This window comes from Eucalyptus grandis, chromosome 8 (genome assembly GCF_016545825.1).
Source record: "Eucalyptus grandis isolate ANBG69807.140 chromosome 8, ASM1654582v1, whole genome shotgun sequence".
NCBI classification, from domain to species: domain Eukaryota; kingdom Viridiplantae; phylum Streptophyta; class Magnoliopsida; order Myrtales; family Myrtaceae; genus Eucalyptus; species Eucalyptus grandis.
The window spans coordinates 9,987,023-10,059,111 of NC_052619.1; the positions used below are offsets into that span (position 1 = coordinate 9,987,023).

Consider the following 72,089-nt stretch of genomic DNA (forward strand, 5'->3'; position numbering starts at 1 on the left):
AAGTTCTTCAGTGAACTTGATAAACGAACGAAAACGAATTTAGACATTCAAATTTTGATAGGATCCCGCGTGAGATTCATCACATGAGATCCACCAAGTTTTAATGACCAACTTTTCTAAATGCATATAAGAGTTTTATCAAATAATTGCACGCATGCATGGTCAATTCATTATTCATTCTAAGGATAAAAAGCTTGTGTAGGTAATAGTCAAAATCATAAGATTAGGTTCAACAAACGGCATTTTCAGTAGCCACACACAACTCAATTCATGTTATTTTTTAGGTGAATATCTCAATTCGATTTGATTAAACGTTATATAATCTTAGCCAAAGTAGAAGAGGTCGTCCAATGAGAATGCATACATAGAAAGGGCCAAAAGAAAAAAAACTTTAGTCAGGATTTATTTCCAATAAATATATGTATTTGTGGATTTGTATAAGTATGGTCCCCCCCTCCAATTAGTACCTTATACATGCAAAATCAACAAGGAATGATACTTTTGGTTATACATTATAAAAAGATTCTGTCTTGCATAAGTGAGATTTGCTCCTGGTCAATTACTTGGTATTGAGGCTTTCCATCTTTTTATGCTTGAGTTCATTTTTGTCACGACCTAAATTTCAGATGCACCACCTAGGTTTAGCCAATGGACAAGTCTATACTTTTATCTTTTTTCCTTTTTCCTTTTTCTTTTTGACTCTTGAACTCAAGAGAAACTGAAAGAAAAAGCCTTAACGAATTCTCTCTATTTTTCTAAATTCGCTCCCCCATGTTCACAAAAATTGTGGCTCTCTATTATAGTGATTCCGGACGGCCGCTTTCCATGGCAATTTTCAAGTTTCCATCTTCTTTTGCATTAATTCATGATTGCAAATCGGAATGTGATTTCGCAATCAGCTCAATTTTGCTTCGATTTCTTCTATCTTGTAAAAATTCTTGCTCTTTATTCACATGATTTCCTTCCGCATTTACCAAATTTTGAATATTTATCAGAATTTTCAACTTCCATACATAATCAATCAGATTGATTCCCCCCCCTTTTTCCTTTTATTTGCTCTGATGCGATTTTTATTTTTTATTCCATAGATTTGCCAAAATTAAGTATCAACATTTTTCTTACGCTCATTATAAATACAAGCATTCCTTCTCATAAAACCGTCAAAGAAATCTCCCAACCTCTCACACTTTATCTCTCTATCTCACGCACGCGAAACACAGAGCACTGATGTCCAACGTCATGGTCCCAGAAGTGTTGCTGAACTCGGGCATGAGGATGCCGCTGATCGGGATGGGCGGGGCCACGAGCAATCTGCCACCGCCCGATGTGCTGACATCCATATTCCTCGACGCCATTGAAGTCGGGTACCGCCACTTTGACACGGCCGCATGCTACGGCTCAGAAGAGGCGCTCGGCCGGGCTGTTGCCAAGGCCCTGGACCGAGGGCTTGTCAAGAGCCGCAGCAACATCTTCATCACCACCAAGCTCTGGTGCACCGACGCTCATCCGGGTCTTGTTCTTCCCGCTCTCAAGAAGTCTCTCCAGTAAGTTTTCGATGATTTGCCTTCTGATCTCTTTCTGTTTATTTTAAGTGCTTGGCACTATATACAGTTCTAATAAGAGCTAAGTCATCAATTAACTTTAAAGACCATATGAGAAGTTCTTCCATATGAAAATTTACACGATAAACATTAATATTCACTTCTATACGTTATCACCAGTTGCATGCATTAGTTTTTTTTCTAATCTTTCCTCTATATCATGCTCTTCTTTTTGGGTTTATTTATGTTGTATTCATGTTTTTTTTTCCTTTTTTTTTTTTTTTTTGACACTTGGTGTGTATTGATTTATATAGGAAGCTAGGGTTAGAGTACGTGGATCTGTATCTAATTCACTGGCCAATAAGAATGAGGGAAGGAACCGAGGGGTTCGATTTCAAAGGCAAAATGTTGCCATTTGACATGAAAGGGACATGGGAGGCCATGGAGGAGTGCGCCAAGCTAGGGTTGGCCAAGTCCATTGGAGTCAGCAACTTCGGCACCAAAAAGCTCTCTCAACTCCTCACGCATGCCACGATCCCTCCTGCTGTTAACCAGGTAAAAGGAAAAATCGACCATTCTAGTTCGATCTTTGAGTCAAATGAGATATCAAAATCGAGTTTTTCTTCAAGGTTTAATTCTTTTTCTTTGTGGGTTAATCATGACTTAGGTGGAGATGAATGTGGGATGGCAACAAGAGAAGCTGAGGGCGTATTGCAGAGAGAAGGGAATACATGTAAGTGCGTGGTCCCCATTGAGCGCAAACGGAGCTTCTTGGGGTTCATCAGTAGTTGTGGAGAGTCCTGTGCTCAAGGAGATTGCTATCTCTAAAGGAAAGACCGTGGCTCAGGTAATTTCGAATCTTTGTTCACCTGTGTTTGGTAAGACCCTACTCATAGAGAAGTAGACATGACTTCCATGGTTTCTCCGAGTAGGAGACATTTCTTAGCACGCATCTAAAGCAAGTGCTAGCCCAGTCAAATCGAACCCTTGAGAGTTTTCATAATTTCAAATGAATTATTCTCGAAAAATTAATAGGATAAAATCATAAATGAATTGATTTCAACTGTTTTTTTTTTTTTTTTTTTTGGTAAAGTTTTAATAAATTTTTGGTAAAGAATTGATTTCAACTGTTTATTTGCAAATTACCCCAAATTACAGGTAAACGGAATTAGGTACCTAATGTGATAGGTGGAGAAATAAAGAGATGTTTTGTCGTTTAAAAAGGAAGCTTTTTGTTTAGAAATTCCCTCATTGGTTATATAGGCAGCATTTACTTATTATATGAGAAGGCAATGTGTAACATCTTCCTCCATGCAAGTCCCTGATATATTTTCTCCAAGGATTAAAAGCTTGCGTGTAGTCGGGATAAAATTCGGGATAGGATATAATTTATCATATCCTACGTTTGGTGCTCACTCGGGATAGGATAAAGTCGGATATAAGGGGATATAGACAAGATAAAATTATCCCATGGGGGAGGTGGGATAAAGGTGGATAGGATTTCTAATGTCCATAAAATGAAAGTTATTTTTCTTGAATAACAAATTTATTAAATTAAAAAAATTGAAATTATATTTCAATATAAATAATATTTGAATTCTAATTTAAGAAAATAAAAATTTATTTTTAATTAATCTTATTTTAATTTCTATATTCAATTTTAATTATATTTTATAATAAACATTCAACCTATAAATTAAATATTTATATTTATTATATATTTTAGGTATTTTTGTATTTTAGGTATGTTAGTACAGTTTACTATTTGATAAATTTTTATTAAAGAATGATGAAAGGGGAAAAAGAAATAATAATGAAAATAATATAAAAAAAGAGAAAAATAAAATAAATAATAAATAATAAATAAATTAAGGAATAGTGTTACGAGATATTTTCACTGTCTTTATTTATGAACATTTAGGTTCATTTATAATAATATATCGTTTATATAAAAAAAAATGTACATAATGAACATATCCGACTTTAATATGCGATTCACCAAACACTGGACGGGATATAAAAAAAATCCCAGGATTTCATATCCTATCATATCCAATCCTATCCCGATTAGAAATCCGGACGACCAAACGTAAGAGATAAGAGGTTTTGTGCACGGCTTCTTCAGCAACCACACAATGCAATTCGTCTTGTGATTCTAGATTAGTGTGGTCTCTCTCTCTCTCTCTCTCTCTCTCTCTCTCTCTCTCTCTCGGAACAACAACTTTAGTCGTCATATATTTTTTATGAGAAAGTTGACCTAAATATATAGATCCCAATCCATGAAAAGTACTTAAGCTAATCCCATAAATCACATGTGTGTGTGTGTGTGTTTGCGTGTGTGTTTGTGTGTATGTAACTCTAGATATAAATATTATAGGTCGCACTGAGGTGGATACATGAGCAAGGGGTAAGCGTGATAGTGAAGAGCTTCAACAAAGAGAGAATGAAAGAGAACCTACTAATCTTGGATTGGGGACTTAGCCATGAGGACTTGGATAAGATCAAGCTTCAGATCCCACAGAAAAGAGGATCTCCTGGCCTTATGTTCGTTTTTGAAGATGGGCCTTACAAGTCATTGGATGAGCTCTGGGATGGAGATTATTGAATTAAATCACGCATATGATGAGTTACATATGATGATCATATATCACTCTCTCTAGTGGTTTCTCGTGGATTATGAATTAATAATTGCAACTATTATTTTGTATTTCCGTGTTGCAAATCTATATGAAATTGACGTTGTGTTTTCACTATAACAATCTCTTCTCTAAAGCTATGTTTTGGATAATAAAAGTACAAATGAAAATGTGCATATGAAGATAAATCAAGGTGTCACCTAATAATTTAGATGTCTCCAACCGTAAAAAGAAAATACTCAAGGTGGTTGCTGCAATCTTACGTGTTAAGTTACTTCTTACAGTTGAAGCTCGTATGTTCAATAAATACTCACGCAATTTAATAGGTTGAAAGAGAAATTGATTTGAAACACAAAGCAATGAATTTATTAAGTTAATTTCATGAACTTATTACATGTTCATTGTTTTGAAAATTGAAATAAATCTGAGAGAATTACTCAATCGATCATAAACCTGCTATATGTAGACATGAAATTTTCAATTTTGTTAAATTAGTATTAAATTCTATTATAATCATTCTAATTAATTTTCACTTGGAAATCACGGACGTGGCAGTCCAATCATGTAAGAGATTTTTGATGAAAATTGGCCGGAATGACTATATTGGAATTTCGTGTAAAGGATTATGACTAAATTGACAAAATTCAAAAATTGAAAACTGAATTCACATTCACACAATAATTTTAGAACCAATTAAGCAATTTCTCCAAATAAATCCCTATTATAGAGTACATGGTAAGCGTCCGGAATGCTAATTACCGGTCTAGACATCCGCCGATCAAGTGGCCTTGGGTGGCGATACTTTGGTGAGGTCCCAACATCCGCCATTGGTCTTGAATCTTGACGCAATAGATGTGGGTTTTAATAGGTATTGAGTCTGTGGGATTAGCATAGACTGTCAAGATAACATCATATAAAGCAACCAACGAGCTCTCCGAATTTAATTTTGCATCAAAAAAGAAGTTTCTTTAGATCGCTGGTGCCGCATTAATCGATTTGGTAATTGGCAGAAGATTAATTGCTCATTTCCAATTGGTCACGTTTCCAGCTAAAATCGAGACAACCAGAAACCATCTACAATCAGCTCCTTGTGGGTTATCTGGACCCAAAGTAAATAAATAAATAAATAAAATTTACGAGGTAGTTCCGGTCATAAAGAAAATACTGGGGCAGTTTCTTGGAGTAATGTACTTTGATGTTTTCCTTGTATAATTTTTACAATTATGTGTTAATATAGTACTAGATAAGATCATCTTAAAAGTACGATGACTTTTTAATTATTAATTCTTACCCAGTCTTTCGACTGGCCTCTTCATTTCCCTATACCACGCCCCAAGTTTCCCTAGGGAAGGCGTCGCGGGGATCCGAGGTGGCTGCCCTCTCCCCATAAGGGGAGTGACCAAGTCAGCCAATGGGGCCGGAATCTTTTACTTGGCCCGGGTCCCGGCCAGGGGGGTGTAGAGCCCCATGAGCAGTTTAAGGACCTGTTCAAGTCCAAATCATCTTAGAAGTACGATGACTTTTTAATTAGTAATTCTTTTTTAAAAAATGCAGAACAATACAGGGGTGTCTTGAAACTTATGAATTACACGTTTTGGCATCCAGATTCAAAAATGGTTAAGAGATCCTATGAAGTAGGATTCAAGTTTTGAACATTTTTAGAATCGATAACAATGATAGCAACTGCTCAGCTGCAACTTCACAAAATTTGCATGCACTTAAAACTATATTTTTTAAAAATGTGTCAATTGAATTGACCACGCCATTTTTGTTTTTTTTGTTTTTTTACCGAACAAGTTTCTTTGAACAACCAATTTGACTTTAAGTTAACCAGCGGAGTTTTTTTTTTTTTAATATAAGTAACAAGCCTAAGTAATAAGAAAAGATTTCTTTCAAATGAATAGTCTTAGCTATTTAGTGTCATGACCTCCTTTTTTCGGAGTCTCATCACGGGCACATGCAGAGGCTAATAGCTCGCTAAGTATTAGACTTAACACGGGCTCTCTCAAACCCACCAATTCACAATTTATGATTTGAGTATTTAACTTGCAAGTCAATTTCAAATATGAGTTGCTACTAATCGATTCGAAGTGAGTCGATTAAAAATCTTAGTAAAATAGTGAGAGAAATATTTTACTTTTACCCAACCAAAGAAATTAGGATCGAGACTTGATTATACTAATTAATCACTAATCACCGATGCCCTTTTAGTACCTAATTTTGTTTAAGCCCTTAGATTTTTTTTTGGATTTTCAAGAATTTTCTATGAATTTGTGGAGCTTTCACGCTTTTGCTCATTTTTTTTGGAAAATGTAGATCAATTTTGGATTTTTCTGATTATAAATTTATATTAAAATATTTTTAAATATTTAAATAATATATCATATTATATTATAAAAATGGATCTGGGCCGGGCCTCCATGTCCCACCCGGGTCGGGACCAGCCCGGCGCACGGCCCGGTCTCCAGAGCCTTAGGGGCCTCCTTTGCTGCGCTGAGTACGGCTAATGGGCTTAGTTCGCCTGGCCCGAGGGGGGATACCTGAAAGAAACAAATCAATCAAGCCCATATTCTTTAAAAAAAAAAAACCAAGTTTGGCCCAAGAAAACAGAATAAGCCCAACGGGCCTAATTCTCGCCGGCCTCTCCTCTGTTCCACGTGCATTCGTCGTCCTCTACTCTCCTTCTCTCCGTAGCGCGCGTGAAGCGCAGCAAGAAGGAGGAAGAAGGGAATCGGGGCCGGGCCGAAGGAAAGTCAAAAGGGAAATGGGCCCTGGGCCAGCGCAGGGAAGAAAGGAGAAGGGAGGGGGGCTAGGGCGAAGGCCCATCCCCCGTGGGCTTCTTCTTTCCTTTTTAAAAAATAAAAAATAAAAAATGATATATTTTTTATTTATCGGAAATGCAGTAAGATAAGGGAAACTAAATTAGAAAATCTAGGTGATGCAAAAATCATTTTTGTTAGGGTCAAATTGTTTCCTTGTTTTCTGTGCAATTTAATCCTAAATATTAAGCCAAAATTTAGATGTCAATATTCAGATACTTAAATCAAAATAGAACTAATAAAATATGGAGGCGCTAGGTTAAAAAAATCTCATTTTTATGTGATTATGATTGTATAAGTATATCATGATTCAGTTCGGTCAAGTACAAAAATCACGACCTGAATTTGCTTGTGATCTTAATCACGACGTTACTCTGGCCGCACGCGAGAATCGTAAGGAATTTCCGATGAAAACGGGGGCGGCATTCAAAAGGTCCGTCTGGGTGAGCACGCATGGTGTGTATTACAAGTTCAAGTCAACCTTTGCCTCCGCATTTCCAATATATTAAAAAAGACCCTGCATCTTCTTCTGCTTTATATAAATATTAGTATTCCTTCGAACGACCTTTGCCTCCGCATTTCCACCATATCTCTCTCTCTCTCTCTCTCTCTCTCTCTCTCTCTCTCTCTCTCTCCAACACAGAACAAAGCACAATGCGCCACGTCATAGTCCGAGAAGTGGTGCTGAGCTCCGGCGAAAGAATGCCACCTAGGGATGAGCATGGTTCCAGGTAGAACCTGGAACCTGAGAATCGGACCGATAGAAACCCATAAGTTCTAGGTTCCAAGATATATAGGATAGGTTCCTGATTCTAAATAATGAGAAATCTATTTCAACAAGTAGATTCCAGGTTCTTAGTTGGAGGAACCTAGAATCCGGAACCTAGAACGTAAAACAAATTTTAATATTTTTCTTGATCCATGTTTTCGTGCAATCTTCTGATATTCCATGACTGTTCGATGATGAATATATAATCTGAAAGCACTAATTGAATTTCCATTTTATAGCTTATATTTTTACTTTATTGATGTTCATATGTTTCGTATATCTAAATATAAGTTACGATTAGTAAATTATAATCTTTCAAATAATAACATAAGTGGGATATGGTAAACCTTGGAACCTATGATAGGATAGATTCCACGTTCTATGATATGCAAGGTAGGTTTCAAGTTCCAAAAAATGAGGAACCCGTTCTAAATGGATAAGTTCCAAGTTTCAGATCGAACTTAGAATTGCTACCCTCTACTTTTATCTTGTTGAATTCATTGCGAAGAATTCATTTTCTTATGTTGATAGTTTTGTTTATTTTGTATTTTCTTTGATGAATGACAAGCTTATTCATTATTATTGCATTCATTTCCATTTTATTTAACTTAAAAAAATAAAAAAGAACCTATTAGATCCTAGAACCTGTGACAAGGTAGGTTCTAGATTTCAGGTTCCGACGGATAAATTCTAGATTCCAAAAAATAAGGAACCTATACCCGATGGTAAGTTCTAGATTTTAGGCGGAACCTGTAATGAACTTAGAACCGCTCAACCCTAATGTCACCGATCATCATGGGTTGCGCTGCGACCTCTCTGCCCTTGCCAAATGTGTTGACTTCCATATTCTTGGAGGCCATCAAAGTCCGGTACCGCCATTTTGACACTACAAGTTGTACGGCACCAAGGAGGCACTCGGCCGAGCCATCGCCAAGGCCCTGGACCAGGGGCTCATCGAGAGCCACAGCCAAATCTTCATCACCACCAAGCTCCGGTGCACCGACGCCCATCCTGATCTCGTTCTTCCTACCCTTAAGAACTCTCTCAGTAAATACATCAATTCGCCTTCTCTCCTCCATTTTTTATACGATGACAATATAGTTTTGATCACTAAGAATTTTTAAGACCGTATAAGAATTTCGTTATGGGAAAACATATATGATAAACATTAACCTAGTTCCTTTGCTAGATTGACTATTTTCAGTTTGTTATAGACTAAGTATGGCAAAATAGAGATATGTTGCATGCATTTGGATATTGGAGATCGGAGATAGCTTTCAACTTTTATTATGCTAAGAAGTTTGTCAATTTTTTTTTTTTTTTTTTTGTCATTACCTTGCATATTATAGAACAGAAACCACATAACATGTTCCATCTTGCTGCTTACTCTATTCCCTTTTTTATTCATGGCTTTTGATTTAAAATAAATAAATAAATAGGAAATTGGCATTTGGTGTGTATGGATTTAAACAGTCGGGTAGGGTTAGAGTATGTGGATCTGTATCTAATCCACTGGCCAGTGAGACTAAAGGAAGGAACTAAAGGGTGGTCTGATCTCAAGGGGAAGATATTGCCATTTGACATCAAGGGCACAGAGTAAGCCATGGAGGAGTGCTCCAAGCTGGGTTAGCCAAGTCCATAGGAGTCACCAATTTTGGCACCGAGAATCTCTCTGATCTCCTCTTGCACGCCACTATCCCTCCTGCTGTTAATCAGGCAATTAGAACAATACACTATATCTAATCTCTTCATTATTGATCACAAATAGATTTTTTTAGGAAAGACAGATGAAGTAATATTTTTCATTTTATGGGTTAACCATAATTTATGTGGAAATGAATGTGGCATGGCAACAAGAGAAGCTCAGAGGATATTGCAGGGAGAAAGGCATACAGGTGAGCGCATGGTCTTCATTGGGAGCTAATGGAGCTACTTGGGGTACATTAGCTGTTGTGGAGAGTCCTGTGCTCAAGGAGATTGCTATTGCCAAAGGCAATACTGTGGCTTAGGTACTACACTCTCTCCTCTTCTTGTGTTTATTCCTCCTGTTTTGGTGTCATTCTTGAGGCGAAAGAGATCATTAATTGAGTTGAAGGTATTGAAAGAAATTTTAAATTTTTGTCACATTGGGGAAAGCATAGTTTGGAAGCTCTTCCCTCGGAAATTGCATTATTTATCTCCAATTTGCGTACCATACCTTATATACATGTGTCACGGCCCGAAAGATAGCCTTCGAGTGAACGAGGAGTGATCGAGAGTGAATCGATCGGCCCGTGACACATGCATACATATGAAGGTTGCACCAACATGCATATATGAGCAAGGGGCATGCGTGATAGTGAAGAGCTTCAACAAAGAGAGAAAGAAATAGAACCTGCAAATCTTAGAATGGGGACTTAGCCAAGAGGATTCTGAGAAAATCAAGCTTCAGATTTCACAAAGAAGGGGATGTCCTGATGACGCGTACATTACTGAGGATGGGCCTTACAAATCACTGGATGAGCTCTGGGATGGTGATGCTTGAATACTTACATTTTCATAGTTTATACAATCGAGTATAAATTCTATGATGATCTGTTGTCAATGATAATCAATCTATATGAATTGAACCTTGAAATTTAATTATCACAATCTCTTCTTTCACAATATTTTTTGTAAATATATCATGTTAACAACGGGCTTGATGAAGCATCCTATAGATAGAAAGAACATCATGTACGTTTTCATTTTCAGATTGAAAGCTTAGGGTGTTTTTGTTTGGGGAAAAAAAACTCTATGAAAAAGGAAAATGCTTTCTAGAAAATTATTGTCCAAGAAAATTAATATTTTTCCTTTATTTGAAAATATATGACCAATAACATTTTTGGTGTTTGGATCTCATTGGAAAATGATTCTAATCTTATTAGTTTATTTTAAGAAAACAAACCATTTTTTAAATCATTTTTTTCTTTCTCTCTCTCACCCGCCTCTACATCTCTCCCACTGCTCCGTCCTCACCACCACTACCACCACCATCTCCAACAACCTTGCCTCCCTCTGCATCGATCTCATCCACCGAAAATCGGCCGATCTTGAAGCTCAAAGCTCGAAGCTCAGCTGATCTCAAGCTTGAAGCATAGGCATAGGCCAGCAAGGATCGTCAAATCCTAACATGCCTCAACCTCCTCGAACTCGCTAAGATCTAGTGAGGTCGAGCCTCGGCAGCCTGTGCCTGTCACTAGTCGCCAAGGCCCGAGGACTAGCCAAGGGAGAAATTAAAAGGAAAAGGAAGGAAAAAGAAAAGAAAAAAGACAAATTAAATTATAATTATAATTATAATTTTTTAGGGGAGCAATTTCGGAAGTGTTTCCACCTCTTTAGAGTTAGTTTTCACTTTACTAAATTTACACATGAATATTTTCATTGATCGAAAAGGGTTTTCAGTTGACTAGTCATTTTCTATGAACCAAAAGGTAAGAATCCAAAAAATCCCCGAAAAACTTTCCCCAAAACAAATGCACCCTCAGTTTGGAATTTTCCGAATCATAAACTTTCCGCATAACAATAGGAGCCTCGGTCCTGAAAATCTCATTTTTGTGTGATTATGGTCTATAGCTCTCGTTGTTACCTTGGATTGCCTATGTGGACAATATATATGATTTTGTTCTGTAAAGCGCAAAAAACCTGCATTTTTGTGTGATTGTATTTTCCTCACACTTCTCAGTACTTAATTTAGGTCACTGTACTAGCTTGTGGCCAAAATTTGAAGGATATATACTTGAGTATGAAACATATCTTAGAAAATAATCAAGGGATTTATTTTGTTAACTACACGATCCTCCAGAGCGAGCTAATGGATTGCTAGGCAGGCTCAAATTATACTCTTGCAAGGTGATGCCCATGCTTCGCACCAACTCTCTCAAGTCCCACTGATTCTAGCTTGATTTATCTCGTTCATTAATGATTATTTTAGAGTTGTCGCTAACCAATTTACTAAGCCTACTAGATTATGGTAAAGCACCTGAGATCACTTTACCTCTACAAATCAAAGAATATTTATAAATTTAGTTACGCTAAATTAAACTAGCGTATATTGATTTGTACCTTTTCTCTTCTAAGGACAACTTTTCATACCATCTTTGAGTAATTTTTTTCCTAACACGCATCTACATGTTCGAGCAGCTACGGTATTAAATCAAACATTTAAAATGTTACCAAATATAACACTGTATGTAAAGCAATGAATAAATTAAATAGTAAAAAAGTAGAAGATAATGACCCAACCTGTCTCGAGGAACAATTAAACAAGTCCTTGTTATAATCCCTTGGGATTGAAGCACCCCGAAAGGGAATAAGCATATATAATAAACGAAAGAAAAAATCCAATCATGATCATGAAAATCCCTAAACCTCGATGCAAGACTTAATCAAAACGCAGTCAAACATTATTTTTATCTTTTAATGTTGTAATCATGAAATGCCAACTAATTAGACGTGCCAAAAATAGAATTTTCAGTTTTACGATATGCACTTATATTTAGAATTTTTTGTGGTGTTTTCTTTCGGAACAAATTTGATCTATATACAAACATTAGAATTACACCAAATGCATTTCTACGTGAGAAATTTATGCTACATATGCATGTATGAAGCAATTCCACCCATGAGCATCCGACATAGATGAACATGCTGTGAAAATACATTAACTAGCAAACTAAACACAATCAGAAAGCACGAGACCATGATATATGACGATACTCATTCAATGTTCAAGATCAACATGCGGACCTTGAACAAGTATACATGTATCCCATCACCTAATGACATGATTACGCTTGATTAAGCTAGAAATTCTGTTGACATCCAAAATTGATCATGTCGTTATGTGCTAGTCACAAGAGAAAATATGACAAAAGCAGAATAAGCATATATATTAAACGAAAAGAAAATCCAATCATGATCATGAAAATCCCTACACCTCGATGCAAGACTTAATCTAAATGCAGTCAAACATTATTTTTATCTTTTAATGTTTTAATCATGAAATGCCAACTAAATTAAACGTGCCAAAAATAGAATTTTCAGTTACAATGTGCACTTATATTTAAAATTTTTTGTAGTGTTTTCTTTTGGAACAAATTTGATCTATATGCAAACATTAGAATTACACTAAATACATTTCTACGTGAGAAATTTATGCTACATGTGCATGTATGAAGCAATTCCACCCATGAGCATCCGACATAGATGAACATGCTGTGAAAATACATTAACTAGCAAACTAAACACAATCAGAAAGCACGAGACCATGATATCTGACGATACTCATTCAATGTTCAAGATCGACGTGCAGACCTTGAACAAGTATACATGTATCCCATCACTTAATGACATGATTACACGTGATTAAGCTAGAAATACTGTTGACATCCAAAATTGATCATGTCGTTATATACTAGTCACAAGAGGAAATATGACAAAAGCGGAATAAGCATATATATTAAATGAAAAGAAAATCACGTTTGACATTGAAGGGGATCCACAAGATGAGGGATGAGCCAAGAAATATTAATGAGGAAATTCCAAAAATCAAAAAAATGGGTTCTCAAAATAAAGCGAAGGGTAAAATGGGCTCGAAAGAAATCTTGAGCATCAAATGGATGGTAAAGACTGCTTTCCTCAATGGAGAATTAGAGGAATAAATAAAATAATGTTGGTTTCAATTATGATCATGAAAATCCCTAAACCTCGATGCAAGACTTAATCAAAACACAGTCAAACATTATTTTTATCTTTTAATGTTTTAATCATGAAATGCCAACTAATTAGACGTGCCAAAAATAGAATTTTCAGTTTTACGATATGCACTTATATTTAGAATTTTTTGTGGTGTTTTCTTTCGGAACAAATTTGATCTATATGCAAACATTAGAATTACACTAAATGCATTTCTACGTGAGAAATTTAAGCTATATGTGCATGTAGGAAGCAATTCCACCCATAAGCATCCGATAGATGAACATGCTGTGAAAATACATTAATTAGCAAACTAAACACGACCAGAAAGCACGAGACCATAATGTATCCCAATACTCATTCAATCTTCAAGATCGACGTGTGGACCTTGAACAAGTATACGTGTATCCCATCACCTAATGACACGATTAAGTGTTATTAAGTTAGGAATTTTGTTGACGCCCAAAATTAACCCTGTTGTCATGTGCTAGTCACAAGAGAAAATATGACAAAAGAAGACCACGATCACATGCGTATCATGCTGGTAGTATTTGATACATACTTGACTATCGATGAGCACAAGGATTACTATCGATGGCAAGAAAAAAAAATTGTCACATGTCCAGTCGTTGAAATTGCGATGACGGACAGTTGGTGGCCACTTGAGTGGACTCTAGCGGCAATTTTTCAATAAAAACTCAAAGTTCAGAAAGCACTCCTTGCTTTGTAGTTGGGTCGTCTTCGGTCGGCAGTTCGGGTAATCCACCGCGATCCGTGCTCCCAACGCAGCCAACGTTGACACGGTATATTTGGATACGCTGAAGTTCAACACCTTTAGCGCGGCAGTTACGAACTCGGGATCTTTCTCTTTATGTTACGATCACTTTCAATAGTCACCCTTGACCGTTCGGGACCTCTCGGCTTGGTGCAGGCGCATGGTCTCCAAGCACAGCCACGCATACTGTGAGTGAAAAGGACTTTCCATCACTAGATTCCCACACTCTCTCTCTCTCTCTCTCTCTCTCATGCCGCTGATTGGGCTCGGAATGTGCCACGGCCTGACATGGCAATGCCACTTCGACACAGCAGCATCCTACTGTACCGAAGAAGCACTAGGCCGGGCCATGGCCGAGGCCCTGGACCGATGGCATGTCAAGAGCTGCAGCGACATCTTCATCACCACGAAGCTCTGGTGCACTGGCGCTCCTCCGGGTCTTGTTCTTCCCGCTCACAAGAAGTCTCTCCAGTAAATACTTGCTAATTCGCCTTCTGATGTCCACCTTTTATTTTGCTCCTTGACACTATATAAAGTTCTAATAACTGCTAAGTCGGCAATTAGTTATAACAATTTCTTCCATAGTAAAATAGACACGATAAACATTATTTTTCACTTTGGTATTTATAATTATCAATTGTGTGCATTAGTTTTTTTTCCCAATCTTTCCTCTAATATTTTTCCGCTTTTTTTATGGGTTCAGTCATGTTGTGCTCATGTTTTTATTTTATTTTTATTTTTTTTGGGCACTTGGCATATTATTTGATTTAAATAGAAGGCTAGGGTTAGAGTATGTGGATTTGTATCTAATCCACTCCCCCAAATGAAGGAACCGAACGGTCCGATTTCAAGGGCAAACTGTTGCCATTTGACATGAAAGGGGCATGGGAGGCCATGGAAGAGTGCTCCAAGCTGGGGTTGGCCAAGTCCATTGGGTCCGCAACTTTGGCACCAAGAAGCTCTCTCAAGTCCTCACGCATTCCACGATCCCTCCTGCTGTTAACCAGGTACAGGAAAAATCGATCATTCTTGTTCGATCTTTGAGTCAAATGAAATATCGAATCAAGATTTTCTTCAATGTTTGTTCCTTTTTCCTTGTGGGTTAATCATGACTTAGGTGGAGATGAATGCGGTCCCCATTAAGCCCAAATGGAGCTCCTTGGGGTTCATCAGTGGTTGTGCAGAATTCTCTACTCAGGCAATTTTTCTTTCTCTGTTCACTTGTGTTTGGCCAGACTCCACTTATAAATAAGTAGACATGGCTTCCATGGTTACTCGGAGTAGGAGATATTTTAATTTGATCATCAAAACCAAGTGCTAGCCCAGTCAAATCGAATCTTTGTGAGATGATTTTCATAACCTTAAAAGAATTATTCTCTCCAAAAATTAATGGGAACAAAATCATAAATGAATTGATTTCAACCGTATTTGCTAACTACCCCAAATAATAGGCAAACGCATTTAGGTAGGGAACATGACATTTGGAGAAAGAAAGTGATGTTTTTTCGTTTATAAAAGAAACTTTTAGCTTAGAAACTTTCTCATTGGTTATGTAGGTAGGCCCCAGAAGAAATTGCATTTGCTTATTACATGAGAAGGCAATGTGTTACATCTTCCTCCATCCAGGTCTCTGTCGATATAGTTTCTTTAAGGATTAAAAGCTTGGTGCATAAATAGTCAATACCACAAAAATATAACAGGTTTTGTGCACGGCTTCTTCAGCAACCACACAATGCAATTCGTCTTGTGATTCTAGATTAATGTGGTCTTGCCCTTACGCATTTTTTTGACCTATATAGCGATTGTGATCTAAAAATAAATAAATAATTAGTTATTTCCCCCTTTTCAACATCCAAATACTAAAAGGCTCTTCAACTTTATTATTTTTTCTTTCTTTCTTTCTTTCTTTTTTTCTTTCTTTCTTTATTAAATGTCATCATAATTATTTATTTTTTTGGCGGCGTGACAAAACCAGATCTGAATAAGACCCATATTAAAAGCATCAATCTCTCTCTCTCTCTCTCTCTCTCTCTCTCTCTCTCTCTCTCATCGTCCTTTATTTTTTATGAGAAATAGATCCTAATCCATGAAAAGTATTTGGCTAATCTCATATATCACATGTATATATGTGTGTAACTCTAAATATAAATATTATAGATTGCACTGAGGTTGATATATGAGTAAGGGGCAAGCGTGATAATGAAGAGCTTCAACAAAGAGAGAATGAAAGCAAATCTGTCATTGGATGAGCTCTGGAATGGAGATCATTGAATTAGATCACACATCTAATGATTTTATATATGATGATCACATATCGCTCTTTCTAGTGATCTCTCGCGGATGATGAATTAATAATTGCAACTATTATTTGTATTTCCACGTTGGAAATCTATATGAAATCAACCTCATGCTTTCACTATAGCAATCTCTTCTCTAAAACTTGGATAATAGTAATTAAGGAGGGACAAGAGATAAAAAGGAAGATTAAACATTGAGAATTAAAAGTACAAATGAAAATGTGCATATGAAGATAAGTCAACGTGTCGCCTAATTAATTTAGATATCTCATATGTAAAAAGAAAATGCTTAATGCGGTTGCAGCAATCTTGTGAGACAAGTTACTTCAGTTGAAGCTTGTATGTTCAATAAATATTCCCAGTAATATAGTACTTGGGTAATTTAATAGGTTGAAAGAGAAATGGATTTCAAACACGAAGTATTTAAGTTCATTTCATTAACTTATTATGCATTCGTTGTTGATCCGCAAGAATTACTCAATTAGTCATAAACGTATTGTATGCAATTGTGAAATTTTCAATTTTGTTAATTTAGTCATAAACCTTTGTGCGAGATTTCAAACTAGTCTTTTTGGTCAATTTTCACCTAGAAGTTGCCAACGTGGCGATCTAATCATCGCCGGGCATCCTACATGGTGCACCACCATGTAAGTAACACTTGGCAAAAATCAGCAAAAAAACTACATTGGAATTTCGCATGAAGATTCTAAGACTAAATTGACAAAATTAAAAAAATATTAAGCAATCTTCCCAAGTAAACCCCTATTATAGAATCCATAGTAAGCGTCCGGAATACTAATTACAGGTCCAGACATCCGCCGGTTAAATGGCCTTGGGTGGTGAAACTGTGGTCAGGTCACAACATCCACCAATGAAGTGGTCTTGAATCTTGACACAATAAATATGGGTTTTAATAGGTATAGAGCCTGTGGGATTGGCATCGACTATCGAGATGACACCATATGAAGCAACCAAAGAGCTCTCTGAATTTATTTTGCATCAAAAAGAGTTCCTTCAGATCGCTAGTGATGCATTAGTCGATTTGGTAACTTGGCAGACGATTAATTGCTCATTTCCAATTGGTCACGTTTCCAGCTAAAATCGAGACAACTAAAAACCGTCTAGAATCAGCTCCTTGTGGGGTCTCTGTTATTATAGTACTGGATAAGATCATCTTAATAGCAAGAAGTGCGACAACTTTTTAATTAATAATTTTTTTCAAGAAATGCAGAATAATACGGGGCATCTTGAAACTTGTGAACTGGTCGGTTTTGGCTTCCAAATTCCAGAATGATTTCAGGGGCTATAAAATAGGATTCAAGTTTTCGACATTTGAAATCGAAAACAATGAGATACATTCTTGCGTGTTGTAAGGTAACTACATTGATGTATTCCAAACGCGATAGAAAGTGCCTAGCTGCAACTTCACAAAATTTGCATGTACGTAAAACTATATTATTTATGCATGTGTCAATTTAATTGACCACTGCCTTTTTGTTCTTTTATAACCAAACAAGTTTCTTTGACCCATCAATTTGACACTAATTGATCTCAACAATCCAAAAAAAAAAAAAAAGATGTATATAAATAACAAGCCCAAGTTACATAAAAAAAAAAAAGGGTCTTTCAAATCATTAATGGACCTAATTATTTATATACTTAAATTGAGACAAAAATAATTAAATAATTAGGTACTCGATTCATAAAATCATGTGACCGCATGGTACTTAAATTTCAATTTGACTGATTACCTTTGAATTACTTATGTGGACGTGACATAAAGTACATCATGATTTAGTTCGGTCAAGTACAAAAATCATGACCTAAATTTGCTTGTGATCTTAATCACGATTTAGTTTGACCGCACGCAAGAATCGTAAGGAATTTTCGAGGAAAACGAGGGAGGCATTTAAAAAGTCTGTCTTGTTGAGCGCGGATGATATGTATCACAAGTCCAAGTCAACTTTAATATATTAAGGAAACTTCGCATTTTCTTCTGCTTGATATAAATATTAGCAATCCTTCGAACAACCTTTGCCTACACATTTTCCTAATCGCTATTTTTCCACCATCTCTCTCTCTCTCTCTCTCTCTCTCTCTCTCTCTCTCTCTCTCTCACCAACATAGAACAGAACAACAATGCACGGCGTCGTAGTCCCAGAAGTGGTGCTGAGCTCCGGCGAGAGAATGCCACTGATCGGCATGGGCTGCGCAGCGAGCCCTCCGCCGCCGCCAGAGGTGTTGACTTCCATATTACTGGAGGCCATCGGAGTTGGGTACCGCCACTTTGACACTGCGGCGTTGTACGGCACTGAGGAGGCGCTCGGCCGAGCAGTGGCCGAGGCCCTCGACCGGGGGCTCATCAAGAACCGCAACCAAATCTTCATCACCACCAAGCTCTGGTGCACCGATGCCCATCCCGATCTTGTTCTTCCTGCCCTAAAGAACTCTCTCCAGTAAATACATCGATTCGCCTTCTCTCCTCGACTTTTGTATACGATGAAACTATAGTCCCGATCGCTAAGAATCTTGTAAGACCGTATAAGAATTTCGTTATGAGAAAACATAAATGATAAATAGTTAAACATTAATCTTCTTCCTTTGCCAGATTGACTACCATTCACTTATACATATATGTTGCATGCATTTTGATTTTGAGATTGGACATTGCTTTCAGCTTTTATTATGCTAAGAAGTTCGTTAAATTTTTATCATTACCTCAACATATTAGAACAGCAACAACATAACATGTTACCTCTTGCTGCTTTATTTTTCCTTTTTTTTTTCTGGTGCGTTCATGGATCTTGATGGTTTTTTTTTCTTTTTCTATTTGTCCTTGGTGTGTATCGATTTAAATAGGAGGTTAGGGTTAGAGTACGTGGATCTGTATCTAATCCACTGGCCGGTGAGACTGAAGGAAGGAACCGAAGGGTTCAATTTCAAGGGCAAGGTCTTGCCATTTGACATCAAGGGCACATGGGAAGCCATGGAAGAGTGCTCCAAGCTGGGCTTAGCCAAATCCATTGGAGTCAGCAATTTTAGCACCAAGAAGCTCTCTGATCTCCTCTTGCACGCCAATATCCGTCCTGCTGTTAATCAGGCAATTAGAAGAATATACTATATCTAATCTCTTCATTATTCATGTAGCCACAGATAGAATTTTTTGGGAAATACAGATGAAGTAATATTTTTATTTGATGGGTGTGCGGTGATTTAGGTGGAGATGAATGTGGCATGGCAACAGGAGAAACTGAGCGGATATTGCAGGGAGAAGGGAATACAGGTGAGCGCATGGTCCCCGTTGGGAGCAAATGGAGCCGCTTGGGGTACATTAGCTGTTATGGAGAGTCCTGTGCTCAAGGAGATTGCCATTGCCAAAGGCAAGACTGTGGCCCAGGTACCATATTCTCTCTCCTTTTGTGTTTTTTTCTCCTATTTTGGTGTCATTCTTGGGGCAGAGGAGATCATTAATTGAGTTGGTGGAATCGAAGTAAAATTTAGATTTTCGTCGCTCTCAGGAAAGCATAATTTAGAAGCTCGTCCCTCTGAAATTGCATTGGAAAGTCCGCCCGTGGCTGTAAAAGAATTCTTAAAAGGTTAACCTTCTAAGCATGGGTTGGTTTTGGATCCTTGATACCTGGTTAAAGGTTAACCTCACCAAAAGTCAAGGGAGTTTAATCCATACTTACACTAGTTCGTTTGCATTGCAATGACAGCAGGCTGTCCACATGCTTTTCTTATTTTAATGTGCCTATTCTGACATGTCTCGCACTCCTAACTCACTTCAAATCTTTTTATTCCTTAGAAAGAGGAAATACTCTCTGATTTGTTTTACATTCCTGAGATCCCGAGAATATTAAATCTTTTCGGGACTTACTTGGTCCAAGGTTTCTTTTTAGTCTTGTCGTTTTGTATTTTTCTGATGACTTTTCTAAAGTTTGAGTTATACCGAAAGTGAAAGCTAACCAAAAGAATTATTAAATAGAGCGCACCTTCTCGTGATTGATGGCAATCCCGAGTGGCCAACTTTAGTGGTTAAAAATTAGTTTGTTGACTTATTCACCCATGGCTTTCATATTCTTCCATCTGTCGCTCATTTGTCCCGTTGCTATTCACAAATTAGCAAGTTTTTCCTTCTGTAGACCGGTATGTGTGCGCTTACAAGAACTTGCAGCAACATGTTCTCTTCTCAAGAATTTTCCGTATGAAATTCGTATTATAAGGTTTTAATCATTGTGTGGTGTAATTATAGAAAAAAATTCGTAGTTGGTCTTGTAACATTGCTAACCCCTACCTTAAGACGATCGAAGTTATCATTACGAAAGTATTTTCCAATCTTTCTATCCGCGTGTAATTAAGGGAAGATAAGAAACTTTAGCTACCTTTCATATTTTCTTTTTTGACGAGGAGGCCCATATAAATAAGTAGTAGCATGACCACGATTTATGAAATACTCAACTAATTTCATGGATTGCGTGATTTGCATTTTCTTATCTCCAATTTGCATACTATACCCTATATACATGTATACATATGAAGGCTGCACTGAGATGGATATACGAGCAAGGAGCATGCGTGATAGTGAAGAGCTTCAACAAAGAGAGAATGAAAGAGAACCTGCAAATCTTAGAATGGGAACTTAGCCAGGAGGATTCGGAAAAAATCAAATTTCAGATTCCACAGAGAAGAGGATGTCCTGGTGACATGTACATTTCTGAAGAGGGGCCTTACAAATCACTGGATGAGCTCTGGGATGGTGATGCTTGAATACCTATGTTTTCATAGTTTCTATGATCATGTGTACCTCTAAGAAGATCTCTAGTTGACTATAATAAATAATCTGAATCGAACTTTGCAATTTTGTCATCACAATATCTTCTTTCACGCTATTTTTCTAAATATATTGTGCTAATAGCAAGCCTAACAAGGCATCCTGTAAATAGAAAGAAAGTCATATACGTTTTTATTTTCAGATCAGGAAGCTTAGTTTGGAATTTTCCATCAATATAGTAACTATGAATGTCGACACCAAGCCCACGAGTCGCCATCACCGAGCCATTAAGCCGCAATTGTCACCGTGAAGGCCCCTTGGCCTCCTCTATAGCTTTGCAACAGCGGTTGCTAACTCGGGCGACCCCAATTACAAATTGAGATTTGCCCGAGGTCGAGGACCGCTGATCTGAGTTTGCAATGACAGGTTTTAAGCCCTCTACAATCCCCCAGAGAGAGAGACTTGGAGGCTGCAAGGGCAAGAGCTCTTTGTGGCGATGAGGGGCTGGCGGTGGGGACGCACAGGCTGCTTGATCGACCAAATTGAAGGACTGATTGGAGGAAATTGCTGACAATCAAGATTGGAGGAAAACATAGCCCTCCAAACCTGATAGAAAGTACACACCGCAGCTTCACAAAAATTGCACCTATAACTGAAGTATTTAAGGCATGTGTCAATCCGACTCCACTGTTTTTTTTTTCTTTTTGACTCCACTACTATTCTCTGAACAACCCCAATTTGACTCTAATGGACCCTCATAACCCCAACTTTTTTTTTTTTTTTTGGTCAGAAATATAGATATTTCATTACTAATTAGTAGCTGTACAAAAGATTTGGGTATTACAACCAGAAGCTAATGCTTCGGAAGCTACCAAATTCTGTAAGATAAAAGGAGGAAAGATATTCCAGTTATGGGCCATATCTGATCTACCGTGGGCCTTGGCAGCCCAATCAGCAACTCCATTAGCTTCCCTCTTGCAATACTGAAGACTGAAGTTAGGGCACAGAGAGAGCAGATGAGAAATCTCTGCGAACAGCGCTCGTTCTTTCCACGGGGTGCTCTGTTTCTCATGAAGAATCTCGATCATGGCCAAGCAATCCGATTCGATGATGATGTTGGCCATGTTGAGTCCCTGATTCAGCAGATGATTAAGAGCACAAGCTAGCGCCTGTACTTCGGCTTGAAAGGGAGAAGCAGCGGGACATCGACGGGTATAGACATCGGTAAGTACCCCTTGATAATTTCGACTGATACACGCTACGTTGCCTTCTTGACTTCCTGGCTGATGAGATGCGTCTATATTGCATTTTAGGTATCCCCGATCCGGAGGTTTCCAAAGTAAAGCTGATCCACGATCAGCCGGATGCTCTGTGTGCGATTCCCGCGTTCCTTGATGCTGTGCAGAAGAAATGCCATGAATCCGAGTCAGGGCCAGGGCATCGATCACAGCTCGGGTTGGATCAGGACGGATTCGACGGAAGATCCGATTGTTTCGTTGGCACCAGATCTGCCAAAATACATGGGCGATGGTCTCCAATCCAGGTTCCAGGTTAGTGTTGCTGGCTCTGTTTGAAAACCACTCATCAAGGCGATGAATGCTGAGAGGAGAAACTGGAATACTGATCTGCTGATGCTCCCATATCCCGTGTGTCCATGAGCAAAAAAAGAATAAATGTTCAATTGTTTCCGGAGAGTTTTGGTTGCATATGTGACAAATTGGATCAGAGATGATGTGCCTAGCATATAGATTCGCCTTGGTAGGGAGGGCATTGTGGAATGCTGACCATAAAAATAGACGGATTTTCTGATTTGTGGTGATCTTCCATAGTTTGCGCCAAAGAAAACTGGGTTGTTGATAGGATGATGAAGCATGGTGATCCCGTGGCTTTACTGGCTTGCTGACAATAGTTCTATAGTTGCTTTTTACTGTATAATGGCCATCCTTCGTTGCTGTCCACACTATCTGATCAGCAGCATGTAGCGGTCTGATAGGGATATCCAATATTTCTGATGTGATGTTGTCGTTAAATAATTGGGTGATAAGATTAACGTTCCAGGTGTGGTGGAGGGGGTCAATAAGATCTGCCACCAGCCTCGGTTCGTCTCTTGTAGCTGGTCCTCCAATAGGGCCAGAGGGTAACCAGCTGTGATCACGAATTTTGATGTTCTTCCCATCCCCAACAGACCATTGTACATTAGGTAGGATGGCGTCCCTTCCAAAAAGAACACTCCGCCAACCCCAGGATGGGCGTTTGCCGAGTTCAGCAGAGTGAATATCTTTACTGTGGAAATATAATCCCTTGAAGAGACGGCACCATAACAAGTGTGGCTGTTGAAATAGACGCCATGCCTGCTTGCCAAGTAGCGCTTTGTTAAAAGCTAACAAATCGCGAAAGCCTAGCCCACCATTCACCTTGTCTGTTTTTAACAATTCCCAGCTTTGCCAATGCACCCCTTTCCTCTGTTTATCATTTCTCCACCAGAAATTGGAGATTTTCTGTTCAATCTTATGGCACAAAGATATAGGAAGTTTGAAAATAGACATCGCATACTGCGGAATAGCTTGCACGACAGATTTCAGTAGAATTTCCTTTCCCCCTTTCGACAGCAAAAGTTCTTTCCAGCCCTCAAGTTTTGCATTTACCTTGCCTAATATCCAGCTAAACATATCTGTTTTGGATCGGCCCCAATCTAAAGGGACTCCTAAGTATTTCCCATACTTCGCTAAGACCGGGACCCTAAATTCTGCCGCTAGATTGAGCTTAAGACTCCAAGGACAGGATTTAGTAAAAAACATGCCAAACTTGTTCCTGTTAATGACTTGGCCAGTAGCTAGACAATATTGATTCAAGATATTGGCTAGATTCTGACATTCCATAAGTGTTCCTTTTAGGAAAAAGACCGAATCATCAGCGAAGAATAGATGAGAAAGAGTAGGACAGAACCTGTTAAGCTGGATCCCTTTGATATGTCCCATATTAACAGCCTGATGAATAAGGGAGGAAAGGACATTCGCCACTAAAATGAATATGTAAGGGGAAAGTGGGTCTCCTTGACGTAAGCCTCGTGATGGTTGGAAATATGGGAGTTGTTCCCCATTGAAACGTACACTAAAAGATGAAGTTGTGATACATTGCATCACCATACTAACCCAGGAATGATGAAATCCCAATTTAAGAAGATAATCCTGCAGGAAGTCCCATTCAATCTTGTCGTAAGCTTTTTGCATGTCCATCTTGAGTAGTGCATTAAAATGACGCTTCCTGATCCTTGTTTTGAAATGATGAATAACCTCCTGAACAATCAACACATTATCCTGTATTTGACGCCCGCTCACGAAGGCTGCCTGTTCCAGAGAGATAAGATCCCCAAGCCACGGCTTGAGACGATTCGCCAATACCTTAGAGATAATCTTATATGCATAATTACATAGGCTAATTGGACGAAATTGATCTAGGCTCTCAGGGTGATTGATCTTGGGGATCAACACTAGTACAGTTTTATTAAGATCTTTAGGCAGGACCCCCGAAGAGAAAAACTCCTGAACTAAATGGAATAGATCATGCTGAATGATATCCCAATGTGTCCGATAAAAAAGTCCATTCGGACCATCGGGCCCCGGAGCTTTCAAAGTGCCCCTAACTGAAAAGTTGCCAGTCTAACTTCCTCTCTTGTAGGCTCAGCAATTAAGCTCACATTCATCTCAGCAGACACTAACGGGTGACATTGATCTAGGATTGGTCTATAGTCCCTGTAACCAACAGAAGTGTATAGGTTGGAGAAATAGTCATAAGTCATTTCCTTTAGAGTCGGAACATCTCTCACCCAGGTATTGCTCTCATCCCTTAACATTCCAATCCTATTGCGTTGCCTCCGTTGCACTGTAGTGGCATGAAAGAATTTGCTGTTTTTGTCTTCCCATTTTAACCAATTAACATGAGAACGCATAGCCCAAAATTGTTCTTCCCTATTTTGCCATAGTATCCGAATTTCCCCACGTAGCTGTTTCGCTTCATCGGCATCGTTTTGGAATGATATGGCTTGTTGATAAGAGATTGGAGCTGTTGTAAAGCCGGCACCCTCAAGTGCCCATTCTCAAATTTTGACCGACTCCATTTTCGTAGATTAGAAGAAACAATTCTGAGTTTGCGCAAAAGAGGGGAATTGCGTACCTGGATGGAGTTCCATGTGTCAAAAATAACCGCTCTACACTCCGGATCTTGATTCCAAAACGCTTCAAAGACAAAGGGGCGTGGACCTCGGGGATAAGATAACGATGTGGACAAGAGAAGTGGGCTGTGATCGACCCCATAGCCGGCAAGGCAAAAACCCGAGCCGTGGTAGAGAAGTTGCCACTCCGTCGTGCATAGAACACGGTCCAACCGTTCTTTGATTTGTTCCAGCCCATCCCTATTATTCGACCATGTAAAAGTGCAGCCCTTGCTCTCAACCTCCATAAAAGCACAGTCATGGATTACATCTCTAAAAGATTGCATTCTATACCCTTCCGGAGCCCGCCTTCCAACCTTTTCCCATGGGTACAAGACTTCATTGAAATCGCCAGCACATATCCAAGGGAGGTTATTGGAGCAACTAATCAGACGAAGATTATCCCAAAGTAATTGTCGATTATGGTAGGAATAAGGAGCATGAAGACAGGTGATGCGCATAAGCTTGTCTTCCACGGAATCCCGACATATGAGATCAAAATATTCTGCTGAATACGAGACCATGTCGACCGAAAGAGTATCATTCCAAAAAAGCGACAAGCCACCTGCAAAGCCTACAGGATTCTGAACAAAAGAGTGACTGAACTTTAAATGTCGCTGCAAACGATTTAGAACCTTCTCAGTATTTTTAGTCTCCATTAAAAACAAAAAGTCAGGCTTTTCTTTGGCCGTCAAGGCCTTTAAAGCTTGAACTGTCAGGGGATTGCCCAAACCCTGACAGTTCCAGCAGATAAGCTTCATTTGTAAGTCGGTGGCTGTTTAGGGCCAGCCACCAAAGCCCACGTATTCCCTTTTGCTGCATCCAAAACAGGTGTGTCCAGCAAGTGAGCATCATCAAAGTGCTCTATTATGATCTGTTTCGATTCATAGGGAGAATATCTTTTCTGTTTCTTTGCAGGGCTCATCTTAGTAGTAAGTCGGGGAGCAATCAGTGTTGGTTTGTCGATACTAGAACTAATGGTGCCCTTCTGTTTGATCTGTGCAGGGATTAAATCCGTTGAGAAAATCTGACCTGGTTGTAGAGAAGGCTGTCGGGGGTGCTGGATAGTCTCACTGAGAGCAGAATGATGTTGCACTGCTGGTGGAGCAATTGGAACTGCTGGAACTTCATTGCGACGCTCCGTATCAGATAGTAAAGGAACAGTCGGTAGTAGATTTGGAGGTGTCTCAGGTACGGTTTCTTCATTCTGAATAGGATGTTCCGATGGGTTGTAGAATGCTTGCCAATAAGGACTAAATTGGTTAACCTCCGCTCTCAACCAAGGACCATAAGCCATATTTTCTTTACCATCATTTTTAGCTTCATCATAAGGATAGTCTGCACAATATGAAGCATAATGGCCAAGTTTCCCACACGAATAACAGAAAGGAGATAACCGTTCATAACGGAAATCCAACCACAGCATTCTCCCATCAATTCTAACCAGTTTACCGTCTTTAGAGGTTCATTTAGAGGGAGCTCAACCCGTACCCGGCCAGCCCTTAAAGCCGAGTGTTCTTTAAAATCAACGCGAACTTCTAAAACTTCTCCAATCTGGTGAACTGCCTTTCGGATCATCTGTTCTGTAGTCCACTCCAATGGCAAACCAACAACGTGCACCCAAAAAGGACATCGTGTAAAGTCATAATGGTGGAGAGGAGTATTAGGAATCCAAGGCTTAAAGAAGACTAGTTGACTAGAAAATAGCCATGGTCCACCTTCCAAAACTCTTTTTTTCTCAGTTTCTGACCTAAATTTCACCAGATATAAACCATTTTCTGTTTGAGCAAAGTCGACACGGTCATTCCTCCATATCCTTTTTAAAGTGCTCTGTAATGCTGTGAAATTAACATTTGATTGGGTGAAAACTTTACCCACCAGGGTTAAACAACATTCTGCTAAAGTGGCCGGTGTTGGCTCTTCCTCCCATATTTCTATTTCATGTTCAGAGCAAAGGCGACCCAGACGTTGACACAAAGCAGCCAGACGCACAGATTCATCCTCAGAATTCATAACCCGGGGCCGTAGATGTGAAGGTCAGAAGTTAAAAGAGGTAAATCGGGCAAATTACGTTGAAAAAGAACAGAAGACCCAACCATGGGACAATTGAGAAGTGATAAGGGATGAATCGGCCAGACACCAGGACACCCATGTTAGTAAATCACCTGGGAATGCATAGGCGCAGCAGATTAAGGCATGCATCCAAGGAGATGAAACCGGTAGAGCACCAAGAAAAACTGCCGTAGATGGGGACTTCAAGCAAAACACACCATGGAGAAGCAGCAGAAGATATCATACATTCGCAAGTAGCGATGGGTCTTAGGTATATAATTGGGTATTTGGGAGAGAAACCATAATGTTGTTCTGATTGAGGTGATTGAACATGCACGACATTGTAGATGTAGATGAAGAAATTTGGCGTGGGATGATGATACGGGTTTGGCGAAGAAGCAGAGATGGAAGACACGGATGGGAATACAGTTTTTAGGGTTGACAAGTAAAAACTACCATGGATGGTAGAAAAAGCTCTTCATGATACGATCTCTAGCCCTCGTTGTTACTTTGGATTGCCAATGTAAAAAATATAAGTTACATCGTTATTTAGTTCAGCAAAGCACAAAAACTGAATTTTCGTGTGATTGTTATTTCCTTTACCCTTCTTAGTACTTAACATGGGTCATTGACTTGCTCGTGGCCAAAATTTGAAGGATATACATTTGAGTGTTGAACATATGTTATGTGATAATTGTCACGACCTCTCTCTTTTTTTCGGCGCTCGATCAGGAGCGGGTGCCTTGCGGAGGCTAATGGTTTGGCTAAATTTATTAGGCCTGAACTCTCTCAAGTCCACCAATTCACAACTTGATGGTTTAGGTTTTCAAACTTGCAAGTTAATTTTAAAATGAGTCACCACTAATCAGTTTGGGGTGGGTTGATTAGAAATCCAAACGAAATATCGCGAGAAATATTTGCTCCTGTGCAATCAAAGAAATTAAGATCAGGGACTTGATTACATTAGTTAATCACTAATGCCCTTTCGATATCTAATTTTATTTAAACCCTAAGGCTTTTTAGATGTTTGAGGGATTTTACATGCATTTTGTGGAGGAAAAATATATTTTTTTTGGATCTTTTTATCATTTTCTGAAAATATAAATCTTTTTTTCTTTTTTTGCTTTTTCTGACTTTTTTCGCTTTTTTGGGAAATTATGGCTATTTTTTATTTTTTTGATTTTCTGAAAAATAAATTATCATTTTTAAAATATTATATTATATTATAATGTAAAAAACGAACCGGCTTTTTTTTTTTTTTGGAAAATAAAAATAATTTTTATTTTTATTTATTAAAAAACTATTTTAGATTTTTTTTTTTGACAAGTAAGTAGCATTTCATTACTATTTAAGAGTCTGAGTAGATACAGATCTATTATCGTACATAGTAAATCCAAAAGAGTAGTGGGAGGATTAAAGACCCAATTCCTAGGAAGAAAGCGCAATCTATGAGCTTTCGCTACCCAATCAGCCACTCTATTAGTTTTTCGACTACAATGTTCGAGTGTCAAGCCTAAAATATTCTCCAGCTTGTGCTTGGCCCGGTCCATGAGAGGTTGTATTGTCCAGTTAAAATCTGTGGAAGATAAGACACTTTCCACTAACAGTCAACAATCAGATAGAAGTACTATTTCTTTTTCTGGGGAATTTGGGATGAGCGTGGAAGAGATAAAACCTAGGCTTTCAACCAAAGCTACGGCCTCCGCCTGTTCTGCTGAGCTTACCTCGATATCCTTTGCAAACCCATCTCGTATTCGGCCGAAAGAGTCTCTATAGATACAAGCTACTGAAGCCCGAGCTCTCGATCGTAGCTGCTGAGGATTGGAGAAGGCTCCCGACATTGCTCTATTCGGGACATGTCTGAAGGCCGAAAATGGTTCCCGTCCTTCTTCTGCTTCGTCGCTTTGCTGGCTGGTCAGTCTGCCATCCCGCTCTTCAGATTTGGAAATCCATCCTCTGTTCGGGGCAAAAGACAACCTGGTTGTTCGTGCTTCTCTGTTTGGACCTACAGCCAGATCTGGGTTGCTCCCTGCAGGTGCGTTGTTTCTACGCTGGTTGATCGTGCTTCCAAAATACTCTTCCGAGTGGCAATTCCTCTCATCTTGGATGCTTCTACTATGCTGCTGCCGTGTTTGAAGACCAGATCTGGACGATCTGAGTTCGTGATACTCCACAGCAGTGGTGATAGGTGCTTCTTCAAAAATGGCACTGCTCAGGGATGCTTCCCATGAGGAGAGACGGCATTTGTACTATGAAGCTCGGCGGGGCTTCGCCGCAGATCTGGAATAATGGTGGCATCTGCAATTTTTCAGATCCATTCCCAGCAGGAGGTCCGATGTTATGATCCTCAACCATCGTATCGATATGTGGTTCATTGTCGATGCCGTGGCTAAGAGGGGGAGTTTCACTTTCAGTGACGACAGCGATATTGCATAGCTCAGGTGGGCGATTTAAGTTGTAGTTCCGGGAAGAGTGTCGCATCTCCATTTGGTCAGCATTTCCAAACATGTAAGTGATGCTTCTGTCTATGTTCCTCGCACGATTTTCCCTAGACTGAGGGTACGCATCAACTGAGCTCCAGTGTAGGGGTTGTTTGCCTTCTGTCTTGCTCGGGTTATACCGGGCGCCGTTGCTTGGGCACATGTGTATGAGTCTAACTCAGGTTGAGATGTGGTCTGGTCTCCTCTCTGTGCAAATTTGGTAGGCGTTGTGTCCAGATCGGACTTCTCGAATCTGTATTGGCCAGTGTAGCTTTATGTGGTTTATCCTTGCTGGTATAACTGTGGGTCTTCAAGATAGGCGTTACATCAGAGTTGTGGTTGGTCAGATTTTTGTCGCAATTAGAGGTTGAGGGCAGGGAATGATCCGGAATTGTGTCATTGCGACACAGTACCTCATATGGAAATTCTTTAGGCGACTTGCTGGTATCCCAGTTGGCTTCGAAAGAGGCATCTATGTTAACCTTTAGTACTCCCAGGGCGGGGTTGCCACGTACCAGTCCGTCGGTCCGGATTTCTTCCCGTTGATTTTCTATTCCAAGTTGAGAAACTTTCCCGTGATATTTTGGCGTTGAAATGGGTTTGGTGCGGGTTGAGGATATGCTTTTTAAAAATGAAATGGTTACGATCCTTCCATATGCACCATAAAACAGTGGCAACCAGTTCAAAGTTAGGTGAGCTTCTTTGTCCAGCCAAATACTCGCTTAACCATTCATCAAATCTTGTCAGACCCACTCGTTCTATTCGGGCTTGCAATGTGGGCTCATTCTAGATTCTTGTTGTCCAGGGGCAGAGCAACAAGGTGTGCTCAATCGTCTCCGGTTCTTGCTTACATATTGGGCATAAGGGATCAGGTACAATCTTCCTCTTATATAGATTATCCATAGTAGGAAGTGCATTTTGGCAGGCACTCCATAGGAAGAATTTGACTTTCGATTGTATGATAGAGTTCCAAATACGTTTCCATAATTCTGGCTTGAATTGGTGCGATGTAGTTGGCGTTGACTCCCAATGATTAGTTGGTTTTCTGTTTGAGAAGTAGGCACTCTTTACCGTGTAGTTTCATGACTTATTTTTTGTCCAAACCAGTTTGTCTTCTGTTGTTGGGAGGCCTAGAGGTATTGCTTTGATTGCCGTCACTAGTTGTTCTTCGAATAAAGATCGCAATAGGTCTTCCTTCCATTGTCCAGCTTCAACATCAATCAAGTCAGCAACTTTACTTGGTTCAAAAGGGCTAACAAATCCTCCAATAGTTCCTATTTTGAGCCACCTATCCTCTCTAATTGAGATATTTTGCCCATTCCCCACTGCCCACATGACTTGAGGAGCAATTGCATCTCTCCCTGTTAATAAGCTTTGCCAGCCTCACGATGGACGGGAGCCTTTTGCTGCACGCCAAAAATCACAATTGGGAAAGTATAGACCTTTCATGATTTGAGTCCAAAGTGAGTTCTGACTTTGAGAAATCCTCCAAGCTTGTTTCCCTAGCATGGCAGAGTTAAAGGCCATTAAGTCCTTAAATCCAAGCCCGCCTTCCTCCTTGCGAAGTTTTAGGATATCCCATTTTCTCCAGTACAAACCAGTTGTCTTGTTAGTATTCCGCCACCAGAAGTTAGCAATGTTTTTCTCAATGGCTTTGATAATGGAAATCGGGATTTTAAATATTGACATTGCATATTGAGGGATTGCCTGAACTACTGATTTTAGAAGAATCTCCTTTCCAGCTCTTGATAGGAGGTTTTCTTTCCAGCTTTCCAATTTTGAGTTTACCCTAGCCAATATCCATGCAAACATATCTTTTTTCGAGGCCCCCCAGTCCGACAGGATGCCTAAGTATTTCTCAGTTTTTACAATTTCAAGTACCCTCAGCATTGTAACCATATTTCTTCTAAGGCTGTCTAGGCACCCTTTACTGAAAAAAAAAATCCCAGATTGTTTAGATTTATGGCCTATCCAGATGCATAGCAATATTGGTGGAGAATAGATGCCAAATTTTGGCATTCTAGTATCGTTCCATCTAGGAAGAAAATGGAATCGTCTGCAAATAGTAGGTGGGAAAGGGTTGGACAGTTTCGGTTCAGTTTAATGCCACAGATTGTCTCCTCTAAGAGAGCTGTCTTCATCATATGTGAAAGGACATTCACTACAATAATGAATAGATGTGGGGATAGAGGATCGCCTTGGCGTATACCCCAAGATGGCATGAAGAAAGGTAAACATTCACCATTAAATCTGATGCTATAGGACACTGTAGAAACTCACTGCATAACCCACTTTACCCAATTAGCGCTAAAGCCCATTTTACATAAGCACTCCTGTAGGAAATCCCACTCGATTCTATCATAAGCTTTCTTCATGTCGAGTTTTAGGATGGCTTGGAAACGCTTCCTCTTATCTCTCGTTCTTAGTCTATGGATAATTTCTTGAACAATCAAAATATTGTCTTGGATTTGTCGACTCCCCATGAAAGCACTTTGCTCTTTAGCAATGATGTCCGGTAGAAAAGGTTTCAGTCTGTTGGCGAGGATTTTAGAGATGATTTTGTAAATGAAGTTACAAAGGCTTATGGGTCGGAACTGATCTAATCTTTCAGGATTTTTGATTTTAGGGATAAGAGTAATCTAGGTTCTGTTCATGGCTGGGATGATGGTTCCCGTTTCAAAGAAAAGCTGCACTTCCCTGAGAATGTCTTCGCCTATGTCGTGCCAGTGCTGCTGAAAAAAGAGGCCATTCAGACCATCTGGGTCGGGAGCTTTGGTGGCACCCAATTGGTGAGTTGCAGCATAAACTTCTTCCATAGTAACGTCTTTAGTAAGCTGAAGATTCATTACTGCATCAACTGATGTTGGAATGTGATTTAAAATAGGCTGAAAATTCCGACCTATTGAAGTATACAAGTTATTGAAGAATTCCATCGTCATGTGTTTGAGGGTCCGATTGTCCCTCACCCGTCTCCTTCTTGATCATCAGCATGGTAATACGGTTTCTATTTCTCCTTTGTATAGTTGTGGCATGAAAGAATTTTGTATTTCTGTCTCCCCATTTGAGCCACTTAATTCTAGATTTTATTCCCCAGAACATTTCTTCTTGTCGCTAGAGATCTTCAATTTCTTTATGGATAGTCTGAATTCTGCTCTAATCAAACTTCAATGTAGGGCTGTTCATCCGATATTGGAGCTCATTTTTCAAGCCTTCGATTTTTTTATATGCGTTGGGGAATCGGTTTTTACTCCAGGCCTCTAATCGAGTAGCCACATTGGTAAGTTTCTCTACCATGTTTTTCCGGTGGGAGTCCTCCCATGTTCATTTGACAATACGCTTACAGTCCTCATCTTCCGCCCAAAATGGCTCATATCTAAACTCTATTTTTCTGCGTGTCAGAGTGGGGGAAGTTGACAAAATGAGAGGACTATGATCTGAACCAATAGCTGGTAGGGCGGTAACATCGGCATTTGGGTAAGATATTCTCCAATCCATGGTACATATTGCTCTGTCCAGCCTTTCTCTAACATTTGCAGTACCCTCTCTTTCGTTCGTCCTGTGTAAAGGCGCACCCTTTGCTTTTCCAGTCCATCGAGAACAAGCATATAGGAAGTCCCCGAAAGCGGTAAGTCGAAAATGATCTCGCCATCCTCTCGTCCCACTTTTTCCCAATGGTATAATATTTCATTAAAGTCCCCGATGCATAACCAAGGGAGGTGATTGGATGCACTAACTCTTTGTATTTCGTCCCAAATGATAATTATGTCATGGAATGCATTAGGAGCGTGGAGAAAGATAATTTGCATAGATTGTTTGCTGTCATGAAGGAGGCATTGCACATTGATGATATATTCGGAGTGAGAGTCGATTGAAATAGATACCCGGTCATCCCAAAAAAGAGCCAAACCCCCCGATAACCCATCTGGATTCACCAAAAAACTATTATTGACCTTAAGTCGTCTTCGTAGTCTTTGCACCTTCTGCTCTTGATTCTTTGTTTCCATAAGAAAAATAATGTTGGGTTTTTCTTGAGTCGCAAGGACTCTAAGAGACTGAATCGTCAAGGAGGAACCCAACCCCTGACAATTCCAACTCATTAGTTTCATGGTTGCACCGGTGGCTTATTAGGGCTAGCCACCAAAGCCCGTTGATTTGATGTATCTTCTTCCATGACAGGAATGTCTATCAGATGAGAGTGTTCAGCACCAGTTGTCCTTGAGGATTAAGCTCCATAGGGGCAGAATCTTTTACCTTTCTTAGATGGATGGATCTTGGTAGACCTGGCTTTATCTTTAGCTGGATCTTTTTCTACCTGTAAGCATAGTTGCTGCTTTCTTTCATTTTCTTTAATATGTTCTTTGTGCAAGGTCAGCATGGATTCCGAGTCCAAGCATCTGCTGTCCCGCTTCTGTGAATTTTTTCCATCGAAAATGGTGATAGCTCGGGAAGAGCCAAGGTGATCAGGTTGCTGTTGAGGTCGTATCTCAGCGGGAATAATGGCTGGTTGAGGTGCAAGGGTGTCCCAAGCCAGGGGAGATTCCGGCACCATTTCATCATCTTCAATAACCTGTGGATGCTGGCCATAATATATTTTTCCATAGGGGCTTAGATTCCGGACCTCAGCACGTAACCAGCTCCCGAAGTTGCCCGGTAAGTCTTCATCCATCCCTGTAGATGCATAAGGTATCTCTTGACAAGCGGTGGCGTAATGGCCAATTCTACCACAAGAGTAGCAAAAGTGAGGCAGCCACTCGTATTTGTATTCGATCCACAATTTTTTGGTTCACAAATTAATTACAACCCCTGTTTTAAGAGGTTTAGCTAAATTCAGCTTGATTTTTGCCTTCCCAATCTTATAGTGACTACTCCCTCTTGCTTCCAGTTAAATCTCAAGGACTTCACCAACCTTGGAGGCAAGCTCTCGAACTACCGCCTCCGTAACTCTGCCGAAGGGTAATCCAAACATATGCACCCAAAATGGACAGTAAGAGAAGTCGTAGCAAATGTTAGGAATGTCAGGATCGCATTGTTGGAGCACAAGGAGGTTACTGGAAAAGGACCAGTGACCATTCTCTAGTACTTTCCTCTTCTCAGCTTCGGATTTAAAGGAGAATGAAAAGAAACCCGGTTCTAACACAGTACAGGAAACTTTCTCTGTTCTCCAAGCTAGTTTCATAGTGCTGAGAAATGCCTGGAAATTAAAGTTCGGGCGAGAATAGAGCTTGCCAAATAAGGTAAGCTTGCATTCAAAAAGTTTTTCAGCAGAGATTCCCTGAGTAACATCAATAATATCTTCCTCATACCATAAATTTCATAGGCTTTTACACAGCGCCTCTAACCTGTTCGCTTCTGTAATTGGATTAGCCATGTTACCTACTGCAATTAATCTGAGGGATATAAACCAAAGGCTACCTTATAAGAGAAAAGGCAGTCCAGACACTGAAGCAAGAGCAGGGGGAGCCTCCGGGGAACAACAGAAAGCATTGATTTGAACCTTGTAGAGTAGAGAGGGAAGGATGAAGCTCGGGCACACCCAACCCGTCGATAAGCGCACTGTTTAGTTGCAGGGGAAGCAGGCGAAGTAAAGAACGGTGAGAAATTTTCACGAAGGGGATGGTGTATTGCTAGAGATGGGTGTGGTCGGGAATGCGAACAGCAAAGCGAGTGGTGGAAATAGGGAAACTTGTGGCTGGAGGTAAGGGATGTAAGAAAAGGATGGAAATTTAGGGATGGGAAAAGCTCGCAAGAACGAACTAACAAATGTTAGGGTTTTTCAAAATGAAGGAGACGACCAGGGAAAGAGAAAGGTGAGTCGGTGGGAAATTGCTGCTACATCGTGAGAAGGGGAGGTTAAGAAAGATTTTACATTGGAGGAGACGTCCACAAAAAGGAACGGGTAAAGAGAAGCCCAGATCGCCCGGGAGACACCGCGAGACGAAGAAGGAAGTTTTCACTCTAAATACTATTTTAGATTAAAATAATAAAAACGACCGGGTCGGATTCCCGGGTTGGGACCAACCCGGGTCGGATTCCCGGGTTGGGACCAACCCGGGTCACTCACCCAAGAGCTGAATGGGCCTGCTACGCAGGCCCGACTCAGAGAATGCCCAGCCCAAGCTCTAAACCCGGCCCGACGAGTGCAGGTCCGACCCGGGGAAACCCTACCCGAAACAGGGAAACCGGGTCAGATGAACCCGCGAACTGACCCGGTTCCGGCCTCCTTTCCCCTTCGTTCGTTCGCAGCGCTGGTGAGGGGGACTGAGGCGTCGTCGGGCAGACGACGGACTTGACGGCGACGACGGTGGCAAACCGCTTACGAGGACGACGAAGACGAGCGACAACGCGGCTGTGTTGGTGTGGTCGGTGACGACACGGTTCAAGAGGGGGAATGCGAAGCGACGCGGACGAGCAAGGCCGTTACCTGTTCGCAACGAGGGCACGGCAAGGCGGCTGCAGTCGGTGAGACAGCGTCAAGGATGCGAGATCGGGTGGAGTCATCGGTGGCAACGGATCAGCTAGAGTCGCCGATGGTGGAGCAGCAGAGTGGCGGTCGCGGCGACAGCAAGCCTTCATCTTTGTAGATCTGGAGTGGCGGCGGCGTCGAGCACGACTCGAGGTGGCGTTGGGGGTGCGACGGAGCTAAATCGACCCCAGATCTGGGCCTTCGCCGACCCCTGCCCACTCGCTCAGCCCCCTTACGCTCGCTAATTTCCCTCCTTTCCGTGGGTTCGCTTGCCGCCGGCCTCCCCTGATGTCTCTCAGTGGGAGGTCGCTTAAGCTCACGACCCTTCTCTGCCTTGCTTGCTCTTCGAGCTCCCCTGAAGTCTCTCAAGGGGATCTCTCTGAGCTCGCTGGCTTCTTGTCCTTCGTCGTTGACATCAGGGGCTATTTATAGGCGAGGGGGTGGCCGGTCGACGGAACTTCGACCGCCGGTCCCCCTCGCACGCCGAGCGGCCCCCGACGGCCGAACCGGTGTCCCATCCGACGCCAGCTGCTCCTCCCACGTGAGTCGCCGTCCGGTGCCAGCTGCCCCTGCTTTCTGTACGTTGCAGTCCTCCTTGCAGCTCCGGCGTCGCGCGCGTTGACGTCTCCGGCGCGTGGAGCTTATCCACGCGAGGAAGACGACAGGCGCGCGGGTCGGGCCAGGTCTGGATCTGCGCAGGGAAGGAAAAACCGTCGAGCTGGGCTTGAAGGCCCAACCCAACACACTGCAGCGCTTTTTTTCATTTTTTCTCCTTTTTTTTATATATTCCAAAAAAGACAAAAAAAAAACCTAATTAATTAAAAAAAGGAAATTTAGGCGTCAACAATAATCACGATATTTATTTTGATTACTATCGTGTTCATCCCAAGGTGAATCTTGAGGGAGCTAATGGATTGCTATGTAGGCACAAATAATCCTCTCATGGAGGCGGCTATGCTTCACATGTATTCTCCTAAACTCCATAAATCGCAATTTTGTTTTTCTTATTCATTCATGATTCTTTTAGAGTTACTGCTTAGCTATTTACTAGGCTGGTTAGGAGTCCGATAAAGCTTGAGAGATCACTTCACCTCTGCGAGTTAGAGAATTTGATTCAAAGATTGATTACACTAGATTAAACTAATGCTGAAGTATTAGTATCTTTTTCTCCTTTAAGGAAAACTTTTCACATGATCTTAGGTAAATTTTATTTTCTGAGAGGCATCCACATGTTCACGCATTTACGAAAGGAATCAAACATTTAAGGTACCAAATACAAACAAATTATGTAAGGCAATGAACAAATTAAGTAGTAAAAGGGACAGAAGATATTAACCCAAGCCGTCTCAAACAACAATTGAACATGGTCTTGTTATGAGGATTGGATCCCGTGAATGGGAATAAGCGTATATAATAAAAGAAAAAGAAAATGCTATCACGATTATGAAAATCTCTAAACCTCAAATGCAAGACTTAATCTAAATGCGGTCAAACATTAGTTATGTCGTTTTATATTTCATATCATGCAATGCCATCTAAATAAAACATGCCAAAAAGGGAATTTCATCTACACGATATGTATTTTTATTTAGAACTTTCATAAGTATTTTCTTTAGAACAAATGTGATCTATATGCAAACGTTAGATTTACAATAATGATAGTAAGGCTCCATTAAAGTTTTGGAAAATGTGACGTTTCTTAAAATGATTTTTCAGAAAGCTATTTTATAGGAAAGCGACAACATTTTCTTATGTTCAGCCGAAACTTAAAAAGCATCAACCTCTCTCTCTCTCTCTCTCTCTCTCTCTCTCTCTCTCTCATCGTCCTTTATTTTTTAATGAGAAATAGATCCTAATTATTTTTCTCCTTTTTCATTTTTTTTCTTCTCCTTGTCTTCCTCCAACCGGGTCCGAACCTCCCAACCGGCCAAAGGCGATGCCGGCGAGGTCAAGGGCTGTCTTGTGCCGAGCAACGAAATCCATGAGCCTCGCCTCCCAAAGCAAGGCCGCCTCGAGGCCTGGGCGACGAGGCTCACCCTCACCAAATATGGTGAGGTTGTCGAGTGGCGTGGATGTTGCGACGAGGAAGGATAGGCGGTGACAAAGTGGAGACAATGCTCTAGGGGTTTCAACATCCGACTTTGCGGAAGCATCGTCTCGGTGAGGGCGAGCCCTGCCAGCTTGGCGCCTAGCGGGGCTTGCCCTTGCTTGCCATGGGCGAGGCTCGACCCTCGCGAACGCCGGGGCGAGGGCAAGCCTCGCCCGCCCAAGCCTCCCGGGCGGCCTCGCCCACCCAACACGAGGTGGCCCTCAAGGCCACTGGCAAGGTCCACCTTGACCTCACCGGCCGTCGCCTCGGCTGCCATGAAAAGTATTTAGCTAATCTCATATATCACATGTATATATGTTTGTAACTCTAAATATAAATACTAGAGATTGCATTGAGGTTGATGTATGAGTAAGGGGCAAGCGTGATAGTGAAGAGCTTCAACAAAGAGATAATGAAAGCGAATCTACAAATCTTGAATTGGGGGCTTAGCCAAGAAGACTTGGACAAGATGAAGCTTCAAATCCCATAGAGAAGAGGATCTCCTAGCGATATGTTCGTTTTCAAAAATGGATCTTACAACTCATTGGATGAGCTCTGAGATGGAGATTATTGAATTAGACAACACGTCTGATGATTTATATATGATGATCACATATTGCTCTTTCTAGTGATCTCTTGTTGATGATGAATTAATAATTGCAACTATTATTTTTGTATTTCCACATTGCAAATCTACATGAAATCAACCTTGTGCTTTCACTGTAGCAATCTCTTCTCTAAAACTTGGATAATAGTAATTAAGGAGGGACAGGAGATAAAAAGGAAGATTAAACATTGAGCATCAAAAGTACAAATGAAAATGTGCATATGAAGATAAGTCAAGGTGTCACCTAATTAATTTAGATATCTCATATGTAAAAAGAAAATACTCAATGCGGTTGCAACAGTCTTGTGAGACGAGTTACTTCTTACACTTGAAGCTCATTTGTTCAATAAATATTCCCGGTAACATGGTACTCGGTACCCACTAGGGTTTGCCTCAATAGCCACCCTTCTAACATGGAAGGGAGGTGGGGGATTTGTATTCTCACCTTCTCAGGGAGGGTTGGGGGGAGAGGACAATTTAATTTCAAGTGTGGGTTTTGACTCCTACGCCCTATAAGGAGGCAGGGCAAAAGTCTAAGAGTGAGAGTTAGAGTAAGAGTAAGAGTAAAATAAGACCGACCAAATATATATAGTACTCGGGTAATTTAATAGGTTGAAAGAGAAATGGATTTCAAACACGAAGTAATGAACTTATTTAAGTTGATTTCATTAACTTATTATGCATCTGTTGTTAATTCACAAGAATTACTCAATCAATCATAAACCTATTGTATGCAGTTGTGAAATTTTCGATTTTGTGTCCAAGCCAACTTTAATATATTAAAGAAACTTGGCATTTTCTTCTGCTTGATATAAATATTAGTATTCCTTCGAACAACCTTTGCCTCCACATTTTGTAATCGCTATTTTTTCCACCTTCTCTCTTTAACATATTAAAGAAACTTGGCATTTTCTTCTGCTTGATATAAATATCAGTATTCCTTCGAACAACCTTTGCCTCCACATTTTGTAATCGCTATTTTTCCACCATCTCTCTCTCTCTCTCTCTCTCTCTCTCTCTCTCTCACCAACATAGAACAGAACAACAATGCACGGCGTCGTAGTCCCAGAAGTGGTGCTGAGCTCCGGCGAGAGAATGCCACTGATCGGCATGGGCTGCGCAGCGAGCCCTCGGCCTCTGCCAGAGGTGTTGACTTCCATATTACTGGAGGCCATCGAAGTTGGGTACCGCCACTTTGACACTGCGGCGTTGTACGGCACTGAGGAGGCGCTCGGCCGAGCCGTGGCCGAGGCCCTCAACCGGGGGCTCATCAAGAGCCGCAACCAAATATTCATCACCACCAAGCTCTGGTGCACCGATGCCCATCCCGATCTTGTTCTTCCTGCCCTAAAGAACTCTCTCCAGTAAATACATCGATTCGCCTTCTCTCCTCGACTTTTGTATACAATGAAACTATAGTCCCGATCGCTAAGAATCTTGTAAGACCGTATAAGAATTTCGTTATGAGAAAACATAAATGATAAATAGTTAAACAATAATCTTCTTCCTTTGCCAGATTGACTACCATTCACTTAAACATATATGTTGCATGCATTTTGATTTTGGAGATTGGACATTGCTTTCAGCTTTTATTATGCTAAGAAGTTCGTTAAATTTTTATCATTACCTCAACATATTAGAACAGCAACAACATAACATGTTACCTCTTGCTGCTTTATTTTTCCCTTCTTCTTTTTTTTTCTGGTGCGTCCATGGATCTTGATGGTTTTCTTTTTCTTTTTCTATTTGTCCTTGGTGTGTATCGATTTAAATAGGAGGTTAGGGTTAGAGTACGTGGATCTGTATCTAATCCACTGGCCGGTGAGACTGAAGGAAGGAACCGAAGGGTTCGATTTCAAGGGCAAGGTCTTGCCATTTGACATCAAGGGCACATGGGAAGCCATGGAAGAGTGCTCCAAGCTGGGCTTAGCCAAATCCATTGGAGTCAGCAATTTTGGCACCAAGAAGCTCTCTGATCTCCTCTTGCACGCCACTATCCCTCCTGCTGTTAATCAGGCAATTAGAACAATTCACTATATCTAGTCTCTTCATTATTCATATTGCCACGGATAGATTTTTTTAGGAAATTCAAATGAAGTAATATTTTTTATTTGATGGGTGTGCCGTGATTTAGGTAGAGATGAATGTGGCATGGCAACAAGAGAAATTGAGAGGATATTGCAGGGAGAAGGGAATTCAGGTAAGCGCATGGTCCCCGTTGGGAGCGAATGGAGCCGCCTGGGGTACATTAGCTGTTATGGAGAGTCCTGTGCTCAAGGAGATTGCCATTGCCAAAGGCAAGACTCTGGCCCAGGTGCCATTTTCTCTTCTCCTTTCGTGTTTTTTTCCTCCTGTTTTGGTGTCCTTGGGGCGGAGGAGATCATTAATTGAGTTGGCGGAATCGAAGTAAAGTTTAGATTTTTGTCGCTCTCAGGAAAGCGTAGTTTGGAAGCTCGTTTCTCTGAAATTGCATTGGAAAGTCCGCCCGTGGCTGTACTTTTTTTTTCTCCTTCCACGTGGCTGTATTTTGCAGCTCTAGCCTTGTGTTCCCTCCGTACACGGTGTCTCTCTATGAATTAATTACAGCCAAAACCATAAGACAAAATTTAGGGAACCCGGCAACTTCGGCAGCCATAAAATACAATTTCTCGTGACAGAATTTAGGTAACCAGGCAACTTTAGCAGCCATACTATAAATTTCTCGTGTGCTTCTAGGCTTCTTTTAGTCTAGTTGTTTTGTTTTTTTCCGGATGATTTTTCTCAAGTATTAGGTTATATCGAAAAAGAAAGCTAAGTAAAAGAATTCTTAATAGGTTAACCTTCTAACCATGGTTTGGTTTTGGATCCTTGATGCTTGGTTAAAGGTTAACCTCACCAAATCCAAAGGAGTTTAATCCCTATGAGGATCTCTTATGTGTGTCCATTTGCATTACAGTAACAGCAGACTATCAAGATACTTTTTTATTTTAACATGCATGACATGTCTAGCATTCCTAATTCCCTTCATATCTTTTTATTTCCTAGAAATAGGAAATACATTCTAATTTATTTTATATTTCCGAGATCCCGAGGATATGAAACCTTTTAGGGACTTGCTTAGCCTCAAGGTTTCTTTTAATCTTGTTGTTTTGTATTTTCCTGATGGCTTTTCTAAAGTATTGAGTCATACCAAAGGCAAAAGCAAACCAAAAGAATTCTTAAATAGAGTGCACCTTGTCGTGATTGACGGCAATCCCTTGTGGCCAACTTTAGTGGTTAAAAATTAGTTTGTTGACTTATTCACCCATTGCTTCCATATTCTTCCCTATGTCGCTCATTTCTCCCATTGCTATTCACAAATTACAATTTTTTTCTTCTGTAGACCGGTATGTGTGCGCTTACAAGAGCATGCGGCAACCTGTTCTCTTGTGAAGAATTTTCCGTATGAAACTGTGCTATAAATCAAGTACCAACATACTATAAGGTTTTAATCATTGTATCATGTAATTATAGAAAAAAATTTGTAGTTGGTCATGTGACATTGCTAACCCCTACCTTAAGACAAGATCAAAATTGTCATTACAAAAGTATCTTCCAATCTTTTTATCCTCGTGTAATTAAGGAAGATAAGAAACTTTAGCTACCGTTCATATTTTCTTTTCTGATGAGGAGGCCAATATAAATAAGTAGTAGCATGACCACGATTTATGAAATACTCAACTAATTTCATGGATTGCATGATTTGCATTTTCTTATCTCCAATTTGCATACTATACCCTATATACATGCATACATATGAAGGTCGCACTGAGATGGATACACGAGCAAGGAGCATGCGTGATAGTGAAGAGCTTCAACAAAGAGAGAATGAAAGAGAACCTACAAATATTAGAATGGGAACTTAGCCAGGAGAATTCGGACAAAATCAAGTTTCAGATTCCACAGAGAAGAGGATATCCTGGTGACATGTACACTGGATGAGCTCTGGGATGGTGATGCTTGAATACCTGAGTTTTCATAGTTTCTATGATCGTGTGTACCTCTAAGATCTCTAGTTAACTGTAATAAATTAATATGAATCGAACTTTGCATTTTCATCATCACAATATCTTCTTTCACGCTATATTTCTAAATATATTGTGCTTCTAGCAAGCCTGACAAGGCATCCTGTAAATAGAAAGAAAGTCGTATAGGTTTTCATTTTCAGATCGGGAAGCTTAGTTTGGAATTTTCCATCGATATAATAACTATGAATGTCGACACCAAGCCCAAGAGTCGCCGTCACCGAGCCATTAAGCCGCAATCGTCACCGTGAAGCCCCCTTGGCATCCTCCTCTATAGCTTTGCAACAGCGGTTGCTACCTCGGGCGACCCCAATAACAAATTGAGATCTGCCCGAGGTCGAGGACCGCTGATCTGAGAGTTTGCAATGACAGGTTCTAAGCCCTCTACAGTCCCCCAGAGAGAGAGAGAGAGAGAGAGTTGTAGGCCGCAAGGGCAAGAGCCCTTTGTGGCGATGAGGCTGGCGGTGGGGACGCACAGGCTGCTTGATCGACCAAATTGAAGGACTGATTGGAGAAAATTGCTGACAGTCAAGATTGGAGGAAAACATAGCCCTCCAAACCTGATAGAAAGTACACACCGCAGCTTCACAAAAATTGCACCTATAACTGAAGTATTTAAGGCAAGTGTCAATCTGACTCCACTGTTTTTTTCTTTTTGACCCCACTACAATTCTCTGAACAACCCCAATTTGACTCTAATGGACCCTCACAACCCCAACTTGCACGTCCAAATACGATCTCTAGCCCTCGTTATTACTTTGGATTGCCAATGTAAAAAATATAAGTTACATCGTTATTTAGTTCAGCAAAGCACAAAAACTGGATTTTCGTGTGATTATAATTTCCTTTACCCTCGCTCGTGGCCAAAATTTGAAGGATATAGACTTGAGTATTGAACATATGTTATGTGATAATCACGACATTTATTTTGATTACTATTGTGTTTATCCCAAGGTGAATCTTGAGGGAACTAATGGATTGCTATGTAGGCACAAATAATCCTCTCGTAGAAGCGGCTACACTTCACACCGATTCTCCTGAACCCCATAAATCACAACTCTGTGTTTCTTATTCATTCATGATTCTTTTAGAGTTACTGCTAAGCTATTTACTAGGCTGGTTAGGAGTCCAATAAAGCTTGAGAGATCACTTTCACCTCCGCGAATTAGAGAATTGGATTTAGAGATTGATTACACTCGATTAAACTAATGCCGGAGGATTATTATCTTTTTCTCCTTTAAGGAAAACTTTTCACATGATCTTAGGTAAATTTTATTTTCTGAGAGGCATCCACATGTTCACGCATTTACGAAAGGAATCAAACATTTAAGTTACCAAATACAAACAACTTATGTAAGGCAATGAACAAATTAAGTAGTAAAAAAGACAGAAGATATTAACCCGAGCCATCTTAGACAACAACTGAACATGGTCTTGTTATGAGGATTGGATCCCGTGAATGGGAATAAGCGTATATAATAAAAGAAAAAGAAAATGCTATCACGATTATGAAAATCTCTAAACCTCAAATGCAAGACTTAATCTAAATGCGGTCAAACATTAGTTATGTCGTTTTATATTTCATATCATGCAATGCCATCTAAATAAAACATGCCAAAAAGGGAATTTCATCTACACGATATGTATTTTTATTTAGAACTTTCATAAGTATTTTCTTTAGAACAAATGTGATCTATATGCAAACGTTAGATTTACAATAATGATAGTAAGGCTCCATTAAAGTTTTGGAAAATGTGACGTTTCTTAAAATGATTTTTCAGAAAGCTATTTTATAGGAAAGCGACAACATTTTCTTATGTTCAGCCGAAACTTAAAAATATTTTATGTCATTCAATAAGAAAAATATTTTTCTCCATGCACTCCTTTTCAATATTTTTTTTTATTTTATAAATTGATTTTAATTTTTCTTTTCTTTTTCTTTCTTTTTCTTTTCTTTTTCTTTCTTTTTCTTTTTTTCTTCTTCTTCCTTGACCAGCATAGGCCTCGCTAGATTCCAGTGAGGTCAAGCCTTCTTTGGATCCGGCAAAACCGAGCTTGCCAATTTTTGGAAATGAAAAAATATTCAAAGTATTTGATTTGGGGGGGGTAAGATTGTAATAAAAAATAAAATATAAAAATATATAATTTAAGTATGTGGGAGTTAAAGTGAAATAATTAGTTTGTATATTTAACCGTTGATAGAATATTTATGAAACAACTAAATGAGGATATTTTGTATGGGAAAAAAGGATCGTGATCCCTTAGAATAACTTCCTTCTATGAATCGATAATTCAAATATTTTGTTATAAATCATGATACAATTTGGCAAAGTTGTGTTGATGTTGCTTTCTTTCACTTGGTGTATCATTGATTTTATAGGAAGCTAGGGTTAGAGCATGTGGATCTGTATCTAATCCACTGGCTGCGAGAGTGAAGGAGGGAACTAAAGGGTTCGATTTCAAGGGCACAACGCTTCCATTCGACATGAAAGGGACATGGGAGGCCATGGAAGAGTGCTTCAAGCTAGTGTTGGTCAAGTCCATTGGAGTCAGCAACTTTGGCACCAAGAAGCTCTCTCAACTCCGCATGCATGTCACGATCCCTCCTGCTGTTAACCAGTTAAAAAAAAGCATATGCATGTATGTACGTATGGATAATCATCAATTATTTTGGTTTCATTTTTTAGACGAATTAATAGCAAATCAAGATTTTCTTCAATATTTGTTTTTGTGCTTGTGGGTTAATCATGATTTAGGCGGAGATGAATCTGGCGTGGCAACAAGAGTAGCTGAGGGAGTATTGTGGAGAGAAGGAAATACATGTGACTGCATGGTCTCCTTTGGGAGCGAATGGAGCATCTTGGGGTTCACGAGCCATTATGGAGAGTCCCCTGCTTAAGGAGATCGCTGCTACCAAAAGAAAGACTCTGGCTCAGGTACTTCATTATTTTCTGTTTGGTTTTCTCTACTCTCAAGTCACCCATGTAAAGGCGTCACACGGTAATTAATCTTGCCCAACATCAATTTGGCACGATGCACTTTGAAGCTAGACATAGGGAAACCATGGTCAAAATGAAAAACATCATGCTGGGAGCAAATCCCATGAGGCATCCTACGAATAGAACAAAAGTCAAATGTTTTGTCATTTTCATATTGGAAGTGAAGCCTATAACCTACTTCCTTGGTTAATTGTATCTATATGTAGGTTGCACTGAGATGGATATCTGAGCAAGGGTCAACCTTCACTGTTTAGAGCTTCAACAAAGACAGAATGAGAGGGAACCTCCAAATTTTTGGATGGGAACTTAGCCAGGAGGACTTGGAGAGGTTGAAGCTGCATATCCCAAAGAAAAGCGGATTTGCAAGAGAGAATTATATTTCTAAAGATGAGCCTTACAAGTTGTTGCATCAATTTTGATCCCATTGAACATCTTTCACCAAACGTTGCATTTAGGTTTTATTATAGGAGTGTGCTAAGCTTGAACAGAGAATGTCAAATACGACGATGAATTGTATTTATCAACTTATATATACAACCCTGACAATTAATACTCAGATGACTTGAAGATTAACCGCTCCTGAGCACAAATTACATCAGAATTTAATCAATGATGCAATATGGACACTAGTAGCTAGTTAATCTATGCTTCGAACTCAAATGATGCCGGAATATAATCTACGACATAGCTTGGTTTAGGTGTAAAGCTGGAAGTTAGTTAACAGTAATACTCCTAGATAAGAAACACAACACCAGAATTAATCAATAACGTCGGGCTTGTGGTTCACCATGACAGCACCAGAATTTAGTCAATAACTTTGGGCATTCACCATGACAACACACACACATAAGGTTCGCCATAAATAATCTTATCAAATCGTTCCTCTAGTTGATTCTTTGGGATCCATTCAACTGTCTTCTTATCAAAATGATAGAACACAATGCTATTAGGATCCACCATTGGGGTCTACTTATGCAAATATTGTCTTCCAATGCCCCTTGGCACCCCCATGATTGACTGGGAACACGCTACTCATGGTTTAGTATTTGCCCTAACATACTCAACCTTGTCATCGTTCCAAAATGCCAGCATCTGGCGAAAAGTCAATAGGACACATTGGTTACCATAAATCCAATTAATCCTTAATAATAAATTATATGACCCATCAGCATCAATGGCATAGAAAGACGTCCAAGAGGTTTTAGATCTCATAGTTAGATCAACCACGAATACTCCAACTTTTGAGACATCCCCTGTAAAGTCTGAGAGCTGAATATTTGATGGGATAATCTCATTGTCTTTTCTTCCAATTTTCTTGTAGAAGCAATAAGGGACGGGGTTCAAAGTAGATCCTCCATTGACTAACACTCGATGTAGGTCGTCCATTAGTCCTGGCATTAATATTTAATGCTCTTAAATGGTTGGAACTCCATACTGAAGGTTTTTCGAATTCCATTATTACTTCGGCGTCAAAATGGAACTCGGCTCCCTCCTTTTCATATGCAAGGATCTTTTCACATAATTTTGTTGCAAATGGGAACATACGGAATTCATTAGGGAGTTTTGCCTATACCATACATGAGCTTAATGGTGACACTAACCTTGTTATGGGACTCCATTTTCGCTCCAATGATTGAGTGACTGTTTTTGTGACAAATCTTTAGGTTTGGTTGGGAATTACATTATCACCTTCTGGCTTTCTCCTCAAAACCAGATTTTTTGTCTTGACCTTCTTTGGCTTATGAGTTGGCATTATGGTGGATTTAACCTAAGCAATGCGAACTTGGCCAAGCTGTTCTTGAAGAAAATGCATTTTCTTCTTTCTCCACGTCCTCCTCTTCTGTGTACGTGTCAAGCCGCGCCTTTGGACCTAACCTCTCTCAACTCTGTACCATTTACCGGGAGGCGGATTATGAGGTATGTTTAAGGCTCGATGACGGTGACAATTGGCTTTCGGGTCCATTTCTTTGTTGTCAAATTCAACTTTCCATCTGGATGGAATAACTACTTGAGGGTAAATTGGAGGTGGGCTATAACTAGCGTAATAGTCATATTTTTTGCTATGTTCTCCTAGAGTTTTCCCTTGTCATACCTTCGTTCAAATGAGTTTTTACGTAGTTGACGCGTACGGAATTTCCTAGGGATTCCTGTCTCATATGAAGTAGGTTCCCTTTGGTTAGAACCACCGAAATTGTGTACCTCACTACTGACCATTATGCCTTGTTGATTATGGTGCCCCCTTGAATAATACTTTTATTGGCATACAAACCGTCTACACACTGGACATAATTGAGGATCTTGATCCATGCCAAATTTAGAATCATCCGGGTTGATTTTCTTCTTCCGATGAGTATAATGCCTACTAAAGTATGCTGACTCATTTATAATTGGCCTCTTTCGGAGAGGGGCAGTTTGTTTTGGGCTGCATTCCATATCAGCGATCCTTTGACTAAACCGATGGTACTGCTACCTAGGCCTATGCCCTTACAATCTGGATGACGACCCTTGGGTATGGGTTTTACTTTGGATGATATAATTCCAATCATGACATGGAATGGGTCCACATTAACTTCCATAAGAGATTTGTTCTTATCATTAGTAAACTTTATCTTCTATTACTTGATTGCATCTTGAATATTTCTTTTAAAAACCATGTAATCGTTAGCATTATGACTCCATGAATGATATCATTTACAATATCGCTTCCCTACTAATTCTTCTTATTTTTAGTGAGTAATAGACAGGTTCTTTAACTTTTGGCATGAGGTAAAATTTCTCCTTTTACTCAAGTTGGCTTTCATGCTTGACAAGCATACGGTCCATCAATAATCATTTTGGCGACAGCCACCTCTACTATGTCAACTTGCTCCAATTCTTCATCTGCTTCCATGACATTAGCCGAATTAACATCCGCTCATCAACCATACCTTTTAATTCTTTTCTTTAAGCAAACTCTCGTGCTTAGTGGCTATGGTAGATAACTTAAATAAATCAGGATAGGGTTGCCCAATCATTCTCTCCCGGATTTCAAATTCCAAACCATTAAATGCAAGATCTACAAAGGTCTTTTCGGGCAAGGGAACTAAACACTTATTTCTAGCCCTCTTAAACTTAGAGATGAACCGGTCAACTAACTCATTATATAACTGTTTCATGGTTGTTAAGTCAGCAACTGACAAGTCTGGGACAGTCCTCTGGAACTAGGTGTGAAACAGTCTTTCCATTTGTTCTCATGAATTAACCGAGTTCTGCGGCACTGCAAAGAAAGAGAAAAAATATAGATAGTGGGTTTATCCGATTCAGATCGGCAAATGATCCAATTTATATCAAGTAAAAGCAGTTTTTGATAATGATAAAGAAAATAACCTCAACTTCCAATGATTTGAATGTGTTGTATCTCCGCATTGTGCCAAGAAACGATTAACATATTCAAAAGTCGACTAATCCTCTTCATCAATAAATAGAGTAAACTCAGGCATTTTGAAACTTATTGGATATGGTATAGTATCCATCTAATCCAGGTACGATTTCCTATAGATGTTGGCAAAACATGCAACGTCATTACCATATCCTCTTAACAATGGCTCAACTATTGGCTGATTTTGGATTGGAGCCATGTGAGGAAATCTTATGACCTATTACACAGCATAATTGGGTTGTAATGTTAGATTTATATTCTGCTGAGGTACTTGATGGTTTTGTTGTTGGGGCCAAAGAATTGTGGTTGTGATTGAACTACAAGCGTCGGATTTATTTGTGATGGATTGGGCATGTTCACCTGAGAAGGAAGAATTCATTGCTACAATATCTAAGGTTGAACATTCGAAGGCACCTACGGTTGTATATTTGGAACTTGTTGGGCATTAAATGCCACTAACTGGGGTGCTTGAGGTTGAATATTCGGGACTCCTATCTAAGGTTGAATGTTCATTTGTGGTGGTTGGTCCTACCCCCTAATTGGAGTCATTACTACTTCAAGAACCTCCACCATGACTGGGAATACAGTTGCCTAAGGCATCAGAATGGGACCTAGCTGAGTTAGACCCATTCCCAAGGCACTCTTCAATAATGTATTTTGTCGAGTCGCTGGCGGCATGAACACTGCGGGACCATGATCTGCATTTGTAATGACATGTGTAAACCCATTTGCTTACACGGTCGCAAGAACTTCTCCCCTTTGAAAGATTCTCAAAGGGGGTTCAGTCGACAGGGATTGTCCTGCATTACTTAATGTTATCTATGAAACTGATGACACAGGAATATACTCGATCGAAATAGAAACCTGTCTAATTTGAGGCTGAACTGGGTATGTTGGAACACCATGTTGCCCTTGTGCACACTCGTGATATGCGTTGATGATTAATGGTCTGACTACATCAGTCATTTGTCTGATCATATAATCAGCAAATTTATTCTGACTTTTTTCCATTGTTAGTCTCACAGTAGCAAGCATGACCAATGTAAGGTCCGCTTGCCTTCTTTCTTCTGCACGATGCCTTGAAACATCATCATCTTCCTCTTGGCTTGATTCGTGACCTCATTTCGAGGGTGTTAGGCTGATGACGACTCCACCTATGCATTGTACTCAGCCATTAGCACTTGCTCGTCAGTTGTATTATTCAAGTTGATTTGGCTTCGGGTTTGTGGTATAGCACTCTCTCGACTCAACACAATAGGCCCCACCAAGCATGCCAAAAAGATGTTTCACCAGTTTCGATCCTCGTGAAAATCTTTCACCGAGTAGAGAATGTCAAATGCAATGAGAAATTTTATTTATCAACTTGTATATACAACCCTGACGATTGATACTCAAATGACTCAAAGATTAACCGCTCCTGAGCACAAATTACACAAGAATTTAATCAATGATGCAATTTGGACACTAGTAGCTAGCTAATCTATGCTTCAAACTCAAACTATGCTAGAATTTAATCTATGACACAGCTTGTTTTACGTGTAAAGTCGGAATTTAATCAATAACAATAAAAAACACAATGCCAAAATTTAAACAACGATGCTAGGCTTGTGGAACAACACCGAAATTCAATCGATAATGTTGGACCTGATAGAGATGCACGCCGGAATTTAATCAACGATGGGAATCTAGAAAACTACGGCTAAAATGCGATAAAGTAATGATAAAGTAAAGATAATCATTGTGTTGTCCGGGGGTTCTTAATGGTAGGGTTGCGGTATTTATAAAGTGGACTGATTATTCCTCAGTCGGCCGCTCTTTCTTGGGCATTACTCTTCCCATTCTCCATGTTTTCTGCTTCTTTTTTATGACCTTATCCTTTAATAACTGCTTCCTGCTCTGTCAACGATACTCGTGAAGCCTGCTCCTTTACCAAATAATCGCTCCCTATTTTTATGCACATTTATCGTAGTGATTATTCTCGCTCGAGTTCTAATGCTAATTTCACTTTATCATCAAATCTGGTGCACTATCCCTGTAGCCTAACATGTGGCAAATAATCTCCAAGCCATCGACTCTAGAGTTCTCTTCCAGAATCCCATCGAGGCTTAGCTTAAGTAACCTTCACAAAAGCTATTTTACCCTTAACTTCGCGAGTAAAAACAGGAGTGTTTCACCTAGTGATCTCTCGTGACCGACACGTGGTTCCAATGGCAATTTTGGGTGTCAACACAAATCAATGGATGAGCTTTGGGATGGAGATGATTGACGATCCCCCCACATCATTTTTCACATTATTTCAAATGCGTTTGCAATTATATGTGAGCTAAACAAGGTGTTTTCAAGAATTTGTTTGAGAATATACATACAGATTTCGTTGTAGGATGTTAATCCTATATTAGTTTGAAATGAAATAAAATGATGAGTGGTCGGATCATTAGACATCATTCAAATGGAGATACGAACCACCGAGGCAATTAAAAAATGGTTATTCGATAGAAAAGTTGATAAATAAATAATAATAAAAAATCAAACATTCGTAAGTAGCTCAAAAGACAGTTGGTAGTTCCAAACTAATTGATAATAATATAACCTGATAAGTGCATCATAAGTTTTAAAACATATCGCAAAAGCACGATTGAGTACTAGAATTTTCAAAGTGCAATCAAGTTCTAGAATTTATTAAATTAGTACAATTAAATCATTTCATTAACTCTGTTCATGAATTGAAAATTACTACATCGGATTTTCGACAACACAAATCAACAGTAGCACTGAAATGATAGTTCTTTTATTTTATTTTATAAAAGTAAAACTTAAGTGATTGCTCAAAATATTTTGATGCTAAAATAAGTGTCGTACAAAAAGTTATAACAAATTTAGTACCATTTTCCTTTTCCAACCCTTCTCTCTCTCTCTCTCTCTACAGTGAGATATTTTAGTTTGTGCTCTCGATAAAATGGACTATGCGCTTTTTATTTTATTTTTATTTTTAAATATTAATATCTTTTTATGATTATGCTTACTATACAATTAGAAATGATCATGCACTATATTTGAGTTAAATGACGAATATGTTCATAGCTAGAATTACGATAACTTTTCAACGAGGAATTCTTATTTCAAGAAATACAAGATATTATAGGGTATTCTAAAATCTAGGGAACAAACAGGCTTCAGATTTTAGGTCTCGAAATGGTTCTAATAACTGATACGGTAGGAAATAGGTTCGGAAAATTTGGATCCACTACCACTAAGGTACATTCCAAGGTAGTGCAAATACCATAGCCGCCTTGAAGCCCATGCACCCATAAACTATATTGATGCCTAGCTACAACTTCACAAAATTTGCATACTCTTAAAACTACATTTCTTAAGCATAGGTCAAATGTAATTGACACCCCCACAATATTCTTCGAATAACCATTTTGACTCTAATCTTAACCAGGTTGTTTTTTAACAAGTAATAAACCCAGGTTGAACCAAAAGAAATCGCTCAAAATCATGAATTGGATCCAATCATTCAAATACTTAAATCAAGAATAATAAAACATTTAGGTATTTGGTCCATCAAATCTCATTTTTGTGTGATTATGATCTCATGCTGTCCTTTGCTTGAATATGGTCATCATTTTTGCGTGACACTTAAATTTCAAGAAAATTACTGAGTACCTTTAAATTACCAATGTGGACATTATATAAGTAAATCATGGTTTAGTTCTGTCAAGTACAGAAGTAATGATATGAATTTTCGCGTGATTTTAATTTCCTTATACTCCATGACAACGTGGGCGGCTTTATAAAATCTGTCTTGCGATGCACGCACGATCTTTATCACAAGTCCAAGTCAGCTATAGTATATTAACACAACTTTGCATTTTCTTATTCTTGACATCATTATTAGGATTCCTTCAAACAAACCTGCCTCGAAGTCAACCATGTGCTTGATATAAATATTAGTATTCCTGCCTCCCCATTTTCTGTCACTAGATTTCCACCATCTCTCTCTCTCTCTCACAGAGAACAGAGAACAGAAGCACCATGCACGACTTCGTAGTCCCAGAAGTAGTGCTAAGCTCGGGCGAGAGAATGCCACTGATTGGCAAGGGCTCCGGAGGGAGCCCTTTGCCGCCACTAGACGTGTTGATTTCCATATTCATGGAGGCCATCAAAGTCGGATACCACCACTTCGACACAGCCGCGTTGTACGGCTCTGAGGAGGCACTCGGCCAAGCCGTGGCCGAGGCCCTGGACCAGGGGCTCGTCAAGAGCCGCAACCAAATCTTCATCACTACCAAGCTCTGGTGCACCAACACCCATCCCGATCTCGTTCTTCCCGCCCTAAAGAACTCTCTCCTATAAATACATCAATTCGCCTTCTCTCCTCCACTTTTTATATGATGACAGTATAGTCCTGATCACTAAGAATTTTTTAAGATCGTATAAGAATTTAATGACGGGAAAACATACAAGATAAACATCGATCTTCTTCCTTTGCCAGATTGACTGCCTTTCACTTTGTTATATACTAAGTAAGGCAAAATAGACATGTTACATGCATTTGGATTTCGGGGATCGGAGATTGCTTTCAACTTTTATTATGTTAAGAAGTTTGTCGATTTTTTTTATCATTATCTTAACATGTTATAGAATAGCAACATGGATCCAATTCATGATTTGAGCGATTTCTTGCTACTTCCTCTTTTCCTTTTTTTTTTCTGGGTGTGGTTATGGCTTTTGATGATTTTTTATTTTTTTTGGCACTTGATATGTATTGATTTAAATAGGAGGCTAGGGTTAGAGTATGTGGATCTGTATTCCACTGGCCAGTGAGACTGAAGGAAGGAACCGAAGGATTCGATGCCAAGGGCAAGGTCTTGTCATTTGACATCAAGGGCACATGGAAAGCCGTGGAAGAGTGCTCCAAGCTGGGCTTAGCCAAGTCCATTGGAGTCAGCAATTTTGGCACCAAGAAGCTCTCTGAACTTCTGTTGCATGCCACCATCCCTCCTGCTATTAATCAGGCAGGATAGACTATATTCAATCTATTTGTTACTGTTATAACAGCATCAAGGTATTGCAAGAAAAGACAATAAATCATGATTTTTATATGACGGGTTGATCATGATTTAGGTGGAGATGAATGTGGCATGGCAACAAGAGAAGCTGAGAGGATATTGCAGGGAGAAGGGAATACAGGTGAGCGCATGGTCCCCATTGGGAGCGAATGGAGCTTTTTGGGGGACATTAGCTGTTGTGGAGAGTCCTGTGCTCAAGGAAATTGCTATTGCCCAAGGAAAGACTGTGGCTCAGGTAATTTATTATTGTCTTCTTGTGTTTTCTTTTTCTCTTGTTTTGGGGTCAAATTTCTCCTCAGGAAGCATAGTTTAGAGATTCTTTCCTCAGAAATTGCGTAGCCTACGTGAGAAAAGGCAACAAGTGGTTGTACTTTGGAGCTCTAATTCCTTTTTCCCCTTCATGCATGTCCTTGTGAGTCAACGGTGTCTCGCTATAAATCAATCACATGAAAATCATAAGATAAGGTTTAGTTGAACCGACAACTTCAGAAAGACGTAGATTATCCGCATGCGCACCTTCCATTTAATTTAAAAAAATATTGATGGAGATTATTGATTACCAACTTTGGTAACAAAAAATCCATCCATCTTTCATCAGCTATGACCACAAGGTCAACTTATTATTTGTTGAAGGTGCTGTCCCATTACTTCCGTATTACTCTCCACTCTCTCCATTATACATACATACATATATATACATATATATTATATATATATGTATATATATGTATGTATGTATATGTGTGTGCGCTTAAAAGAACCTATGGCAACATGTTTCTTGTAAAGAATTCTCTGTATAGAATAGAGCTATAAAAAAATGTCAAACTAGTATATCCGCGTAGCATTTATTTAAGCTAATTTTCATTTCAAGAAAAATTATGAAGTGATATACACACGTCACATTTATTCCAAACTAATTTCCATTTCAGAAAAATCCCAAACCGGTAAAACCCGTGATAAATCTACCCTCCGTTAGCTTTCATCCAATATCCCCGTTAAATTGCTGATGTGGAAATACACTTGACAAATGACTCTGATGATCCACAAGTGATGTGGATTCAACGTGGAAATTCAACAAAAAATTAGTTTGAAGTAAATGTAGCACGGGTGCATCAATTTAGGATTTTTGTGACACGATAATTAATTTGATGTAAACCTGATATAGTGTGCAAGTTTAAGATTTTTAGCGGTATTGGCCCATAATTAAATAGCTATGGATTATAAGGTTGTAACTCATAGTTGCGCAATTATACTAATACAACCCATGGCTGGCGTACCAAACTCCAAAAGAACTATTGTTTTGTTTTTTGCGACTTCCAAACACTGAAGGGTCTCTTCGTTATTTTCGTTTCTAATTTTGGGTCGGCAAGACTAAGCCCTACCCCCAAACAAGATCGAAATTACTATAAGAAAACATCTTCCGATCTCACTGTTACTATAAGCAAGGGGCAACGGTGATAGTGAAGAGTTTCAACAAAGAGAGAATGAAAGAGAACCTTAAAATCTTAGAATGAGAACTTAGCAAAGAGGATTTAGACAAGATCAAGTTTCAGATCCCGCAGAGAATAGGATGTCCTGGTGACTTATTCATTTCCAAGGATGGCCTTATAAATCATTGGATGAGCTATGGGATGAAGATGCCTAAATGCCTACATTTGCATAGTTCATATGATCGAGCATAACTTTATACAGATCTCTTGCCAATAATGATCATTCTATATGAATCGAACCTTGTTTTTCATTATTGCAATTCTTCTTTCAGACTATGCTTTTGAAAATATCGTACTAACATTGAGTCTAATGAGACATCTTATAAATAGATAGAAAGCCAAAAGTGAATTTTTTTTCAATTATCAAATCGGAAGCATAGTTTAGAATCTTCCTGCAAAGAAATAATTTCATTACTCGCATACATGAGAAAGGCTACTTGTTAGCTCCCCCTATTTTCCCTTCATACCAACTAAAATGAATTTGGGCGGTCAGATTTGGTAGGACCGGACCCCACGTGAGATTCATCACGCGAGATCCACCAAGTTCGAAAGTTCTGATTAATCTCGATACATGTATAAGTTTGTTTGAATAACTGCACGCATGCATGCCCATGTCAATACTCGCTCTGAGGATACAAAGCCTGTGTAAGTAACTGTCAAATTATGTTTCGATTCTAGGCTTTATAATCATACCCAAATGTTGACACCTCATTTTTAATTAGGTTAATTTTGTTAAGTTTTTATTTTATTTCGGATAAATAAGATAATTAATAAACACACCAAAAAAACAAAAACAAAAGCCCAGCCCTTTTTTCTTTCCCTTTCTCTTCCCCCTCCGCGTGGCCCATGTGGCCCATTTTCCTTCACCCTTGGCCCGGCCCCTTTTCTCTCTTCTTCTTCCTCCTGTCTTCTTCTTCCTCAGTCGCTTGCATCTCACGCGCGGTGGCCGGCGACGCGCGCGAAGGACGGCCTACGGCCGAGGAGTGTAGGGCGACGTCGGCCGGAGGGGATAAGATCGCAGGCGCCTTTAATGCTGAGCGAGCTTCGCTGGAAAGCTCGATGAGACACCGGTTCAGCCGAGCGGAACCGGTGGGCAAGCCGGAGGCCGGCGACCGAGCCCCTCCGTCGACCGGAGTTCCTTCGCCTATAAATAGGTGGCCGCAAGCATCGTCGGAGGGCGTGGCGAGCTCGGAGATCCTTCACTGAGAGACATCGGGAAGGGTTGAAGGGCGAGCGCAGGAGAGAGCTCGAGTTGCAAGCTCAGCCCGCCTTCCACCGAGACTTCGGGGAAGGCCGGCGGCGAGTGACTTCGAGAAGGTCGAGATCCGGCCGGTGGAGGCTCGGATCGGCTCGAGTGAGGAGAAATCAAGGCCGAGGAGGGTTCGGCCGGGTAGATCTGGTTTTTGCTGCTTTGTTGTTGCCGCCGGACGCCGTGCCGCAGCCGTTCGCCTCGTCCGACGCCGTTGCTTTGACGGCTTGTTGCCGTGCCCCCTGCGAAGCCGTTGCCGTGATCGGTCCGGCGACGCTGCGCCCGGCTCGCGAAACCGAGTTGCCCGGCCACCACTATCCAGGACGCCATCGCCACGAACAGGTAGTGTTACCGCCACCGCCGCCGTTGTCGTCGCCATAGTTTCCCCCCTCCGAAGTCCAACCCTCGTTGCTACCGTCGCTGTCGCCGCCGTCGCCGTTGCCGCCGCCGTCGCCATCGCCGTTGCCGCCGCCGTCGCCGTCGCCGTCGTCCCCGCTGTCGTGCCTCGGCGCCGCGATTCGGGAACCCTAGGGTTCCCGATTTTTCGGGTCGCGACCCCGGGTTGTCGGGTCGGACCCGGATCGGGAACCGGGTAGGGATTCCACGAATTGCGGGCGCGGCGAAAGACCGGGTTGCGATTCGGATCCGGGTTGGGTAGGGTTCGCAGGGAGCCGGGTCGCGGAACGGGTCGTGGACCCGGGTCGTCGGGCCGGGCCGGGGCGTCCCCAAACGCCCGGCCACGCGTCGTTTTAGTAAGTAAAAAATAAAAAATAATAAAAAATAAAAAAAAATAAAAAATAAAAAAATAAAAAAATAAAAAAGAGATGAAAAATCCAGTCGGGCCCACGTTGCGGGCCCGTCCGCATTTGGGTCGCCGACCCGGGTCGGACCCAACCCGCGGATCCGACCCGGGTCGGTTTTATTATTTTAATATAAAATAATAAATATTTTATTTCAAAAAAAAAAATCAAAAAGTGTTTTATTTTCAAAAAAATAAAAAAAATGTTTTAATTTCCAAAAAATCGAAAAAATATTAAAAAATGCCGAAAAATGTTTTATTTTCTAAAAAAATCGAGAAAAATCAAAAAATAATTTATTTTCCAAAAATATTTAAAAAATATTTAAAAAATATTTTATTTTCCCAAAAATCAAAAAAATCAAAAATATTTCATATTTTCCAAAAAAATGCCAAAAATCCAAAAAAGCCAAAAATTCATGAAAAAAGCTAAAAATTAAAAAAAAAAAGCCAAAAAGACTTGTATTTTCCCAAAAATACCAAAAATACCAAAAAAAAAAATCCCTTTTATGTCCAAAAAATGAGAAAAATACTAAAAATGTTTTTCCTCCCAAAAATGCATGAAAAATCCTCGAACATCCAAAAGCCTTAGGGTTTAAACAAGATTAGGTACCGAAAGGGCATTAGTGATTAACTAGTGTAATCAAGTCCCCGATCCTAATTTCTCGGTTGCGCAGAGCGAGTATTTCTCCCGATACTTCGCTTGGGTTTCTAATCGACCCACTCCAAATCGATTAGTGGCGACTCCATTTTAAAATTAATTTATAGGTTAAAAACTTAAACTATTAAAGTCGTGAATTGACGGACTTGGGAGAGTCTGGGCATAATTAAATTCAGCCGAGCCATTAGCCTCCTTAGGCGCTCGTACCCGATTGCGGGCGCCAGAAAAAAAGAGGTCGCGACAGCTTGGCGACTCCACTGGGGAATGTGAGGACTTAGGCCATTTTATCCTTGTTTAAATGCTTTGCTGACTTGGTTTTTTTTTCTTTTATGCAGGGTAATAGTTTAAAGTTTTTTATTCTGTTAAAATAAAATGTTTTTGTGATTATAAACTGTTGTGCATGCTTTCTTGTTTTAAACACTACACATGGCACACACAACCCGCCGCCGGACTGGGCCGCCATAGGATTTCTAGGATGGTGTTAAGAAAGATACGACCTCGAACGCGAGACTGCGATGTAGAGGTTGCCTTTCTTTTCCCGAATTTCTTAGCCGAGGTTAGGAGGGTATTTGCTAACGCGAGGCTCGCGACGGGCGGATATCCTTTTAATCTCACCAATCCTTCGAGTTAGAAATCGAGCCGCACATCCCATACGTATGTCTTTGTGCTTGCCATTTTATTTAAAAGCGAAGTGATTTCTTTACTTTTACTTAGTCTTTTCGGCTCATGGCAAAATAGGGTCAGGTTGTGTATTTCCCTTCCTTATATGCGATGGGAAGATTTGATATCCAGTTCATTCCTACCCCAAAGAGAGAGCTTCTCGGATGGTGGAAAGGATTAGATCAACCCGGCCAAGAGTGCGTCAAATCAAGAATCGGTCATCTCCTCCCATTGCTCCAAATCAATATCCACTCAACGGGGTCATGCAAGCACTACCACATTTGGTGCCCTGAAACATCCACCTTCATGTTCGACAAATTTGAACCGACTCCGACTTTAGAAGAGTACGGTCTCGCCATAGGAATGCCCCAGGAAGCGAGCTTGTCAAACCAATCGGCATTGACCCCGTGGTTAGTCTATCACGGTTTCTAAAAAATCATTCGGTAAGAGAAATTGTTCAAGCCAACAATAATGCTTTTCCGCTATCATCTTTAACTGAATGCTTTGAAAACAGTCAATGACCCAAAAAGCCAAGATCTTCCTCTTAGCATTCTTTGGTTTTATTATCTTTCCCCATCGAAAGAATGCTATAGATCCTTCAATCACATGGGTGATAAATCAAGTCATTTTGGAGCAGGATATGTGAATATGGTTTTAGCCGAAACGTTTTTATCCCTTAATCGTTTCAAGGACCAAAAAGAAAAATCATGAGGGCCGCTCCAGAAATTCTACAAATGTGGTTCTTTTCCCATATCAAAGGATTTGGGCACCTCATGCAAATATTTGAAATCAACGAGTTTAAACACCCATTGCAAAAGTTTCAAATCTTGGAAAAATATTCTCCCAATGAAGAGTATTCTCGATGGATTAACTTGCTAAAAAACCCGGTCCCTGAGACATTCCTATGGCGAGCTAAATGGTTCATTGCAGGAGAGGCGCGCTTTGCGCTTAATTATTACAACCCCATCCCGTTGCTGGGCCTCTCCGGAGCTACCTCATATTATCCATATAGGGTGGCTCGTCAGTACAGGGTCCTTCAAGAAGTCCCGCCACCACTCAAATCAGATTGTTCGAATCTTTTTCACCCGTACGGACTACAACTACTTGGAGGAGATCCGCATAATTCAGAACGCATGGAGTAGATGTCACACTTTGAAAAGATCGTCGTGCCCGGAAGGTTAAAGGAACAAGAAAAAGTTCATCATGCATCAACATTCTACATCCTCAACCATATAATTCCCAAGGAGTTGCAACCGGTGATCCCCGATGTAGTTGATAAGCTTACCGCAAGGGCGAATCGAATCTCTTGAAAAGAGCTTGGAGACCAGCAAGAGACACGTATCGAAGTTAGTACGAAGAAGCAAGTGGCTTCACAAGACTGGAGCTTCCCATCACATATAAAATGGGCAGCGGGACTTTTGATGTGAATATTCCTAATGTTAATATCTAGGGTCGTTTTGACTTGTGTAAAAAGCCCTTTTGGCATTGTATAAATCTCTGCTAATAAATAAAAATGACGTGACCCTTGCCATGGGCCGGTGTTCCATATGTTTCTGGCTTACGTTCTCTCCATTTTCTTTATGCGGGAAATCGCATCATAGTTGTATTCGCCAAATCCAAAAGATAGAATGGCCGAAGAAAATGTACCAAGCCGTGTCGAGATTATGGAAAGTGAAATGAAGCAAGTCTTCAATGTGCTTCAGCAACTCTCAAAGCGAGATAGATTCCATTCAAGGCAAATTGGCTCCCGCCCGGCCTCAATCGAAGTATTGTTACCGCAATCGTCTACCCGAGGTGATCAAGGAAGAGATACCGATGATAACATGCCCGAATTGGAGGAGGATACGCACCAAATCGTAGTCGAGAAAGCAAAGCCTAATAGTTTGTCTAAGATCGAACATGACAAACGCCTTGAGAAGCTTGAAGAGAGGCTAAAGCAATTGCGGGGCCTTCAAGATCCTACTCCAACGAGACCTCTCCATCTACTCTAAGGTCAAAATGCCGGAAAAATTCAAAATGCCCGAGTTCGAGAAGTACGATGGCACGACCCGCCCAAGAGCTCACTTGCGGATGTACTTGGTTCGAATGACCCGAAGACGTTAATAATGAACCTTTAATGATCCAGTTGTTCCGGTCAAGCCCGATAGGTCCCGCCCGAGATGGTACATAAAAAGAACATAAACCTCATCGAGACATGGAGTGAAGCAAGTGAAGCATTCCTCAAACAGTACAAATTCATAATGGACATTACCCCTTCTCGTGAGGATCTTGATCGCACGGAGAAGAAAAAGCAGGAATCTTTCAAAGAATATGCTATTAGGTGGAGGAATCTCGCCGCCCGGATCGATCCCGAGCCAACCGACTTTGAATTGAGAAAATGTTCATCAAAACCCTCCCTTTCGAATACCGCAATCGGATGGTGACTACGATCGCTGAATCATTCAATCAACTCATTCCGGTGGGAGAGCAGATTGAGACAGGTTTAAGGGATGGCTGGTTCATTGAGCCTGCTCCTGTCAGCAGAAGGCTCAACATGAAAAAAGATAAAGAATCCTTGATCGATGTCAATGCCACCTACACTGCAAACACCGGTCACCCCCAACTGTTCGGACAAGCACGGGCCAACAACGGACTAATAGCCGTCCACCCCGGGCGCTACAACAACCGAAGACAATTCACTCCGCTTCCTCGGATCTCCCTCCCGGGTTTTGGCAATCCTTCGAAACAAGAGCCTCCTTTCAATCGAACCAAGACGACCTAACGTTGAAAGCTTCTCTAGCTATGACCCGTCCAAAAAATGTGATTATCACATGGGAGAAGTAGGCCATTCAGCGATGAGTGTTTCGTCCTTAAGCATCGAATCCGAACTTGCTTGGATACTAAGGCCTTCTCATTCCAAACCGCAAAGCCGAATGTCCAAAGCAATCCGGTCCCCGATCATGCTGACAAAGTAAACATGATATTCGGCCCGAAGCCGGTCAAATCAGAAATGTCAATGCATATATGGTCGACATCTATCGAGGGCTAATAGAAACCGGGTATTATCCGAGCAATGAAATACCGCCTTTCGCAATAATGGAGGAAAGGGTATTAAGAATGATAGAGGCCGGAATAATTGTGCACGCCGGCCACGCCAACATAGTTTCTACCATATCCCAAGTCCTCATCAATTGGGAGGAAGAATTTGCGGCGCTAAATGCGGAAAAGGAGAAGAATGACTCAACCTCACCTGAGAGCGTCTTTGAAAGGAAGGAAGCCATTGTTCAAGCATCAACAACGAAACTTGACTATAGTCATCGAGATTCCCGGCCTTACAAATACGAGTACAACAATGCGGTTCCATGGTCTTATGACCTTGATGTTGGTTTAGTCACGAGATCTGGGCGAACCTATGCTCAAGCAAATACTCAGTCTGCTAAGCCCGTCACTGATGAAGAAGCCAAGGAGTTTTTGGCCGTAGTTAAGGCTAGTGAATATAATGTGGTGGAACAGATTACGAAAGTCACCAAGCACAAATCTCTCTGCTGGAATTACTTCGGACATCCCAAGCAGAAATCCCTCATGAAAGTATTAAGTGAAGTACATGTTCTGAAACGATTGAGCATGACAAACTCGAGGAATTTGTCGTACCATCCTTCTAAAGGATCAAATGGCATTTTTCGATGAAGAGATTCCCGAGGAGGGTAGAGGACACACCAAGGGCCTTTACATATCGGTCAAGTGCAACGCATCTCACGTCGCTCGAGTGCTAATTGACAACGGATCTGCTCTTAACATATGTCCATTAGCGACACTTTGTCGCCTTAAAATAGAGAGATCATGGATCCAGGTACCCAAGACTTCTGTTCGAGCATTCGATGGAACAAAGAAGGAAACAAAGTGGGAGAGATCGAGCTCGACATTCAAATTGGCCCAACCGTATTCAAAATTTTGTTCCAGGTGATGGATATCCCCACGCATTCAATTTCCTCTTAGGGCGCCCATGGATACACGTCGCAGAGCAAGACCTTCAAGCCTCCACCAAAGTGTGAAGTTCGTGGTTGGAGGAAAACGATCACGGTCCGAGGAGAAGAAGATCACCGCATCTACCACGAGACGGCCATTCCTTATGTTGAACCTAGTGACAAGAGCGAAGCTAGCTATCAATCGTTCGAGCTCGTGTCTACTATACACGAAACTCGAGGGACTTTGCCCCTCGTCCTCGAGATATCAAGTGCTGCAATCATGGTAGGAAAAATCATGGTAGGACACGGTTTCCTTCCAGGACAAGGGCTTGGTAGGAGAGGCCAGGGCATTCGTCAGCCTATCGAAGCTCGGAGAAGACCCTATACTGTCGGTTTGGGATATTCCCCAGATAGAAAAGCAAAGAAAAAAGTCGGCCTTGTATATCCCCATCTCGAGGAAACTTTCCCAGGCCCAGCCAAGATGATGCATGAGGAAGAGGAAGTGGATACTCCAAAATGGTTCAACCCCGAAAGTGTGAAATTACCCATAACCCAGGAAGACACAACTTGGCCCTCACTTATAAAAAAGGAGGGGCCAGATGACATGACCACCATGCTCGAGGATATTTTCATATGTGCCATTGAGGAAGAGCAATTAGAAGAGACATGCGATAACTTCGTTCATCCGGCTTCGACACCAAGTCGAAGAATTACGCGAGATCGTACACCATTTGATGTGAAAACTTCGCTCAAGCTACCCGTGCATTCCGTTCTCATCATAATGAGGAGCTGGTGATAAATGAAGAGGACCCTACTGACACGACCTGGCGAGGGGCACGGCTACCTTTATCCCCAAGAAGCACACGACCATATTCGCCTCTTCCTAAATCAATGGCCATTATTTTCCCCATCCTCCTCGAGCAAGGGCTAATCGGCAGAGAACTGAACCATCCTACCCCCGAGTACTTCCTTGATTATGATCCATCCAAGCAATGCGATTACCATTCAGGGGAATTAGGACACTCGCTAGATGATTGCACCATCCCGAGAGACAAGGTCCAAGATCTTTTGGATCCGGGGTATTCACCTTCCGCTCTCCATGGCTGTGTTTTGGCAATGATCACCTCCTCGTGGTACCCAGCACCCGTACCATGTTCCCGGAGCATGCTAAGGAGGCGCATAAAGGAGAAGAAATCATAGACACTTTGGGCCAACCAAGTGGTAAATTTGACTACTATGTCAATTATTCAATTCCCCAAAGTTTCTATGATCATCACCACAACATCGTCCACGATGGATGGGGAGACGTGGATGATCTGAAATCCACAAAGCCGGGAGCACAAGGAGACGTGGATCGGCAACCGGTATGAAGACTTCTACATGGGCGCTATCAACGAGGGACCGTCAGGGGAAATGGGTGCAGGCCCGCTCGAGTAGAATCCTTTTTAACTCCTCTGCATACTCCCCTACGTGGGAGCCTGTACATATTTCTTAAAGTCTAGCTTGCTTTGTTTTCAACAACAGAGTTCCACTCAAGGAACTATTTTTTGAAACCACCCCCGTAAATCCGTCTACTAATAAATAAAGTTGAAAACATTTTGAGGGCATGAGGAGACACACCAAACCGGCCCGTTGATGATAGCCGGCCGTCAAATGAAAGAAGAAATCTGAGGCAGGGTCTCCTCATGTTTTTTTGTCTTTAATCTTTAAAAGCAATTTATCACCTTTTCAAAAGAAAGAAGCATGCATACTACTAACCTTATTTGTTCCCTTAGCCTATCTACTCTATGACACAGAATAATATAGCGGCGGGCGAGGGTATGGGAACGGTCCAAACCAGCACCGTAAGTAGCCATGATAGCAATTCTGATGACTCAGATGATGATTTTGATGATTCCGACGAAATTCAATGGAATTGGAAGCGCCACGAAGAAGCAAGGCCCCCTACTCGAAGACACCATCATTGTCAATTTAGGCAAAGCACGGAAGATCCAAGGGAGATAAAGATTGGTGCGAACCTTCGAAGAAGAAGCTGCAAGCTTAATTGCCCTCTTAAAGAGATATCAAGATGTATTCGCATGGTCTTATGCCGATATGCCAGGCCTTGATCCAATGATCGTGGAACATAGCTTGCCAACCAACCCTGATATGGCTCCTAAGAAGCAGCGGCTAAGAAGAGCTAAGCCTGAATTGTCAAAAAAGATTGAAGAAGAAGTAATGAAGCTCTGGCGGTAGGCTTCCTCGAAGTCTCGCAATATCCTAGTTGGGTGGCAAACATTGTACCAGTAAAGAAGAAAGATGGTCGAATCCGGATTTGTGTCGACTACCGCGATTTGAACAAAGCAAGCCCAAAGGATGATTTCCCACTACCTCACATAGACGTTCTTGTGGATAGTCTTGCTGGATTCAAACTTTTCTCTTTCATGGATGGGTTCTCGAGGATACAACCAAATAAAAATGAAGGAGGAAGACAAGGAAAAGACGGCATTCATTACTCCATGGGGGACTTTTCACTATAAGGTCATGCCTTTTGGCCCGAAAAACGCCTGGAGCAACTTACCAACGTGCCATGGTCACCCTTTTCCATGACATGATGCATAAAGAAATTGAAGTATATGTCGATGACATGATCGCCAAAACCAGACATGGAGAAGACCATGTGAAGACCCTGGAAAAATTATTCAATCGACTTCGCCAGTTCAAGTTGCGCTTGAACCCAGCAAAATGTGTGGTCGGGGCAACCTCTGGCAAACTACTTGGATTCATTGTGAGCTGTAAAGGGATAGAAGTGGACCCGTCAAAAACTAAAGCGATATTTGAAATGCCTCCTCCCTCTCGTGAAAGAAGTCCAGGAGCCTCTGGGAAGATTAAATTACATTGCGCGATTCATTTCCCAGCTTTCGAAACTGCAAAACCTTTCTTTAAACTTCTCAAGAAAGATGCACAAATCGAATGGGATGATGATGCCGATTGGCATTTGAAAATTTAAAGCGGTACTGATGAAACCCTCGGTTTTAGTACCCCCGACTCCAGGACACCCTTTGACCCTCTACCTTACCATCAACAGTGAATCCCTAGGTGCGATGTTGGCACAGAAAGGACCCCATGATGGGAAGGAACGAGCCATTTACTATTTGAGTAAAAAAATTCACCACATCGAACAAAACTACTCCAAATCGAAAAGACTGTGCTGCATTAGTATGGGTATTGCATAGACTCCGGCAGATATACCTTGCATTACCGGACATTCCTTGTGGCGAGAGTGACCCAATCAAGTATTTGCTTGGTTGCCCGACCTTGGTGGGAAAATTGGCCAAATGGCAAATCCTAATCTCGAATTCGACATCCAGGTGATGTCGCAAAAATCAGTTAAAGGTCGGGTGATTGCTGATATGTTAGCAGATTGCCCTAAAGAAGTAGGCGATGATCATTCCCCGAGATGACCGAATCTCGGCGGTAGAAGAGGACACGTGGACTATGTTTTTTGATGGAGCTGTAAATTTGTCGAGTTCGAGCCTTTGGGGCGGTCTTGATATCCCCGAATGGGCAACATTATCCCGTGGCTGCAAAGCGACGTTTCCATGCACCAACAATATAGCCGAATACGAAGCATGCATCCTCGGTCTACAAGCAGCTATTGGAATGGAAGTGTCAAAACTAAAAGTGTTCGGTGACTCCGCCTTAATTATCCTCCCTCCGTGGGCGAGTGGGAGACAAGAGACGCCAAACTAGTGCCTTATCATGACTACTTGGAAGAATTGGTAGAAGAATTCCAGGACATCTCATTTGAATACCTACCTAGAATCCGTAACCAGTTTGCTGATGCACTAGCAACACTATCATCCATGTTACAAGTAGCGAAGGGGTTAGAAGTAGAGCCTTTGAAAATTGAAGTCTTGACAAGACAGGCCCCTTTGCATGACTATAAGCGAAGAACCCGATGGGAAACCCCGGTATTACGACATCATGAAATACATCCAAAACGGGAATTCCCTAAAGAAAGCACTCCCTCTGATTGAAAATACCTTATGAAAATGGCTTCGAGGTTCTTCGTCAGCGGTGAAAATTTGTACAAAAGATCATATAACTCAGTCCTGTTAAGGTGTGTGGATGCAAACGAAGCCACACAAATAATGCAAGAAATACATGGGGAGTATGTGGTCCTCACATGAATGGACATATGTTGGCCAAGAAAATAATGAGATTGGGTTATTCTTGGTTCCCCTTAGAGAGCGATTGTGCTCACCATGTGCGAAGCTGTCATCGTTGTCAGATCCACGGGGACAAGATAAATGTCCCTCCAACTGAATTGCATCAGTTATCTGAGCCATGGCCATTTTCAATGTGGGGCATTGATGTGATTGGACCAATCAATCCAAAGGCATCAAATGGGCACCGGTTCATTTTGGTCGCAATCGACTATTTCTCAAAATGGATCGAGGCTGCATCCTATGCAAGCGTAACTGCACGAAACGTTATGAAATTCATCAGACGTGACATAATCGCCCGTTATGGCGTACGGAAGCTATCGTCACGACAATGGGTCAAACCTAAACAACAAGTTGATTGATCAATTGTTTTCGAGTTCAAAATCCAACATCCGAACTCGTCCCCTTATCGTCCACAAATGAATGGAGCCGTGGAAGCCGCCAACAAGAACATCAAGAGAATCCTATCCAAGACAGCTGAAAACTACCGCGACCGGCATGAGAGGCTACCCTTCGCACTAACAGCGTATCGAACTTCGATTCGAACTTCCACCAGGGCAACACCTTTTCCTTGGTTTACGGCATGGAGGCGGTTTTGCTGTAGAAGTAGAAATCCCTTCCTTGCGAATTTTATCCCAAGCGGGATTGTCCAAGGAAGAATGGACACAACAAAGGCTTGAGCAACTAAATATGATCGACGAAAAACATTTGAAAGCCCTCTGTCATGGTCGGTGTTACCAACAAAGGGTAGCTCGATCATTCAATCAAAAGGTGCGACCCAAGCACTTCGAGGTAAATGAGCTAGTCTTGAGGAAGACGCTGCCAATCTTCCCGAGCCGGAGGCAAGTTCGCCCCTAATTACAAGGGTCCTTATGTAATAAAGAAGATACTCCCCGGAGGAGCCTTGATTCTAACTGAAATGGACGGGCGAGAATTCTCCAAACCAGTTAATTCCGATGCTGTAAAAAAGTACTACCCTTGAAAGATGTTTATTGTCTGGCATTGCCAAGCACTTCTTTATCAGAATGAAAATGCTTATGCACCTTTATATATGAGTGATGTATTTACACCATCATGAAAATGTGTATTTGACTCAATGGAGAAAAATGAATGGTGATGACCGGTCTTTAAGGAAGTGTCATAAATCAAGAAGCAAACTCGATGGCATAACTTGAACAAATCAACATTACCCAGGCAAACGCATAAGAGTAATCCTTGTCAATTTTGTCCATCTCGGTGTAAAGGATGCGTCATTCAGGAACCAGTCTGGTTAAAAGAAACCTTCTGTCCCAGTCAACAATCTTAGAATCTGGAAGCCTCACTTCTTGTTCCAGACACATGCTCTTGCAAGAAGTAATTGCCATTAGAGAATTGGAGGTTTTGATTGTCCATCTCAGATTCCATAGAAGCTTGAGGTACATGACTTTGCCTGATCAAAGGCAGAAGGAAAAATTCCACAGAAGGAATGCGTTGAAGATAAATCAACAACCATCAATCATGCATACATGGTCACAAGTGAGGAAGGCCAATCGAAAGAAATGTCAAACTATGCTAAGACGAAAAGGCTGTCATTGACATTCAAACATCATCGAGTCAGCAAATACAAACTTTGGAGAAGAGTAATTTGGTATCGTTTCCAATACTCCCCCTTCTTTGAATTCACTTTTGACATATTCCCCCTATTGACAGGGAGCATCACAACTCAAGAACCAAACTCAATGGTTAAGCAAATCAATATTGGCCAAGCTAGTACGTGGAAATGACCCACATTAAATTCACCGGCTTCGTGTAAAAAGACATGTCATCCAGGGAGCTAATTCGAGAGAATAATTGACCTAATGAAGCAAGGGACATAGGACTTCGAGTCCCCCTCTCACTTTAGGTTCACCCAATCATCTGCAAATCGGTGAAGGGTAAAGTTGTATCGCTTCCGGTTATTCGACTCTTGAAAGGGTTCATGACTAACACATTCCCTCTTGTTTGTTGCGGGATCACTTTTGTCAAAAGCAAGGATAACGAATCAATGAGAAGCATGTCTTGTTTGTTGCAGAATTAACTGACTGTCAAAAGCAAAGATAACAAATCAATGAGAGGCATGACAAACTCTCCCAAGCAAAATGGCATCTCAAGTATTGCCAAAGCAAATGACGAGAAAACCTTCGAGGCCTCAACTCACATTTAATTTTGGCCAAACTAATTGATCTACTTGTACATCTTCTCTTGCGGGGCAAAAGCGAGAGATGCCCGATCAGATTCCCAACCCCGACCGATCATTCATGTGTCATATTCCTAATCAACAGGGACAACCATCAACGTCCATTTGCGAATAACCCTTTTGATGTTCAAAATCTAGCATATTTGGAAACACCATTATGTTAGCCCCAGGGTTGTCAATAGGGTCTTTTTTGAGTCAAAACCATTCACTTGTTCAAACTCCATCATATTCAAAATGTTGCATGTCATTTCCGGATGAATTATACATGATGATTTCGTCTGTCTAAGTCACCGATTCCACCGAGGATTATCGGAATAGACAGCTAAGTGAAGAATACAAGATTAATTGAGCATGCTGGATGAGGCGTGTCGAATGATGACAGGCAAGCCATATCCTACACAGTCCCCCATCTATACACTTGTGAGATAAGTGCAGAAGATTCCATGGCTGCGGGGTAAAGAGTTCTCTCGCGAATGGTACGATAACCAAAATAGTGAGAGGCATTCCATTGCTCACCCCATTGAGCCCCATACATTGATAAAGCTTCTCTCATACCCTGTCAAGATCAACCCCTACACTGGGGCAGATTAGAAGCAAAGTAGCATCACAAGGTGAGAAGAGAGATAGAAATTTTCTTGCTCGCACTTGCATCAATCTTTGGGTGTCTTTATTGCATATGAACACTCACATTAATTTAAGTGCCCTAGAGTCATGAAGAGCAATTCTTTCTTTACGCACTTGTATTCATTGTACAACCCAATTGAGTTTGTAAATTCATCCTCACATGGAGGCAAAGCAGAAGCTACTGCCGTTTGAGCAGCATAATCAAAAGCGCCGACAAAAGATGAAGACTCAATAGTCCAACAAAGGCGTTTGCTTGAACTTGTCAAGATTAGCTCTCAGGCAGCAAGAATGAAAAAACATGGGCATAAAAAAGCAGTGTACCTGGTAAAAGCAAGGTCAATGCCCATAAAAGAAAACTGGAATAAAAATAGGGGCATGAAAAAGCGGTGTGCTGGTAAAAGCAAGGCCAATGCCCCATCAAAAATACAGCCGGGAAGAAGTTTCTTTGTTGTGGTCCATAGAACCTCCATCGACAAGGAAGGCGGTGACAAATGCCAAGGCGATCACTAGCTCTTACCTTTTTACACATGAGTCAAGCCTACATTGCATCCCATTGTAAAAAGTCTCTTCGACTAGGGGCACTTCAATTAACATAGGATTTCATATGTGCATAAGCATCGCTCGAAGAAGTACGAGCAAGATTACTCTATCTCTTTTCGCGGGGTTCTTGACTTGTAAACCCGGAGATGATGATCGTGCAACATTTTCGTCCATCGGCTTCGACCTTGATGGTCCCCCTCGATGAGCCGTTGACCAAGACTTCATCACGGTTTCAACAAAGACCTCTCACATTGGTAAAGTCGACTGTTTGCGAGAATACCGGACCCCCGCGACATGATGACAGTGAGATAGTGTGGTCCTTATAAATCCCGCATCAATGGTCGGGATAGCCTTTTCCATGAGAGTGAGCGGAAAGTCCTTTCGGACGAAAGTCCCTCATCGACATGCTCAAGACATCTACATTCTAAATGAAAGTTGTCTTTCAAAATCTTCCCCGGTGGAAATCAAATGATACAAAACTGACAAAAACATCATGCATGAATCTCATTTGAACTCATACAATCATGTGTGCATACGTGCGAATAGCGAGACATACTCTCGAGATTAGAGGTATTGCTAGGTAAGCATATCTCTATCCCCATTTGTCTTAAGGTACCTACCACTTTGTCTAGGTACTCTCTTCTTGACACTCGACCATTCGAGTTGTCCCAGTATTGATACTTGTGGATCGACCAAGTATCTCTTGGAATACCTACTGCTGTCTAGGTATCCCCATATCATCAAGTACCCACCCTTGTCTAGGTACTTCCTTTTCATGACACTCAGCTTGCCCGAGTTGTCCCCAAATAATTAGCAGCTATTCAAGCATTCCACTGCTTTGTGTGCCTGCGCCTACCCAGGTATGCTTTCTTACACTTGGACCAACTGAGTAGTCCCAGGTTGTATCATTAAATACTTGTGTTCATCCAAGTATTCCAGTTTT

At 40.8% G+C, this 72,089-nt stretch overlaps 3 protein-coding genes and 2 pseudogenes across 3 annotated transcripts; all 5 read left to right on the forward strand.

Moving 5' to 3' along the window:
• Positions 1 to 1,227: 1,227 nt before the first annotated feature.
• LOC104456386 (methylecgonone reductase) lies at positions 1,228 to 4,296 on the forward strand. Its single transcript, XM_010071163.3, has 4 exons — positions 1,228 to 1,544; positions 1,856 to 2,096; positions 2,209 to 2,388; positions 3,919 to 4,296. Exons 1-4 carry the CDS (start codon positions 1,228 to 1,230, stop codon positions 4,144 to 4,146), a joined length of 966 nt encoding a protein of 321 aa, XP_010069465.2. The 3' UTR covers positions 4,147 to 4,296.
• A 4,264-nt stretch (positions 4,297 to 8,560) lies between these two features.
• LOC104416244 lies at positions 8,561 to 9,774 on the forward strand (annotated as a pseudogene).
• An 8,842-nt stretch (positions 9,775 to 18,616) lies between these two features.
• On the forward strand, positions 18,617 to 21,418 carry LOC104456390 (methylecgonone reductase). The gene is made up of 4 exons (XM_010071166.2): positions 18,617 to 19,008; positions 19,412 to 19,652; positions 19,770 to 19,949; positions 21,092 to 21,418. The coding sequence occupies exons 1-4, from the start codon at positions 18,692 to 18,694 to the stop codon at positions 21,317 to 21,319; spliced, it is 966 nt and encodes a 321-aa protein (XP_010069468.2). The 5' UTR covers positions 18,617 to 18,691; the 3' UTR covers positions 21,320 to 21,418.
• Positions 21,419 to 40,173: 18,755 nt separating this feature from the next.
• LOC104416245 (methylecgonone reductase) lies at positions 40,174 to 43,184 on the forward strand. The gene is made up of 4 exons (XM_010027661.3): positions 40,174 to 40,588; positions 41,000 to 41,240; positions 41,359 to 41,538; positions 43,005 to 43,184. Exons 1-4 carry the CDS (start codon positions 40,272 to 40,274, stop codon positions 43,182 to 43,184), a joined length of 918 nt encoding a protein of 305 aa, XP_010025963.2. The 5' UTR covers positions 40,174 to 40,271.
• Positions 43,185 to 53,722: 10,538 nt separating this feature from the next.
• On the forward strand, positions 53,723 to 56,404 carry LOC104430359 (annotated as a pseudogene).
• Positions 56,405 to 72,089: the final 15,685 nt, after the last annotated feature.

What these genes read in the sequence shown, in the direction of transcription:
- LOC104456386 (XM_010071163.3), top strand. Translation starts at nt 1,228, where the DNA reads ATGTCCAACGTCATGGTCCCAGAAGTGTTGCTGAACTCGGGCATGAGG. An exon ending in GCTCTCAAGAAGTCTCTCCA is followed by an intron (nt 1,545 to 1,855) that starts GTAAGTTTTCGA and finishes TGATTTATATAG; the next exon opens with GAAGCTAGGGTTAGAGTACG. An exon ending in AAGGAAAGACCGTGGCTCAG is followed by an intron (nt 2,389 to 3,918) that starts GTAATTTCGAAT and finishes TAAATATTATAG; the next exon opens with GTCGCACTGAGGTGGATACA.
- LOC104456390 (XM_010071166.2), top strand. Translation starts at nt 18,692, where the DNA reads ATGCACGGCGTCGTAGTCCCAGAAGTGGTGCTGAGCTCCGGCGAGAGA. An exon ending in TCCGTCCTGCTGTTAATCAG is followed by an intron (nt 19,653 to 19,769) that starts GCAATTAGAAGA and finishes GCGGTGATTTAG; the next exon opens with GTGGAGATGAATGTGGCATG. An exon ending in AAGGCAAGACTGTGGCCCAG is followed by an intron (nt 19,950 to 21,091) that starts GTACCATATTCT and finishes ATACATATGAAG; the next exon opens with GCTGCACTGAGATGGATATA.
- LOC104416245 (XM_010027661.3), top strand. Translation starts at nt 40,272, where the DNA reads ATGCACGGCGTCGTAGTCCCAGAAGTGGTGCTGAGCTCCGGCGAGAGA. An exon ending in GCCCTAAAGAACTCTCTCCA is followed by an intron (nt 40,589 to 40,999) that starts GTAAATACATCG and finishes CGATTTAAATAG; the next exon opens with GAGGTTAGGGTTAGAGTACG. An exon ending in AAGGCAAGACTCTGGCCCAG is followed by an intron (nt 41,539 to 43,004) that starts GTGCCATTTTCT and finishes ATACATATGAAG; the next exon opens with GTCGCACTGAGATGGATACA.